Genomic DNA, 72,089 nt, shown 5'->3' with positions numbered 1-72,089 from the left:
TAATCGATATTGAAAAATAAAGATGGGCAAATAATATTAAATATTGATGAAAGAGTGTTATAGAATTTTTGTTAGTTTGGTTTCAGACTACACTTTTAAAGAAGGTTAAAACAAAATTCAAACACGTCCGGTTCACCGCCCTATATTGACCCTTTTACCCTTCTCATTATTTCAAACATAAGTTTTGAAAATTCCAAATCCTCTCAACTTATTTTCCATTCTAAAAAAACCGACCAAAAACGAGATGGCACGAAGAGGAGGCATCGGCAAAGGATACATGGGTATTACGGTAAGTATTTCCATAAAAAAAAATATCAAAATCGTGAGTAATCGGACCGAAATTCGGGATTAAAATCCCAGAATTTGGCCTAGGCGGGCGACACGCTCCATCTCCACCTACGGTGGAACGCATGAACTATGCGTTCCACCGTAGGTGGAGATGGAGCGTGTCGAGCGATCCACCCTATGGTGGATCGCACGGCGCACGCGCTCCATCGTAAGGTGGAACGCGCGGCGCATACGCTCCACCATGGGGTGGGTCGCTCGTCGTACGCGTTCCACTTAAGGTGGAACGCGTACAACGCATGCGCTCCACCTTATGGTGGAGCGCATGCGCCACCCGTTTGGCCTAAGGGCCAAACGTTTGCGGCGCACTGGTCGACCCTAAGGCCGACTGGTGCGCCGCACCCGTTTGGACCATAGGGCAGGTGGTGTAAAGCACCTGCCCAGGCTAAAAAGGGACAAATTTTGAATTTTTTTTAAAAAAAATTGCACGGACCGGGCGTAGGCAGACCCGAACGTATAGAAAAAAAATTATGTTAAATTGAATATACCTTATAAATAAATAATATTACAGGATCAGGAGGGAGCTGACCCTAGACGCACGTCTTCACGTCCTGTTACTGCATCTGCTCGGTGGGACCGGGAGGAGCAGCAGCGTTTCATGGCGGACGCCCGGAGGGCACATGCTGCACAGGCGGAGCGTGCTGAGGGACGGGATGAGGCGGCTGATATAGACATGGACGGGGATGCTTCTATGCATCGTCCTAGTGCTGATACTATCCCCATAGATCGTGGCGTTGTGACGAGGGGTCGAGACGGACGATTTGCTGTAATTTCAGGTAGCAGCAAGCGATCGAGGAGTGTAGAGGATGACTGGGTTGTGAAGGACCCCGTCCCCGGGGGTCCATTTGATGGTGCTGTGATCCCGAGCTTTTTGGGACATATTGCATGTGCTATATGGGCCGGTCAGGATAGGGGCGTCCTTAGGTGTCATACCAGATCAGGGTATTGCACGAAGCTGAGATTATGGTACAGTGGTTCTTCCCGGACGATTCAGTCGCATATCGAGTCATCTGGCTTGTTCCATTTACCTGGTATTATGCACAGTCACATAGATGCTGCTCTGATCACGGCATTTATAGAGCGGTGGCAGCCAGACACGTCATCATTTCACATGCCATTTGGCGAGATGACCATTTTGATGCATGATGTGTGGGAGATATTGCGTATCCCCGTAGATGGTGCCATGGTGACTGCTGATGCGACTGTTGATGAGCTTAAGGAGTGTGTGATGGATTTGTTTGGGGTGACTCGGGTTCAGTTAGATGCCCGTCATTATGCTTCTGGTGGTATACGAGCCGCTTCCGTCATGGAGCACTGTAGAGGTGGTCGGATTCCTGAGACCCAGGCTATAGCTTGGACGTGGCTGATGCTCGGTTCCACCTTGTTCGTAGACAAGAGTGGTGACCGCATCCGACCTTCTTGTCTGTTAGAGGTGCAGGACTCGGCGGCTGGAGCCGTTGGACTTTCTTGGGGATCAGCTGCACTAGCATATCTATACCGTCATCTTGGTATTGCTACCAGAGGAGATTGCGGGCAGATGACGGGTTGTATGACATTGCTCCAGTCCTGGATTTACGAGTATTTTCCTTGCTTCAGGCCACATCGAGAGGCAGTTACAGTTGACCCGGATCTTCCTAGGGCTTGGTTGTGGCCATCTATATCGATGGAGAAGAGCGATGAGCGGCTGAGAGCATTTCGTGCCCGGCTTGATGTGTTGACAGCAGATGAGGTATACTTGCTTTATAATTATAAATATTGTTCAATTAAAACAAATTTGTGTATTACTTGTATGTGTTAATGTAATTTTATACACCTGTAGGTCATGTGGATGCCGTATGGCCCTGATGCCATTACTGAGACCCCGAGGACTCTATATTCTGGATGGATACGGTATCGGGATGTGATCGAGCCGTACATACCGGGGCGATGCCTTCGACAGCTTGGACATGTGCAGACCATTCCTAGACCGATATTGCAGCCTTCTAAGGCTGTTCGCCCGTGGACCAGTTTGAAGTATCGTGTAGAGGTGCCAGCTGTGATGGTGCAGGGTATTTGGGACTCTTTTCCCCAGTCGTCCGTCCTTATACTGTCTGTATTCACTCCAGCACATACTCCATCAGATTGTGAGGATCAGTACATGCATTGGTACACCCATCACTCACACCCTCGTCTACTTCCGGAGATTGTTGCACCCGGACCGGCTGTTTATACTCGCTCAAACAGTGAGATTGTAAGTTATTTTTGGTTTTTCTTTACTGGTCTAGTAATGTGAAATGATATTTACTGAAATGTGAAATGATATTAACCTTGTTTTTTGTTCTTTACTTTTTTACAGTGGGTTAGTCGATTATCTGGCTGGGGTGAAACTGTGTTGGATCACATGAGTCATCTGGACGAGGATGCTGCGATTGTATATAGGCAGTCGTTAGAGGAGATTATGGATGCTTGGCATTTGGCCAAGTGAGTTATGACTGTATTTTGAAGTATTTTAGTACTATTTTGACTGAATTTGGTGGATTGATATTTTAGTACTTTTTTGTGGTATGTTTTGTTATTATTGCAAATTTAAGAATACATTAGAACGACATAAACGGCATAAACTGTAAAAATACATTACAACGACATAAACTGAAAAAAGACATTACAACGACATAAACCGGAAAAAAAAGACATTAGTCACTATCTTCTTCGTACACCTGAATGTTTGGTGAAGATGTCGCTGGTACACCTGACTGTATTGCAAGGTATATCTCTTTCTCCTCTGCAATATTCGTCTCATATTCCACAGGAAAAATGTTCCATGGAGCATTTCCTCTATTTCTTGGCTAAGCTCGTCCTGGCAGGTAATCGTTCTTTGAAGCGCTGATACTCTGTAGTACTCGAACCTCTAATTTATAGCGATCCTAATTTTTCACGATCGAGTAAGGATAAGTTCGATGAACCTCATGAGAAATTTCAGACTCTGTCCATCTTAAAAAGATGATGGAGTTGAAATTTGTTTTAGGGATGATTCCCCTCTGATTATCACGCAATAGTCTGGCGAACATAGCTTTCCAGTCATCAATAGGCATAAACCACTTCAGAAATGTTTGAATATGACTAGGAATATTTCCTTCATTCAAATTGTTCAACCATTCCTCTAGAGCAAATTCAAAAGGCATGTAATACATATAACATAAGAACCACAGCATGTGTAGTGAGTATATTGGAAACTCACCAGCAGACGGAAGCTTGAAGCAAAACATAAATGGAAATTCAGGATGGAACATTGTTGGACTCACAAATGTCTCTCCATATACACGGATTGCGTAGTATTGGTAATCAAGCATCTTCGTCGTGCAATCAGACTTATTCAAAGTTGAAACTATGCTTTTCTCGGGAGGAAAATTAGGGAACTCGTTGGTAAAATCAGATGAAGCCATTTATGTTTGAGAGTTTTCGTTGATCGTAATGTAAAGAGTAAATGTGGATAACTGAAGTAGCAACATTGTTTAATTTTATAGATGGAGAATATAGCCGTTGGAATATAGACGTTGGAATATAGACGTTGGAATATAGCCGTTGGAATACCACATGTTCGAATATATTAATCAGAATTGATCAGAATTCACCTGTAACATTACAGAACCACACATAATTGATCAGAATTCACCTGTAACATTACAGAACCACACATAATTCATCAGAATTCACCTGTAACATTACAGAATCACACATAATTCATCAGAATTCACCTATAACATTACAGAACCACACATAATTCATCAGAATTCACCTGTAACATTACAGAACCACACATAATTCATCACAATTCACCTGTAACATTACAGAACCACACATAATTCATCACAATTCACCTGTAACATTACAGAACCACACATAATTCATCAGAATTCACCTGTAACATTACAGAACCACACATAATTCATCAGAATTCACCTGTAACATTACAGAACCACACATAATTCATCATAATTCACCTGTAACATTACAGAATATCAACCACTAATATCCCCTAAGTTGGGCCAATCTGGTCCACTGTGTCACCCTATCCTGATAGAAGCGCTCCCATCCTACAGCGCTTTGGCCTCGGTGCACAAACCACCAGTGTACTATAGGGGGCACCGGAAAGTTAGGCGATAAATTTAAACGTATGTAGTGCTGGCAGTGATTCCCTAAATGAGCTATACAAATCTCACGTGATGGTCTTGTAGCAGTCGATGCGGCATACAATGGTAAGATAGTACCACACAACGCTAATGTGTCCCCACATGAGAAGCCAAATAACATGATAGCAGAATTGTACTTGGTAGCAACCGGCCACAAGTCATCCCAAACGATCATCCAATAATCCGGCGTACAACCTGCACCGTCCCAACTTACTCTACGAAGAGGTGCATCAACAGTATCAACAAACACTCTTTGATACAAACAACGGTTAGCAATTACTTCATTTCGAATGTGATGCCTAACTGTCTGCCACGCTTCTTCGTCACCAAAAATGTAAGTTGCTACCGTACGAGTTTCATTATATTCCCAAGAACTCGGCATACATTTTGTGGATTTGCTCACCTTAGGTCGCCCCCGCACGTTAATTTTGACATCGGGTTCGGTGTACTGAGCTTGATCAGGGTGTAGTTGATCATGGATAAACATTGAAATATTACGCATTACGGATGGGTCGGCTTTAGAGACTTGGTCCACTAAGGACTTAAAATATCGCTGCTCCTCGTTCAGATCATTACGCCCGTCATTTTCATCAGTGTGACCATGATTGATTAAAAGTGTTCTCCAAAACACGTGAACACTCTCAGAACTGATCATTTGTTCCAGATCACAAGCTCGTTTCAGTTCACATGCACATGGTATCTTATGCGATGTTCTCAATACACAACCGCAACGCACGTACACTTCATGGCTCAACCCTCTCATATTGCAAATACCTTATATTGGTTGCTTGTGATTCAATCTGCTTGTGAACCTTCTGCCATACCGTGTCAAGGGACCCAGTTGCCGTATTGAGCCATTGCTTTAGACTAGCATGTTCGCTCTCCACTCGACAAGTAGTTGTGTTACCAAAATGTAGGAACTCCTTTGTCCAAGCAACAACAAACTTCTCCTTATGCACCAACCACGTCTCCTCAACATACGAGATAACTCCTTTGAACCTGCTCATCTTTTCCTTCATCATCATAAGATTGGTCTCGTACTCCTCAATGGTTAATGATTCTAATATTGTTCTCCATTTGCCATTCTTGAATTTAGAGGCAAGGCCTTTATCTCCAATGATTCTATACACACGATCTTCCACATCCTTATTTATATGCCAAGTGCATAGCAAGTGCGCTGCTTGTGGAAAAACTTCTTGTATCGGCTTTAATAACCCAAGCTCCCTGTCACTAACAACAACGGTCGGGTTAAGATCATCCCCAAGCAAAATCTTCAGCCTTTGCAAAATCCAATGATAGCTCCCTTCGGTCTCGTCTTTAACAATAGCATACGCTATCTTGAAGTTATTATTGCATGGCGTCATCCCAACAATCTCAACAAACGGCATTTTGTACTTGTTTGTTTTGTACGTTGAATCAATGCCGATGTACCAGTGGTAACTCCTGAACTTATCAACTGACTCTGGATGTGCCATGAACACATGTGTTATCACACCTGAATCAGCCTGTGTGTAATTGACATATTTGTTCTCCACAGCAATATGGTAGAATTGACTAGCCAGGTCTCTACCTTCAAACGCGTCCCTCCTCATTTTGTCCCTGTAATTATATATGTGTTTAATTACTGAGTTGTCCTCTGGGTGTTTTTCTTTAACTGCTGCTAAAATAGCACAAGGCTTTGCTTGAGCTGAAGACATATCACGCATAATTTGTTTAGATGCGATACTGAGTCCGCTCATTTGCCGACTTCCCTCTGGATACATACGCATTGTATGGTTATGCATTCCAGTTAACCCAGCCTTAGCCTTTATCCCCCATCCCGAAAGGTCTGCATGTTGATAGGCTTTAATCTGAAATTTACAGCGGCACGCTTTAGTTTTACTTTTCCTAATTGCAGGATCTTCATCATTTTTCACAACACCTCTATATCGTTCACCCCGTGAACAGCGCAACAACTTCTGTTTTCCCCCATTTTTGTGCGAAGATATTACAAGCTCAAACCCATTCTGAATAGCTATCTTTTTTGCCCAATCAATAGCATCCTGACTGGAGGGGAAAACGGTATCCGTTATAAAACGCGAACTATAATCAATGTTATCGGGGTTCCAATCTTCTATCGGTACCTGAATATACGAAAAATTTACATTAAAATTACAAAAAAAATACTTCGGGGCTATTTCTCCCGTTCGAAATTAATTCGGGGCAATTTCTGCCCATTTTTGCCTGAACGGGCAGGCTACCCGTTCCACCATAGGTGGAAACGGGTAGCGCGTACTGCCCGTTCCATAGGTGAAACGGGTGGCGCGTACCACCCGTTCCATGGGTGGAGCGGGTGGCGCGTACCACCCGTTCCATAGGTGGAGCGGGTGGCGATTACCACCCGTTCCTTAGGCCGAACGGGTAGTTCATCCGTTCGGCCTAAGGAACGGGTGGTAATCGCCACCCGTCCAGGCAAAAATCGAATAAAAAAAAATAAAAAAATGCTAAATAACGTTTTTAATTCTCGTAATATTACCTCGTGTTCGAACTCATTGTCTTCGGGAATGTTTTGATCCATTTTTTTCAAATCCGGGATTTGTGCTCGGGAGAGAAAACTAGAGAGAGTTTTGAAGGTTTTAGGGGAAAAAAAGTGGCAAGGGTATAATGGTCAAAACAGTGCGGTGAACCGGAAATTAGGGACGGTATTTAGCAATACCCTAATAAAATGGGATAATTCTAAAGTAGCTCAATAGGTCAAATAAATCAAAGTAATTCAAGTACATGAGAAATTCTATTCTAGCCAATCCACCTGGCCTGATTAGAACCTACCACGTCTTTGATCATTCAAGATTCATGTGAGCATTACTGATCTGCATTATATGTGAGATATATAATTCTCTTTTGAGGTACCTTTCCAACAGTGTTGAAATTAAGTTCGAAAGTTTGAAGGCTCTACTTTATATGATAACGAAAAACAAAAATAGATATCGACTCAAGGTTTTGATTATTTTTAGCGGTTGTTTGTTTCAACTTTTTGGATTAATATTTAGTGTTTCATCACAAATTGTAACATATATGGTGTTTGATTAAGTTTATATAACAATAATATTTGATTTTTTTTTTATAAAAACAATAGCATTTTAAAGTTTTTCACGAAAAGTTTATTTTTAGAGTTTTTTTTTATGAAGAGTTGTTTATATTTATTTGATGTTGGTAAAATTATTTTTCTTATTTACACAAAACACATTTCTTCTTTAACGTTATTTTTATCTCTATAATATTATTATCGAAAGAACAAAATCTTACTCCTTTCAATAAATTAGTATTTAGTTATTTAGATTATTTTTATTAATTTGTATACATATTAATAGTAATAGTTAATCATAATTTTATCAAATATTAATAATTAATCAGGTAATAATAAATAGCTAACTGCAACAACAAACAACTAATAGTAATAGTAACAACTAAACCAAATACTATTTTTAGCGATTTTGAAATCTTGAAAATTGAATATAATATTCTGTATAAGAAACTAGGTACTTAAAGCGAAATAAAATGGTTTTTTATATGAAATTGAATATTTTTAGATTGATTGTTAAATATAATAAAATATTTCATTCTTAAGTAATTTTTCTTTTACATAATTCAGTTTTCCATAATATTTTTTACTTGTACTTATTTATTGGGACTTCCATTTTCTACTTCGCCTTTAGACCTTCAAAAACTCAGGATTGACCTTGCCTAATAACATATTCAAAGTGGTTCTGAGGATGTGCAGGAAGTGCGGCCGCACACGAGCTCCAAATAGTAGTAATACTATAGAGATTTCTTATGACATTAATTAATAGTCAAGATTCGTTTCAAGAGTTAAAAACTTTACGAACTATTTTACTAAAAGAGATAAAAAAAGAATACTATTAAGATATTGAGCTATTTAAAACGATTTAGTTTTATTTTTATTTTTTTAGAGATTAATATAAAAAGATATTATTGGACCTTAGCTATCGGCTTAACTTTTAGTTCAATTGGTTTTTTAACATAGTATCAGAGTCTTTTAGACGAAATGGTCAAAAGTTCGAATCCAAACAATCTCATTAATTGGTGAAATTAAAAACACATTGTAAGATGAATTTATGGTAGGATATTATTAATTATATCAGTTACTATTGTTTCTACAAAATGGAGTTTGTCAAAATTAAAATTATTTAAATTATATTTACAACCAACTATATCGCGACTTCGCAAGTAATGTTAAATGCATTAACTTTATTTTCTATTGAAATTTTAACGCGATTTATTTGAAAATATTAATTATAAAAGTCTAATTACTAATTTTACTTAAAAAAAGTATAAGAATAACTTAAAGTCGAAAATATTATATTTATTTTTATTTTATTATTAGGACATTCACTTAAGTTTTACAATGGTACTCAGAAATTTCAGGATGGGTCTGAAACTATTTAAGTACAAAATTGCAATTGGGCTCTTTACATAAAAATCACAGATGTTAATAATATTATTATTTTATTAATGTTGGTGATTTAATTATTAATATATCAAAACTATGAGTCTTTTATTTTGAGAATGTCAAGTAATTAGTTTAATTGATAAACTAACGGCAAAAAAAAAGGGGGAAATGTGTTGTAACTGCCACAGTATTTTTAGATTGATATAATACAAAGGATATTAGGAATTGGGAAAAAAGTGAAGCAATCGCAAAAAATACAAAGGATAATGAAACATACCTGGCTGAATTAGAAATGCTTCTGAAATTCATACAAACAAAGCAATAATCTAAAAAACTCAGAAGGTATTGGAAGAAGAAGACAGTTGTTTTTTAAATTCATGAACAACAAAAAGAAGGATAAAGAACACAAAAAGAAACAGATCAAAAAAATCAAAACTGTAATAGGATAGTGGAAACGTGAATATAGGTTTGAGTAATGGGATTTGGAGTAAACGTGAATATAGGTTTGAATAATGGATATTGAAGTAAATAATTAATGATTTAATATCAATAACTGCTAGGTTTGAATAATGGATATTGGAGTAAATAATTAATGATTTAATATCAGATAACTGCTAATTTGACAAAATTAAAAATATTTGAATTGAATATGATTTTATTCAATTAAAATAAATTCTTCTATATTTGAAGTCATATTGTAGCTCCAACCTTTTTAAGTCATTGATTCTGCATTCATTGATTCTGCTATATTTGAAGTCATTGATTCTGCACTTTCTTAAAATGCATTCTTATATTTTTATTGCTTTGTTCACTGCATTCATTGATTCTGCAAATTGATAGCATCTCGCCCATTTTTTGAATCCAATATTTGATAAATAAGCTCTTATTTCTTTGTCAACACGGTCCAATTGAATCATATTCAATTCAAACTCCACATTTGTGTAGGACTTTGCAGCTCGCTCGAAAAACATACCTACTTTTTTGGGGTCTTTTCAGAATCGAGACTTCAAGTTACACCGCAAATGATACGTGCAAGCATAATGGTCTACCTCTGGGTAGATTTTACCCTATCCCTTTGCAATACTTTCATGACGATCTGATACAAAGGAAATTCCATTCCTTGTCCCATATGATTCTCTAAATTTTTTGAAGAACCATTCTCAAGAAGAATCATTTTCTGAATCAACCACACAAAATGCTAATGGAAAAATTGCTCCTACATATAAATGATTACATTTTTATGAGTGGGATTTGATGCAATCTTATTTATGAAACTAACACTCATTACAAATTACAATAAAGCTTCTTTTACTATTAAAAAAATATTAAAGATTGACATAACATTTTTTTAGCATGTAAATAAGTAAATGGTAATTACCAAAAACAAACAACTTAATTATAATTTGTAATATCTAAAGTAAGTGAAACAGACATGTCAAAGGACTCTTAAAAATTTCATTATTCAGATTATTATTGACTTTAAAAAATCACATCAAATAAGTATGTTTATATAAATATATAAAGAGAGAGATATGTAATTATTACCTGAGGCATCTTGAGTGCAAACTGTTATTAATGTACCACCATGAGCTGCTTTTAAGAAAGTGCCATCAACAACTACGGTTGGCCAACAGTACCTCCAACCTTTAATTGTTGCACTAAAAGCAATAAAAACATATAAGAATGCATTTGATGCATCTCTTATGAATTCAATAATAGTCCCTGGGTTTGTTTGTTCTAGCATATGTAGGTAGCTTGGTAGTAATTGGTATGAATCCTTCGATTTGCCACGAATTAATTCAAGTGCCTTTTCTTTCGAATTCCAAGCCTTTTGATAGTTTATATTTACCCCATAACCAAGTCTCATATCTTCAATTATATCTCCAGGTTTATACTGAGACTTCGCTTCCACATATTTCATTTTTATCACTTCACCAATAAATTTCCTAGTAGCTTGCCTCTTCCCCGAAAATCTAATATCTAAAGAACAAGAGTGGTTGTTCACAAATCTCTTAATCTGAAATGCACTTGAGTTTCCACACCTACTTGCTCGAAATATCCAACAACAACTTGGATCAATACATTTTACAAAATAATGTTGTTGACTTGATCTCTCAGTTCTAAATTGAAAGCATTCTTCAATTGCATAAAAGCTTAATGCACTTTGTAATGTTGCTTTGTCAATAAAAATATTTCCCTCCTGAAAGTTTTTGAACCTATTGTCTGAAATTAGTGATGAATCTCCTTCTATCTCTTTCCCGTCTTCAATTCTAATTGGATTATCTAGCTCCTCCAAAATTGATTGAGTTAATTGATGGACATAATCAATCATATCTAGAGGAGCTTTTTGAGCTTGAACAATCTGTAAATTAGAATCTTCTACATTTTCAATGCTTAGAGGTTGATATGTGCTCAGTTCCAAGTTTATCTTTTCCTCCATACTAATACATAAAGGATAGTTCATCACATTTTCCACTCCGGTTCTCATTTGCATATAGAATGAAAAATTCATGTCATTTGAAATATTCATTGGGGCAAGACCTTCTTTTAACTGTATAAATGGTTAAATAATATAAATTTAATAAACTAGTCTTATATATATATATATATATATATATATGATTATGCTTGACGAAATTAATATATAAAAATTTAAAAACAAAATGCATATGATTTACCTGGAATTGAATCTTCATTGTAGTTGTGTCTTTGTTAACCTTCAATTGATTCGATAAAACATCGTACATCATTCCGAAAGAACTATTTTCTGGCAACACAACTCCATCTGTTTCGAAATTTTAAAATTTGAAATCTGGCGACCAAAATCCATTGAAATGGAGGAGTAATGGACATGCTACCATTATTTAACCTTCCAGAACAAATTCAACAAAATATTTAGTGCTAAAATTTTAAAAACATTGTAATGTTCAGTACCAAAAACTAAATAATGTTCTGATATTAAATCTCATAATATTTTCAAAATGCTACTCAGTAAGTATGTATGTATAGAATAAAATATTGATAGTGCAACTTACCAGGTTTGACTTGTTTGTTGTATGTTTTAAGATTGAAAAAAAGATTTTACAAATTCCCCAAACACTGCAATAAAAAAAAGACTTGTAACAAAGAATATTATAATAAAAATGTAGAAACAACCAATTAGAACATGATAAGAAATAGTTTATACTAAGTAAATCTAAATATGCATTACAAAAAAACTAAAAAGTTATCAGGTGTGTTAATTAACACAGAAAATCAACTTTTTAATTTAATTACATTAAACTATCTTTTTCTTTGTCTATTATCATAAGGCATGCATTTTTCAAGTTAAAAGAATTCAAATGGTTAGTTTGAATAATACTTTCATTATATATTAATTGTTAGAAAGTACTCCAATTGCTTTTCCGGTATAATATTTATTTCATAATTTTTTTACCAGCTTCCAGATATTGGAACTCTTCACATGTTTGATATACTGGAATCATGTTTTTGAAAATTTGAAGGTCGAAGATGAAGTCTCAAGACTGAAAGAGCTCAAATCATCCAAAGTGAAAGAGCTTGTTCTAAAGAAGAGTTTGGAACTAGAAGAAATATACAAAAGTGCACACATTGTACCAGCATCTACTGTTGTGAACTATTTCAGTTGAATTTCAATCTTTAGTGAGTCTTTATTTAATATTAAATGAATAAGTATTATGACAATTCAAATCCTAGAACATAAAAGACACTGCTGAAATAAAGTTCTTACTCAGATTGGCATTTCACTGTGGAAATGGAAAAACATCAGAAAAGGTATTATGTTTTTTTAAAAAAGATACTCATTAAAATAAAAAAACTACAGTATGAAAATATCTGTTTAATTCATATTTCAAAAATCATGTCGAAAAAAAAATTGATACTGCAATTAAAGGAATTTTAAGAAATAAAGCTACAGGTTCAAGAAATATTACTGCATTGGATTTTTCACTATCAAATCGCATCCGAAAAAACAGAAAAATTAAGGAGTTCTTAATAAACAAAATTAACGACCAAAGTAATCGAAAAATCCAACCAAAATCAATATGAAAAAGATGTTTTCCAAGAAAGAAGGTTGTTTTAAAACAAAAAAGAATTAGAAAGTACCTCAATGAAAACACATATGGTCAGCCATGGAGAAATTGGAAGAATAAAAGCATCTTCTTTTTCATAACAGGATTCTCATAATGAATTAGGAAACTGAAGATGAATATCAGCTTGCTTGTTCACTCATTTAATGATATGAATACTCCCATTGATGTTGTTGTAATTGAAGATGAAAATCAGTTTTGTTTTCAACTTTTTTTTTTTTCCCACGCAGAGCACTGAAGCATCGTGCAGTTTTTTGGGATAAAATATGATTATTTTTATTATTTTAATTTTGAAATTATTATTTAATATTAATTTAAAAAACTACCCCTACTTTAATGGGTTGTATCTTTTGATGCTAAAAGCAGTTTAGAGTTTTAAAGTTTGACACAATTGTAATTTTATAAATAAGTATAAGACATCTGTAATAAATCAATTAATTCTTGACATCCATGTAACTTACCCTTTGGTTGTTTGCATATATAGAGAACTATAAAAAAACAACTATTCGAAGTGAAAGGCCAAAGCCCAGCCCATGTTATATAAGAGTTTACTACTTCATTATCAACCCAATTTCAAGCATACTTATAGCCCATGTTTTTTGTATGTATATCCATAATTAATTGGTTATTTCGTTTTTATGTTTATTTTATATTTCCTTCTAAGGGATGTAAATAGGACAGGACAAGACAGGACAGGAAATATATTTTCCATCCATGATTTTTTTTTTTTTTGTCCCTGTCCTTCTGAGTTAATCGAGAACATATTTATTTCCGTCCTCATCTTCCATTCCTCATTCTCCACAGAAAATCACCGTTTATGTTTAGAAAAATGAGCTAATCCTAAAACTTTTAAGAAGCAGTAGCTATAATATTAAGGATCAACAATCATTTTTAAGAGAAATTTTAAGAAAAAACTAATCACCTAATATGCACTTAAATCATCTAAAAAAACAATTATCAAGAGAAATAATTGGGATTAACGGTACGAAGACGGTATACCTTTTCCATCCTCGCTACAATGAAACGTTTCTCTTTTTTTTCTGCAAATTATATCTTTTTTATTAAGATAATTTTATTTTGAGTTTTAAATTACAATTCTAGTTTCTCACCTTTTTGTAGACATATTTAATGAAAATTGATTCGAGACCAACTAAAATACCTTTATCTTTTTATAGTCGTTGAGAGTACCGAGTCCTTCTAATAAAATTCCAAAAATACCCAAGTTGTTGAATGAAGCTAGCTGTCTTTAGGTTGTTAGCAATTGGACTTTCGTAGGTAGTATAATAATAAGTGTGGATATTTGGTATGTGAATCCTGTAATTTATATATTTGGTATGTGAAAAAACTTTAAATATAATGAAAAATTAATAGAAATTATAATTTGGTATGTGAATCCTGCAAACTTCAAATATTGGTATGTGAATCCTGTAAATTCTAATTTTTTTTAAAAAAAACTTCAATTTATAATGAAAAATTAATAGAAATTTTATTTTATTTGAATAAAGTCACATTTTGACAAATTTTGAATAATCACTAGACTGACTAGAATAACTGATTTTATTCACATAAATAATTGTTTTAAGATCATACTATTAATATTTTAACACATCAAACTTAGGATCACAGTACGTCGAATGTGTAACGCCGATTGAGGCGTTTAGGCTGATGTGTCGTGCAACCCCCAACTGGTGTGTGACATGTGGGTGCACGCAGCTTTTGTGACATAATCTAGTAGTTTATAAATTATAAGTGTAATTTATCCCATAATACACTATTTGTTATTTTTAAATATACACTTTTTGAATCTTTGAAATTTGAGAAATTTTACTATAGATCGGAACCAATAACCATTCATTTAGATAATGTCACATTATAGCAATAAGAGTGATGCGATATCATTTGAGCGGACGAGATCAATAATGGTATCCATCTATTTTGAAAGTATAGTTTATTTAAAGTATTAGTAGTGTAGCCTTTTGTCAAATAGAACTATAATCTTTGACCCAAATAATTAACCCTAGACAACTTTGTAACTGAAAAAATATAAGTTTCTTTTTTCAAAATAAAATTTAAGTATTCTTAATTACATCAATAATCTTGAAAATGATCTTTTCATAAAAACATATAATATGCAACTAGTATATATATATATATATATATATAATATGCAACTAGAATTTACTTTAACTATTTCTAAAAAGAATTACTTTAACTATTTAATCCAGAGAAGAGAAAAATTGAGTCCGTTTTATCTCATATACTTCCTTATATTATTTATGTCGACATCAATTTTTAATAATTTATACAAAAATTAAAAATAATAAAAAAACCGTGTATTCCTCGAAATAAAAATTGTCATATGAATCCTGTAATTTTTATATTTGATATGTGAGTTAGTGTGGATATTATAATATTCTTATAATATAATTTAGTATTTATTATAATTTACACATATTTAGTATAGTTTACAAATTAAAAATAATAATAATAACAAAATTAAAAATAATAATAACAAAAACTTGTACACATTATAAATTCTGTTATTTTTATATTGGGTATGTAAGTTTTATACTATAACTTAGCATCTATATATAATATAAAACAGTAACGATAGAGCTGGGGTGTCACTTCATTATTTTTGTTACTGATAAAAAATATAATATAATATATAATATATTAATTTTAATTATATTATTATATTTATGTATAAAAAGATTATTTAAATTAAATGTGAAAATAAAATAATAATATTTAATTTATATAGCACCTTTATATCATTAATTGTAATCATTAAATTATATTTTTGTTAATATTTATATATTAAGATGAATCCGTGCATGACAAGGGTCAAAAACTAGTTTAATATAATTTGCATATTTAGTATAATATATTTAGCATAATTTACAAATTACCATGCTGATGGAGATAACCTTTCCATCCTTGCCACAGACGATAAAATTATTCCCATTTATGTATTGCATATGACACTTTTCTTTTTCTTTTTCTGCAAATTATATATTTTTATTGAGATAATTTAACTCGTAACACATTTTTAATTAGGCAAAAAAACATCATTAGATCCATGATCTTTCATTTTTTTAGTGCATTAAACCCTTGATCTTTTATTTGGATAGTTAAGTCCATGATCATTTATTTTTTGTCTCATTAAGCTCTTCATGACCAAATTAGTAAGTTGTGAACATCTAATTCAATTAAAAATACGTTATTAACTTCATCTGTATTTGAAATTATTAAAAAAAAATTTTATAGTTTCAATTAAAAATTTTATAGTTTACCTATAGCTATATTATACATCCAAAATTGTTCTCAAACAGTGAAAAAATACAAATTTCGAATGCAGGTGTAATGAATAACAGTTTATTAACCGAATTAGATGTTCACAACTTACTAATTTAGTCATGAAATGGTTAATGAGACCAAAAATAAAAGATCAAACGCTTAATGAACTAAAAAATAAAAGATATGGACCTAACAATGCTTTTTGCCTTTCTAATTATTTCATGCATTGATTGTTTTTTTAGCCGAATAAGTTTATTTTGGCCACTTCAATTTAAATCTATTTTGTGTTTTAATCTCTTAATTTTATTTTGTAACATGAAAGTGGTTCAATTTATTAAAAAAATATATAATATATAACACAAAGCTATTTTAATAGAACTCAAATGGAGAGCCACCAGAAATTTGATATAAATATATTTAACCTCAAACTTAAATGGGTTACACTTTCATTGAAATTTATTCACATGCTAATTCATCATAGTCAACAAAACATAATTCATGATCTATAAGTGAATAAATACAAATCTAAATAAACTTAAAAACTTAGAATAAATAAACTTAAAAGTTAATTTTAAAAAAACATAAATCTAAATATATGTCTTATTATATAAGCGGGTTCGAGTGGGGAATATTCTAGATGTATACTCTCTACTGATGCGGACATCTCCCTTAAAAGAGTGAGTCAAGGCGAAGGCAGACCTCACACGGCGTGTGCCCTCAGCCACACGTCATGTGATATATGAAGTGAAGGAGGAAGTGGCTAAAAATTGTGTCACACATCCACACGCCGTGTGGAGGAATGATGTTGCCCCTGAGTTAATTCACTCAGTGTGTGGACAGTGGCACACGTCGAGTGAACATGAAGAGTGGAAGGCCACACGCCGTATGCCATGGATTTTTCAACCAAAATTGGCTAGGGGACAAGAGGAACAAGAGCTGTCAGAATTCTGATATTTACTATTTATGCAACTCTTTATTTTACTATCTTGCCGTGTAGGTTTATTTCCCTCAATGCCATTTTGGCATCCATTTCCCATTTTATCCCTATCCTTCTTTATTGTATTGAAACCCTAGCTAGGTTAGTTCAGTCTTTTGCTTTATTATTTTGGAGAGCTATATAAGCCTCCTTATTTATAAAGATACATTAGCTTTTATAAAGTTATTATCAAAGTCTCCATTAGAGAGCAAGGTTGAAACCTTTTCTATGAGATTAACTCTTTCCAGCTAGGTTTGAGAAGAAACTCTTTGTTGGTTTAAGATCAAAATCATCCGGTTCAACTTTAATCTGTATCATCTACCTATACCTATTACGGACATATTTTTAAGATCTCTTTCATATAGAGTCTAATAGTCGTAATATAGCGTTGGTTTGATTCTTTTTTTTTTTTTAGAATCAACTAGAATTAAAAGAAAATTACATATTGCTATTTTGAAAGAAAAATCAACTAATCTTCACTAATTACCAATAACAACAAACAACTAACATCAATAATAAACAATAAAGCATAATCGTAAAACCAAACAAACTCAATATCAGATTGAATACAAAAAATACAGAATTTTATTGAAAGGATCGGATCCTTCCAAGAGCCCTCTATTAAAATGTTGACACGTGGACACTTAGCAAAATATCCTAATAGTCCTTGAGAGTACCGGATCCTTTCAATAAAATCCCCAAAAATAGCCAAGTTGTTGGACGAAGCTAGCCGTGTTTGGATTGCTAGCAGATGGGCTTTTTTTTTAATGTAGTCTCATAACTCATAAGCTTCGGGTGCGATCATACCAGCACTAATGCACCGGATCTCATCAGAACTCCGAAGTTAAAACGTGTTTGGACGAGAGTAGTACTAAAATGGGTGACCTCTTGAAAAGTCATCGTGTTGCACCCCAAAACTTTTCTTATAAAAAAACTCATAAGCTTCAATTTACGCAATCCTTCTTACTTTTTTGAATTTTCAATGTGAATTTCTAAGCTTCCAAGAGGCATATTGGTTTGTTGACATTAAATTAAAGAAATATATTATAGACCTCAAAAATCTCTAATTATTCACTACTTAGCTGGATCTATAATGAATATACTACTACATATTTGCTTTTCCATTCAAATGTTTGAATTAATTCATTAATAAACTACCACTGGATTAATGAAAAATTACCAATTTTTTTATTCTATTTCAATAAACTCACATTTTACAAAATTTCAATTATTTCAATGTTAGAATACTGACTAGATAGTTATTTAGAGAACATACTATTAACGTTTTAACATATCAAACATTGTATCATAGTACACCCAATGTCGCATGCTGATTGAGGCGCGTAGGTTGAAGTGTCGTGTAACCCCCAATTGGCGCACGAAGTGTGGATGCATGTCGCTTCGTGACATAATCTGGTGGAGAAAAAAATTCAGCCTAGGGTTAGTGAGGTCTCCAATCACGGTGGTCTAGTCTGTTTGTCCATACGATGCACAAAAGTTCAGGTTTGCGCAAAATATATCCTATGTTGAGAGTGAGACTCATAGTAAATAAATAACAAATGCATTCGTGCAATTTTAGTGTCGTTTTCCAAAGAATACAGTCCCAAACAGACTCGAAAATTTCTTTTGCACACAGAAAATTAAAACATATATTTTTAATTAGAGCTGCAGAATATCGCAGACAGAAGATGCAATCTGCAGCTCTAATACTAATGTCGAGATTATAACAAATATAAATGGGTTACCAAGTCATCTCTTATAGCGCAGAAACTGTTTGATTAAATTGCAACGGAAGAACAAGCCCATGATCGCGTATTAACAGTCATGAATCAACTACACTGAAGATAATCAAGAGAAGGTACAATGTTCATGAATGAATGTTTGAGAGGAGCGAGAAGCGGGGTGGCGGCGTCAACTAGAGAGGAGGGGGGGGGGGGGGGGGGGGGGGGGGGGGGGGGTAGAGAGAGAGGGAGGGATCAACTTTTTTGCTCTTGTATCTTATCTTATGTGTTAGCCTTATTAAGGTTAGGTTTAAGCTTATATTAAGGTTAACCTAATAACCCATTTTGATTATATTTGACTCATTTTCGTTACGAATTGATTATTTGGCCTATACCAAATTTTCTACGTACATATATCTTTAGAAATGTAAAAACAAAGACATTTCAATAACGATATCATTAAAAGAATTCAAACAAGTAAAAACTAATGTCCGTAAATAATATAACTCATTAAAGTTTATGAAACAATGTCTTTAAAATCTTAACAATATCATGAAAAAAATATAGAACAAAATTAAATAAAAATATCTAAAAATAATAAATACAATTTACCAATAATCATGGAACAATATTAAAAAATGAATTATAACAATGCAATAAATAAAAATAAACAATAATACATTTTTCTTTCGATTACCATCAAGGTACTATCCGGGCGGTCTAAACGGTGAAAAAATAAACGTCCAGAGGGCATAAACATCAACATAAACTAAATTTGCAAATGCTTTTAAGTATCAAAGCAATACTACAAGGGAGGAGCTGATGGACCCTAAGCACTGGGCTGGATCCACCACTATGTATATATTCATTGTGTAATCCATCTAGTTTTTAGGTTGAAGAGGGCATATTAGATATCCCACATTTAAGAAGCTATAAGTTTGAGTATATGTGAGACAATCGCCTCCTGTGAAATACCGTTTGGAATGAATTGGATATTTTTATACAAATTTGACCGACATTGATTTATTTGCTAGAATTATTATTTTGGTACATTCATATCATATATAATTGGTAAAAACATGATCTTTTTTTTAGTTAATTAAGCTTCTATTTATTTATTTTTATCACATTAAGTCATTGCTTGTCAAATCGCGCCTATTGAAGAACCAGTTATAAAAATCTCAGGATGTTGTATTGGAGAGTGTAGTAGGCCGACATTTTTCGAACCAAACTACTATAATTAATCCATTTAGAGATATTGTAACATCCTGGTCTAATACCATGTAGATATTGTCTGTTTTGGCCCAATTTCAACACATTAGGCCTCGCGGCCTTAAAACGTGTCTGCATGTATTAGATTCCCATCTTAATAATAAGCCTCGGTCACTCTCTCTTCCTTTCCGATGTGGAATTCAGTTCATTTCTGTCCCCATCGACATTCCTTAGAGCCGTTTCTTGCTTAGGCCTTCTTACCTCGGCGCCACCTGTCACACTCGACCCTAAACGACCTCAATCGGCATCGGGCGTGAAATAGAAAGATCATAATCAACACTTAGGAGTCTCCAACCTCGGCTAATTGGTCAGTAACCTTCTCTATATCCTGTACTTTATCACCTAAAAACATTAAAACATTTAAAGAGGTGAGACAAAAATCACAGTAAGAAACTATCAGCTATAAAAACCAACTTACTGATCATAGCTACATATATACCTTTAAAAAGGGATTTAATTAAAACCTTATAAAATATATTCAAAACCAAAGTTCATAATATAGTCAAAGTAGTAAACCAAAAACCAAAAATATAAAATCTTGTATCGATTCTTGAGTTCAAAACCTTATAAAATATTATAATCAAATAAGCGTTTTATTAAACCAAATCGTAATCAATTAAACGCAAAACCTTATATCAAAATCAATCATAACGTAAAACATAATCCAAATGAACTTAAAACATTGTATCCATCCTCGAGTTTCTCCCCTTAAGTATCAATCCATAACCACATATATAATCGAGACGTCTCTTAACATTGCCTATCCCATATGGTCTTACCCAACACTTCTTTGCCATACCCAATAGGTCTTCAAACTGTGTACACAGGCCATGTCCCTCACTGAACATGGTCTTCAAATATGGAACCACCGATCCGGATAGCTCTCGATGGATATAAAATCATAAAATCATAACGTGTTCAAATATCCAACAATCAAATGCCAAACTAGTTCTTAACCAAAATCATTTGGCTTCAATTAGTCATTTTGTATCATAAAAATCATATGTGGACTTCAATCCAAAATAATAATAATAATAACCGCAACAGATTTCTTAATCCAAAAACAATTCGTAAGAAATCATCAACTTCATTTTGTTCAAATATAGATATATATTGAAACCAAAAACATATACGTATATATGTAAATCAATCAAATCAAGCCTTAAATCAATATAATCATATAAAATATGAAATCCATATAGAAGCATAATCAATAGTTTCATTTGAACCGTAACTTCACAATAAAAAGCAAAATCAGGAAAACCCCAATTTTACAAAATTCCTGCATAACTCTAAAATATCAATTTCTGAAACTTCCTTGATTATATATATATATGTATACATAAAATTCAAAATATAGTTGATAGTTACTTACCTTGGTCACTAATTAAAGACCACAAATCCGTTCAATTCGCCTCTAAACTCTGTCTAAGACATTTTCCTCCAAACACTGCCGAAACTCAAAAACTCTTCGGCTAGGACTTATATCTATATATAAGGATGCTATGGTTCTAATTTCGAGTGATTCGGACGGTCGAATCTCCGTAAATCAAAGAAACGGTGGAGAAACGGTTTAGAGAAAATTGATGATGAAAATGAAAATGAAAAAGAAAAAGAAAAGGAAATGAATGTTGATGACCACGATGGAGTATATTTTATTATACTCTGGAACTTTTTGAGAAAACTTGGCAAATATCACGTTTGATCCTCCATCTTTATATAAGCTTTTAAAAATTATTCTAAACTTTTCATTTCCACATAAAATCCTCAAATTAACTCCAAACTTTTTCTATAACACCAAATAAAAATCATATACCTAATAATTATCATATATACTAATATCAAAATATAAATTCTAGAAATTTAGTCACGGACGTGACAATTCTCCCCACCTTAAGAAATTTCGTCCTCGAAATTCATATTCTCTAATCTATCTTAATTTCCTTCCGAAACCATTTTCAAATTATCAAGATTCCTCATAATCATCATAAGACCACAAATTCTAACGTTTCCTTCCATTAACTCCATGATTTATCAATATCGATATCTTTGTAACACTCATTTAAATATAACTCTTAGTAACTCTAAACTTCAACCTAGTCAATTCCATCACTGATAAATCCACAAGAAAACTTCAAAGATCATATATTCAATTGTATATGATATGATACACTTTATATTTGCATTTTCCTAACATAAACGAAATCTCACTTTTAATATAGTTAGATCTCAATTGATTCCATCAATTGCATATATATCAAATATATTTCACCTATCTCCAAATTCTATACACTTCAAAAATATTACTTTTGAACCGTTAATATGTGTGATATTGAAAACTTCAAATAATTCGAATAATGATTTGCCTCCGTATATAATCTTACTTCATCATAATAATTGTATCTATAATTTTTCACTCCAATAACTATGTATATTATAATCTGCAATCATTAGCATCAACATCATCATCACTCTTATAAGAGTCATTTCATAAATTTCAATATCAACATCACCAATATAAACCTCATTATGATGATACAATTTCCTATCAATAAGTCTAATTTCCATAAAATTTTAATATCAATATCACTATTATAATTCTCCAGTTAACTCCTTAAAATCAATTAAGGTAACCTGCTATTTTTTTATAATCACCACTATATATACCATCAATCCAACCAAATAAACTTTAATCGTTTCTCCAAACAATATAATCAAGAAATATAGAGTACCTAAATTACGACAATCAATTATGTCTTCTCCAAACTCCAAATAATATCTTTACACCCATAAAAGTCAATAACTTTATAATATCATTCAATTTTCTTATTTGACCTATAAACACTCAATTTGATCCGTATATTCCTTATATAAACTTAAACCATAATCACACAAACTTCAACTAACAATAACTTCTATTTTCAATTATCAACATATATATCCTCTTATATCATATTTATCTCTTAATTTCCTACCTCAAACTGTGTTTAAGATCAGCAAAATTTATCCTCAAAATTCATATCTTAATTATTTCCTCAAACACTATTTAAGCTTACCAAATTTTCATATTTAATCATTAAATCGTGAACTCTAATATATTCTCAAACTTTACTTCTCATTGTTCACTAACATCGGTATCTCTCGAAACATCATTTATATAACTCTCAATAATTCTAAACTTCAACCTGATAAAGTTCAACAATAGATCTGCAATTTGAATTCGGATATCATTTATTCCAATTAAGATTTCATAACTTATTAAACTCCTTTCATAATCTCCAATTTATAATCAACCTCCAAAACAATTATTGAAATCTCCACATTCTCGCTTTCTTAATCACATCTATATTAACTTCAAAACTCATCATACCATTTCAAAGTCTCCTAACCTTACTTCACATCTAAGATACGTATATTTTTTAGCTAACTATTAAACTCTCAAATATCAATTCCAAGTCATACTAAGGAGAAAAATCAAAACAAAAACCAAATTCTGGTTTCAAGCTAACATGGCCAACATATGTCGTTTCCAGCATAACTTTTTCATACGGAGTCCGATTAAGGTGATTCAAAAACCCTTGGAAACGTAAGATAATAATAAAAAAAAACTTTCATTTAGGACTTCATGACAGATTCGGCCTATATCTAGTCGAAAAATGCATCATAAGATTAAGATGCGGATCTGATTCTCCCGCAACACCTATATAAACAATTCTCTATTATCTCTAGATGTTCATACACCCAATATTTTACTAACCATCAAATCTCATTTCGACCCCTCATTAGCTAGTTACTCAATCCTCGACAAATTTCAAATTATTTCTTAGCTATCACCAAAATCAATATTCCTCAATTACTATCGATTATTTCTTAGTTATCACCAAATATTCATATGCTCCAATTACTATCAACCTTAGGTCCGAAGAATTTAATCTAGAGCTCTGATACCAAACTGTCACACCCGACCCTAAACGACCTCAATCGGCATCGGGCGTGAAATAGAAAGATCATAATCAACACTTAGGAGTCTCCAACCTCGGCTAATTGGTCAGTAACCTTCTCTATATCCTGTACTTTATCACCTAAAAACATTAAAACATTTAAAGAGGTGAGACAAAAATCTCAGTAAGAAACTATCAGCTATAAAAACCAACTTACTGATCATAGCTACATATATACCTTTAAAAAGGGATTTAATTAAAACCTTATAAAATATATTCAAAACCAAAGTTCATAATATAGTCAAAGTAGTAAACCAAAAACCAAAAATATAAAATCTTGTATCGATTCTTGAGTTCAAAACCTTATAAAATATTATAATCAAATAAGCGTTTTATTAAACCAAATCGTAATCAATTAAACGCAAAACCTTATATCAAAATCAATCATAACGTAAAACATAATCCAAATGAACTTAAAACATTGTATCCATCCTCGAGTTTCTCCCCTTAAGTATCAATCCATAACCACATATATAATCGAGACGTCTCTTAACATTGCCTATCCCATATGGTCTTACCCAACACTTCTTTGCCATACCCAATAGGTCTTCAAACTGTGTACACAGGCCATGTCCCTCACTGAACATGGTCTTCAAATATGGAACCACCGATCCGGATAGCTCTCGATGGATATAAAATCATAAAATCATAACGTGTTCAAATATCCAACAATCAAATGCCAAACTAGTTCTTAACCAAAATCATTTGGCTTCAATTAGTCATTTTGTATCATAAAAATCATATGTGGACTTCAATCCAAAATAATAATAATAATAACCGCAACAGATTTCTTAATCCAAAAACAATTCGTAAGAAATCATCAACTTCATTTTGTTCAAATATAGATATATATTGAAACCAAAAACATATACGTATATATGTAAATCAATCAAATCAAGCCTTAAATCAATATAATCATATAAAATATGAAATCCATATAGAAGCATAATCAATAGTTTCATTTGAACCGTAACTTCACAATAAAAAGCAAAATCAGGAAAACCCCAATTTTACAAAATTCCTGCATAACTCTAAAATATCAATTTCTGAAACTTCCTTGATTATATATATATATGTATACATAAAATTCAAAATATAGTTGATAGTTACTTACCTTGGTCACTAATTAAAGACCACAAATCCGTTCAATTCGCCTCTAAACTCTGTCTAAGACATTTTCCTCCAAACACTGCCGAAACTCAAAAACTCTTCGGCTAGGACTTATATCTATATATAAGGATGCTATGGTTCTAATTTCGAGTGATTCGGACGGTCGAATCTCCGTAAATCAAAGAAACGGTGGAGAAACGGTTTAGAGAAAATTGATGATGAAAATGAAAATGAAAAAGAAAAAGAAAAGGAAATGAATGTTGATGACGACGATGGAGTATATCTTTATTATACTCTGGAACTTTTGAGAAAAACTTGGCAAATATCACGTTTGATCCTCCATCTTTATATAAGCTTTTAAAAATTATTCTAAACTTTTCATTTCCACATAAAATCCTCAAATTAACTCCAAACTTTTTCTATAACACCAAATAAAAATCATATACCTAATAATTATCATATATACTAATATCAAAATATAAATTCTAGAAATTTAGTCACGGACGTGACACCACCTACTCCGGACCGGGTCGTTACTGTTGGGCTTGGCCCATTTATAATTTATGAAATTGGTCAATGCATGTGTCTTTAAGTTTTTTCAAGTGAAAAACATCCCACATTGCTTTCAAAGCACTTGGTGGAGATGTTTATAAGGAAGGTCCTCACATGCTTAGGGTGTGCCCCAAGGGGTACCCACTTTTGTGAAAGGGTGAGGACTTATCTCTTTGGTTGACCACCACACACACGCGCGCGCGCCGTCCGACCGAACCGGGTTGGTGTGCTGTGGTGTGCTGTGGTGTAAAATGATTAATTTTTTATTAAAAAATTATTATTAATAATAATATTATTTATTATTATTTTTTAATTTCGGAAATAATTTTTTATTTAATTATTTACATTTTGATTCAGTCTTTGTGAACATTATTCACAACGTCTACTTTGCTCTGAACGTGTCTTCACCAACCCAATCTTCCTGATTTTTCTCCTTCACCTTCTCCATGAAATCAGAGCTCTCAACAGCTCTTTTTTCTTGTATAAATAGGTGATGAGAGACTGCCTTCAAATACAATTTACTTTTCATTCATTCTTTATCTTTTCGAAAACTGGGCAAGTTAAACAGAGAGTGTATACAGAACGATTTTCGTACGGTGCAATACGAAAATCGTATTTAAGAGGGTTGTTTTATCTTGGAGGCAACCGGAGTTCATACTGTTTGCTAAATTCTGGCAGTTCCGCGAACGTCTTAAAGAAAGCGACATTGTCCGCGACTCTGCCCATTTAATTTTGTTTGGTCTGTTCCTATTTTCTGAGTTCGAGCTTCAACAGATAAGATATGAAGGGGGTGTTTGGTTGCTTATTTTTGTGCTCCTGTTTGCCTTTTCACTTCAAAATGGATTTGGTTAGTGACCTCATATTTGCATTTTACATCTGAAAAGTAGCTTACAGCATGGAATCCATGCTTCTTGGAAAAACAGTTTTTTTTTCAATGGCATGGAATTCCTGCTTTTTGGTGAAACAGCTTTTTCTAACGGCATGGAATTCCTGTTTTTTTGGTAAAACAGCTTTTTCCAACAGCATGGAATTCCTGCTTTTTAGTAGAACATCTTTTTCCAAACAGCAAACAATAGATAAAACAAACGTGTCCGAAATCATGTGTTTTTGTTGGTCATCACAAAGTTTCCTTCTAGTTAGTTGTTTGAGCTAAAAAAAACACTATTCATTTTATTTGTGTTTGAAATTATAAATTTTACTTTTACATATACCAAAAGTTGATTTCAAATTGTAAAAAGTACAACTTTCAAATACGAGTTTTATATTCAAATTTATTTTTTTAGTCATCAAAAATTCAATACGATAAAAATAAAGGACTGTCTCTCAGTAAAACTGATGAGGACACTTTGTCCCTGGACGTGGGGCGTGAGAGAGGACACGCGGGGCGTGAATCCAGAGCCAAGAGAAGGGAGGAAACCACGTGGGAAAAGGGGTCTCTTAGGCATTCCACGCGGGGCGTGTTGTCCAGCACGTGGGGCGTGGATCGAACCTTCAAAGAGAACCAGTTCCAGGAGCTCATGTACGCGGGGCGTGCCTCCTAATACGCGGGGCGTGCCTCCTCATACGCGGGGCGTGTCTCCCCAGGCGCGGGGCGTGCAAGACCACTTTCGGAGCATTCAAACTCAGAGACGCTTTCACGCGGGGCGTAGTACGTGACACGCGGGGCGTGTTTCAGCTGAAGAATACTTCCTCCCCAAGTTCTCCATACTTGGGACCACTCCCTATTTACAACTCTACCACTCCTTATTTACAAGCATGCCACCCCTTTACCATTAACCCTACTTTACCCTTTTATATTTGTATTGTAATTAGTAGATAGTTTACCCTTTTTGTAATTTGGCAATTAGGTTTTTGAGATGCTATAAATTCATCTCTTTCTTTTTGTAATAGGTTAACTTTTATGAAATCAAATATATCATCTTCTTCCTTGTGAAGTTTGTTAAGGTTTTCACCTTCAACAATAGGGATTTCACTATTCCTATGGATTTAGTCCATGAATTAGGATCCACTCCTTCTAGTTTAGCTAGATAAGTTGTTAGCCTTTGTGAGTTTACGGTTTAAAACTCTTAGTGGATTCCGCGCTACATCATTTGGTATCAGAGCCTATCGTTTTCCTTGAACGGAGACTTCTTTCGACTATGGTTCAACCAAAGTTATCCAAAAAATATGTAACCACCGTCAACCAGGGGTTGGAAAATCTCATAGCCATGGTGAGAAGGCATCAAGTAAGTGACAAGGAGGATTTTCGGGTGATGAAGGGGCTAATGAGAGAGATGACGACATCTGTCGAGAGTCTCAAGCAAGAACACCGAAAACCTTCTCAACCTACCATGGAGGTCCCTCTTAAAGATCCATCACCAATCTTTTCTCCATCACATATTGTAAAGGTAAATCCTAAACTTCCAATCTCTAAAGTTGAAGTTATGGATAGTCCTATTGCTAGGGAGGAGTTGGATGTTTGTGATGTTGAAGTGGGTTTAGATTCTTCTTGTGAAATTATTGATAATAAAATTGTGGATGAGGATTTAGATTCATTTGTGGATGAGGAGGAGAGGTTGTTTGTAGGTGAGGGTGTTGGGAAGACCCATGTTGTAAGGGATGCTCCCCATGTGTTTGATGAAATGCCCCTTAAGCATAATTTTACTTGTGTGTGTGATGAAAGTGGGGGTATTATTCTTGAGGAAGGGGAGAGTGACCTTGGGCTTGTTGATCTCTTTGAGGCAAATGAGGAAGTCACACTATGTGTAGAGATTGATGACTATGGTGATGGGAGAGATGTTGGTGGTTCTACTATATTGGGTGGTAGTATGTCCTTTGAGTCAAGCGGCTTAGCACGTGGGATAGTCGGCTTGAGCTATCGAGGGAAGCAAATGGAAACGATAGGTCGTGGGAGAGAGCGGATTGTGGATGAAGAGGGAAGTGAAATTCCATATGGTCAAGAAGAAGATGGGCTACGAAAGGAGATTGATGGAGAAGGAAACTTCGAAATTGAACTACTTAATGATGATGAACTTGACTATTATGAGCGAGAGTTCCGGAAGGGGATGGAGGAAAGTGGTGATGTGGGGCCAACGTCCGAAGACGGGAAGTACGTGTCCTTCAACGGACAACCCCGGGGCATTCTACCTTTGGGGAAGATACCACGTGACATTGTATGGGATCCGGGAGGTCGTATGTTGTGACGCCTCTAGGAAGAAAGGAGATTCTTAGCACGTGCACATTAGGAATGAACCGAGCCTCCCACTTGGTAAATTCGGAACTTGTTATTTTGTTCTTGATTAAGATGCATGTGTTGGGATATATGTTGTGTTTGTTGAGGGAACATCAACCCTATGAGGAGTCAATGAGGATTGATATGATGATGAAGAGAGTGAGCTTCAAAGAGTATTTGGTGAACGGGAATGGCCATCCGGGTGATGTGGAGAGGATGGAAGAAACTCAAGAATGGCGGGAAAGTAGCCAAGTTAGTGATGAGGCGACTCGAGAAGCCGCGAGATTGTTGACCCAACACAAAGAAGGCGCCGATACAAGTGTTCTTGGGATCACCACGAAGTGGGTTGACAAGTGTCGTCGGGACATCCCATGTGATGTCGGCTATGAGTGGAATGAAGTTTTGGCCAACATCCATGTTCGTAAAGTGGAGATTGAGGAGGACCGGGGTTGGTCGGTTCGACATGTCGTGGAAGTGTGGAGGAGCTTCCAAGACATTGTGGAGGATTGGGTTGATCAACTCCGTCGAGATATTCCGTTCGATGTCGGTCGGAGATTGTGGTGAGTATTATGGGGGATGAGCACCGGGGACAATACACGAGTTGAGGTGTGGAAAGAGTTCATAAAGAGAAGGAGAAGCCGACAATATATGGAGTGGCTAATACCTACCGAGCACAATTCTTATTCTATAGTTGAGTTGGGGGCCAACTCTTTTGAAGAAGAGGAGAATGATGAGGACACTTTGTACCTGGACGCGGGGCGTGAGAGAGGACACGCGGGACGTGAATCCGGAGCCAAGAGAAGGGAGGAAACCACGTGGGAAAAGGGGTCTCTTAGGCATTCCACGCGGGGCGTGGATCGAACCTTCAAAGAGAACCAGTTCCAGGAGCTCATGTACGCGGGGCGTGCCTCCTAATACGCGGGGCGTGCCTCCTCATACGCGGGGCGTGTCTCCCCAGGCGCGGGGCGTGCAAGACCACTTTCGGAGCATTCAAACTCAGAGACGCTTTCACGAGGGGCGTAGTACGTGACACTCGGGGCGTGTTTCAGCTGAAGAATACTTCCTCCCCAAGTTCTCCATACTTGGGACCACTCCCTATTTACAACTCTACCACTCCTTATTTACAAGCATGCCACCCCTTTACCATTAACCCTACTTTACCCTTTTATATTTGTATTGTAATTAGTAGATAGTTTACCCTTTTTGTAATTTGGCAATTAGGTTTTTGAGATGCTATAAATTCATCTCTTTCTTTTTGTAATAGGTTAACTTTTATGAAATCAAATATATCATCTTCTTCCTTGTGAAGTTTGTTAAGGTTTTCACCTTCAACAATGAGGATTTCACTATTCCTATGGATTTAGTCCATGAATTAGGATCCACTCCTTCTAGTTTAGCTAGATAAGTTGTTAGCCTTTGTGAGTTTACGGTTTAAAACTCTCAGTGGATTCCGCGCTGCATCAAAAACATTAATAACTTAGTACTAAGTATGGTTTTAGGGTTTATATAAACCCGAATTGCATGTATAATAGTACAATATATATATGCATGTAGACAAAGTTATATACATATATATAAAATAGATAGGCATAAGCCATGGGATTCCCTACCAAGTTATAATGCAAAACCCAGGGAGGCCACGTTTTATATGTAGTGTTCGTGAAGGAAACGGCACACCGTTATTATTATGCAACTTATAATTACTAGTATTATGTTAATTACAAATTACATGTCATTAATTAGCTTCGGGGTAAATTACACCCATGGCTACTGAACTTTATCTATTTTCATACTATGTATTTCTTCCTGGTGTGGTCATTGAATTTTACACTTTTTAACATCGGTAGCCACTCAATTTTAACTAAGTTCTCAAATTGACCATTAACGACCTCAAAATGAAAATATTAAAGAATTAAAGTTGTTCAGAACGACATTTGCCATGAAATGACATTTTTTATTTTCTAAAATCATATTATATTAAGCTTTCTCTCTCTAAAAATTGTTTTCTCTCCTAACCAAACAATACCCAAATGACCTCGAAACGGAAATTTTTAAGAATTAAAGTTCCTTAGAATATCATTAAAAATTTGGATTTTTTATTTTTAGCTGTCAACGGTCGTTTTGAGGCGTTAAGTTGCTACCGGTGTTAAAAAGTGTAAAGTTCAATGGTCATACTGGGAAGAAATGAAGTGCATTGGCCATAATGTGAAAATGGGCAAAGTTCAGTGGCTATAGGTGTAATTTACCCATTAGTTTCATTATATTCACCGTGTTTGACCAGGAATCCCTCTTCTCTGCTAAATGGAATTATGGTAGAAAATAAAAAAGATTTATAATGGATAATTAAGAAATAGATAGCGTAAGAATCCATTTGATTTGAGAAAGAAACTCAAAAGGAAGCAATCCCAACCCAATCATGAAGGCGTTTTCTGCGTACGTAAATATGCTAACTAATAATTAATTAATTAATTAATTAATAAGAATAAGGGATAAGTTCATAATAAAAAATTTGTGGTTTGGAGTTTTTTTTTTTTACTCTTTGAGAACGGTGATATTTTTTTATAATAAAATGGTACTTATAGTTTTAGATTTTATATAAAAAAAAAAAAGATTATTTAGTAATACTGTTAAATTTGGAGGAAACTTTTGATATATCTAGTGTAGTTTATTAAGATCTGTTTGATGGGGGACGCGGAATCTTTGAGTGGGGAATAGTGTAAGACAGTGGCGAATACAGGATTACTCGGTTGGGGCCGATTTTACACGTGCGTTCGGAAAAAAAAAATTGCTAAATCGAACTTTTTTTTTGTATGTATGCGTGTTATAATTTGAATGGTCAAGAACCAATTTTAAGTATTAATGTACAATTTCTCAAAATTAAGCTAGATTTCGTTTAATAGTCCTAACATGTAAAAAAAATGAATTTAGGGAGGAGGGCTCAACATGTAAAAAAATTAAAAAAAATTGATTTCAGATGTCATACCAGGCCAAAAAAATAATAATTTGGATTTAAGGAGACCTAAGAGACAAAAAGAATTAGAAATTTGGATTTATGGATGCCTAATAGGACAACAAAAAATAGAAATTTGGATTTAGGGAGTACCTAATAGGTCCAAAATATTGAAATTTTGAATTTTGGACAAGCTTAATGGGATATATTTAACAAAAATAAAAAATTAATTTTTCTTAATGGGAAAGACATAATAAAAATGAGTTCAAAAGTGTTATGAAAATAAATAAATTAATTAATTAATAATAGTAACATAGTTTTATAATTATTGAAAAATAAAATTTAAATAAATAAACACGGGGGATTTTTAATTTTTTTTTTTGGTAATGAAAACGCGGGGAAATTGAACCTAGGACCTTTTAAAAAGAGTAAAGTGTTTTTAACCATCTCATCTACCTTTAAACAATGAAATATTACCACATAGAGTATATATAAACTAATATTAGGAGGGGTCAAAACTACTCGTAACATATGGGTATTACAGTGTTACACAAAATATCACAATCCTAAAATTGTCAAATTTGGAAATCATAAGGTTTTTTCTTCAACTTAACCCTAATAATAACAAGTAGGAATAAATGATGAATTTATTTCTAAATTTGAATAATTTAGTTGAAAATCAAGTTTGAGTATCAATTTGATTTTCAACTTGACATCTCAAAATTGATGTGTCGGGATAAAAAAAAAGACATATGTCAAATAACAACCAATCTTATATATATTTTGGGGTGGAGCTAGTCCATAATTCGGGAGGCAGAGTCTCTCCGACCACCGGCTCCACCCTTAAGTACCGGTAGTTTTGCTCCTTGTAACCCCTCTAATATTAGTTCATATAGATTCTTTATAGTATTATTTCAATTTTTAAAAGTAGATGAGATTGTTTAAAATGCATGCTCCTATTTAAAAGGTTCCAAGTTCAATATTATTATTAATTCATTTAAATTGACTTTTTATTTTCATAACATGAACTCGTCTTTATTATGTCTTTTCTATTAAAAAAATTAATTTCCTATTTTTTAGACCCACATAACTTAATTTCTAAATTAAAATTTAATTTATAAAAAATACAAAAAAATTAAACTAAAAATAAAAAAAAATGTAATAGTTTTTTAGAAAGTAGCATTGTTCTTTTCACGTTTGACACTTTTAATATTTTAGTAAACACACCATGATATTTTAACGCGTTGGAGGCTAAATTCTTTTACCAAACCCTTATGGACTGAACTTTGAAAAATTACTCCTAACCATAATGTTAAAATTAGACGCAAAGCTTAAATTTCTGGCTCTGTCACATTTACTGTGTGTCATTTAAGACTAAAATGCAAGTTAAAAAAAGCCAAGTTACTACCCGAACTTGATTTTTCGGACCAAATTGATCCAACTTGAACAACTAAATTCATCCTTGGGATTGAATGATGTTTGTTGGATGAGCACGTGTTAATGCCACGGAGTTTCAGGGTTTTGCTTTTGGTTCTCACGTGCTATAACCTCACTCTTTTTCTTTTTCTCAATATTTACCATTTTGCAAGTTGTTTACATTGAAATACCCCTTAAGAAAAATGGATTCAGACGGTAAATGTAAATATTGACCAAAGTGAAAGAGTTAATATAAAGTAGGTAGCATAGCTTATAAATTGTATAATATATGCTTTGAAATAATAAAACAATTATTAATGGTTGCACTGAATTTGATGTAATCCACTGGATGGATGGATCATCCTTTTATTTGACCCAACTTTTCTTTGCAAAATTTTCAACACTATTACCTTAATTAATTATTTTAATTTTCATTTTTTACTATTAATTTGCTTTTTGGGGGAGACAACTTTGGAGGATTTGTTCTCTAGCCAGGCTAATACCTAGAGTAATTTAGATACTATTAATTTACTTTTCAAATATTTGGGGAATATAATTATTATTTCCTTTTCTAATTATCAAGTTGTTTCATATTTCTGATATTCATCACAAAAAAAAATCACTAATAAGCAATTGTTGAACTAGCCCAACTCGCCCACTCCTAACACTTTCCCACACTCAGAGATTCGACGTCTCCGTCGAATGAGTTTTGACGAAGTCTTTAATCTGCTGCTTGAAGGGTTGGAGATCTGATTCTTTCTCCCAGCTGATTTCTTCTTTGCCTTGTGCCTTTTATTTCACGAGGTATTCTTTGTACGAACGTCGGTTTGTGGAGGCGATCCTCTTTAATAAGATCTCTTCGACTTCTCTGCTTGCTAGTGCTTTCTTCGTGATTGGGGGTCTAGTATTCTTGTTTCTGTCCTCGTCCGTCTTATCTAAATGGTATGGCTTCAAATTGCTTACATGGAAGACCGGGTGCCCTGACATCCAACTGGATAGGTCTAGCTTATATGATACTGGCCCTACTTTCTTTATGATTGGGACCAGACCTTCATACTTCCTCACCAATCTTCGATCCCGATTGCGTAAGAAGCAGAATTGTTCTGGAAGCAATTTGACCATCACTTGGTCTCCCACCTAATTCTAATAATTTATCTTAAACATATGTACTCAGACTTTTATTTTCATCAATAAATATCAAATTTTGACTAAATTCTGTGTCAATGTTATACTTTTATCTTCCTTTATTTACCCGTCTTTTACTAATCCGTCTTTTACTTATCCGTAATAGCTTAAATAAAATTAATTATCCAACAAATTTTATATAACAAAGTTACAAACTCAATAGAGGTTGTTCAATTCTTATGTATCTCGTCAATCGCTTCATTTAGATTTCAAGTTTTTGGTGTGCAAATCCATAAACTTAATCGTATACCTTAATTAAGAATTAATTTTTCTGCCACGACCACACTCAAACCACACATGACAAGATTGAAATTAGTATATTCACAAAATATCGCTAACACACTTAAATATATATGAAATTCTAGAAATATAGATTCTCAAATTAATATTTAATTGTTGTCTTATATACAAAATTGTGGTTTGAATGATTTAGGCAACAATATTCTTAAGCTCAAAAACCCTTAGGTAGATTTTTATATAAATTAGGATGGCCCTAACATTTTTTGTGAACCCCAAGATCAATTTTAGTGGTACGTTAATGAAAATTTAAAAAAACTGATTTGATTGTTATTAAACTGTCACATTGAATCTTCCAAACTTCAATTATGTATAAGGTATTTAATCATCAATCTACCGAACATATAGAACTTAAACAAGGATAAGAAAAAAAATATCGACCTCAGCAATTTTGTAGAAATCCGAATGGAGAAGAGGAGCGCGAAGGAAATGGAGGAAGAGGGAGAGGGAACTAAATGGAGTGAGGAACGACAGACGAATATCAGCGTCGTCTTAAACATTTTTGGGGCCCGGAGCTAAATGAAAAAAAAAAATTCGGCCTTATTTATTTAAAAAAATTAATACTTTCATATAATAATAATGTTTCTACAAAATGAAATACCAAACTACTTTTAACTTAATTTTTAACATACTAAATATAATAAAAATAATTAAATTATATATTATATAATAATAATAATAATAATAATAATAATAATAATAACTAGGCCCCTTAAGACTCTTAGAGCATTAATTTTCTGGATACGTTAACATTCACTTAATTTTGCACATAATAATTAATAATAATAATTTATTTAGATATGTATAATAAAAAAACTGGGCCCTCTTAAATTTGGGGCCCTGTGCGGGAGAACTCCTTGTACACCCTTCTCCTACTCCCTTGACGAATATAAACTGATAGGTGTCAAAGGATGGATGGAGAAGATGAGGACATTGGAGACGGGATGGTTCGGAGTGGGTGGTATCAGCATAGAAGGTTTGAACAAGGAGCGACTCTAAGGGATGGTGATTAGGGCAGGAATGAACTTAATACCATATTGGAAAATGGAAAGTGAGCGATTCAGGCTTATTAGTAAGATGCGAATTCAATCAATGCAGACGCGTTATAAAACTGCGAGGTCCAAAGTATTGGAACCAAAACGGATAATATCTACATGGTATTAGTCAGGTTGTTACATGGTATTGGGTCAGGTTGTTATACGGTATTAAGACAGGGTTTTAGCGTTGTGTGAACAGGGTTTCATTAATTTATTCAAATAAACATTAATAAAGGAAATTATAACTCTTCATTCTTTTATCATTTCCTGAAACCCCAAACCAAAGGCTCCCTTAGTTTCCTTTCTTGGTTTGAGTTTTGTTTGTTTCCAACCTAATTGGGACGAAAGATGGACAATTTTTCAATTTGTAACTTGTTTCTACTCAAAAAATAGAAATTTTACAGTACTCCTCGAGTAATACTTCCGACCAATAAAAATCGTTTTTAATACCATGACATGAATATGATTGGTGGAAAGGAAAAAATATACATACATATGTTATGAATTCATTAGTCGGGAATATTATTCCTGGAACAGTAATGTTCACATGGACCCTAATGACCACTTTGGTCATTCGCTGTTAGATGTAGGCTCATTAAAATCCTAAGGTAGAGATTCAAAGCATCCTAAAGCTTAGATTTAATCAGCCTACATCTAACGGTGAATGACCAAATTCACGTAGTAATCAGGGTCCATGTGAACACTACTGATTCCTGAAATACCCTAAAATTTTCTCTAAAAAAAAGATGATAGAGAAATAAACATGTGTACATGCAATAAAACAAATTTTCTATACGTAATTTGATTCTTATGTCCCATCTTTATGTACAAAAATTAATCACTTATAATAGGATAAGAAATGGCAGCTCATTTTCTTGGTTTTTGACCATTTTTTCATGATGAACAGCCAAAATTTCTAGCTAATTAGAATTCTAGTTAATTATTATTATATTGTATACATAGGGTTCATAAAAAAAATGAGACCATAAGTGAACAATTTTAGGGGACTTTTTTGTTTTTACATATTTATTTAAAAAAAAATTATGCAATAAAATAATAAAATAAAATTCCTTTTTATTCCTTGTGGTGATATATATCTTTGACCGTGTGTGCGTGCATAATTGTTGACAAAATAGAGATATGGTAATGGAAAATGCCAAAAAGAATAATAAATTATTGAATTAAAATTGATTAGTAATTGACAGTTAAGCAGAATTTCTTCATTTTAATGTGGCAAATATTGAGGAATAAGGTTTCCCATTCAACTGACATTTACCACACCTTTTTCTCATGTACAGACATAAACAGCACAGTATTGAATTTTTTTTTATTTTTTTTTTATCTTTGATTTTTTTTTTAAATAGAAATTAGAACGAGACAGAACTTGATTCCATTTATCCTATAAAAATATTTCACTTTTACTTTTTAATTTTTCCTCAACTATAATTAATAGTTTATGTAATTTCTTTTAAAATGTATATTTTTATTCTTAGTACTGTAAATTATAAACTAATATATTATTAATATCATTATATCTCATTGGCAAGTTAGAAATTTCCATAAAACGGAACGATAATTACCATTTACGCCATATTTTTGGAAATGGGACAAGTTTTTTCCTCATTTTAACTATTTAGAGTCCATTTATTTTATCTGTTTCTGTTGCTGTTATGATAGATAGTAGATATTAGTTGATTTTTCTGTAAAAAGCCGTTGTTTCGAATTTTTACCAAACGTTTTTTTTTCTACTGTTTAGACTTAAAAAGCAAAAGACAGTTCCGAAAATTGAAAACACACTTAGTATTAGATTCTAGAGATTTTCGACTCCCTTTATACTGGAAATTAAACTTTTAAAAATCCACAAGATATAGTCAATTTATCTAAAATAAATTTGAGATATTAATTTAACCAACAAATAACTTTTTGTTAGTTACCTTTAGATCTGGCTTATTAGAATCATACGTTGAAGATTAAAATCGTCGTAAAATTTAGATTTAATAAGTCTATATCTAACTGTGACTAAACAAATTCATTTATCAGTCACTAACCAGGTGAAACCGACAATACAAATGTCATTTTAAACTGATTTAGTGTTTGGTTGATGACCTTTCTGTTTGCCTTTTAAATCTGAAAAGCAGCATTTAGATGTTTGGTTAATGACCTCCAGTTTGCTTTTTACACCAGAAAAGCAGCCATTTACAAAAAAAAAAAAATAAAAAGTAAAGTAGAACTAGTTTTCTCTGAATTCGGTGAAAATGGGTGTATGTTTCTGGGACAGATAAAATAATAATATTAATATTATATATTTCAGTAGCAATCCATCCTTGATTGTCTCTCCATCTCTTTTTAATAAAAATTTGCACTGATCCACATCTCTATCTCTCTATTAAAAAGCTATACATCTCATCGTGCCTTTTAAGCAAATTCAGGAACTTGAGCTTCACCTTTTCCCTCTTTCCATTGTCTTCTTTCTCTTGTCTCACATTTCTGTCCGACATCTAAGGTCTGCACTTTTTCTTTCTCTCTAAGTTTCCATCTTTCCTTTTACCTATTTATAACTAACAAGTTCACCATGCCCAGTCGCGGAGCCACGTGTCCGTTGCACCTCCGGCTACTGAAATCCACCCTAAGAAGGGTGGTTCCAGACCTGAGAAGGGTGGTTCTAGACGACTCTCGCCTGAAAAGAGGGTCCGAAGATGATGTAATTGCATCCTCGGACCCTTTTCTCTGGCTCCGCCACTGATTATGGATGGACTTTTGTATAAAATGTTTATTTTCTTCTCTAACCCTATAATCTAATAAACTAAAAGTTCACGTACAAATCATAGTACTCTTTCTTTAGTTTCATGTTATAAAATAGTAAAAGATAATAGTAATATGTCAGAATCTTATAACTGATTATATATATTTTGGGGTTCTTAAAAGAATAGAAAAGGCATGCATGGCTTTTGATCCACTTTTGTATAGATCTCTCATGTAAATAAAACTGATAAGACCATGTTTGGATCTCTTTCCAGCTGCTTTTCTCAATTTTTCATCTGGGTTTGGTGCATATTTATCCTTATAGTATCGGGTTTAGCTCAGTTGGTAACGCATGCTGAGTTTACACGAAACGTTTCAATTTCATTAATTCTGAGATGGAATAGGTTTTTTTTTTTTTTTTTTTATGAGTAGATAGAGAAGATGATGGCTGGAAATGGGCAATTATCAGTTCCTCCAGGTTTCAGATTCCATCCAACAGATGAAGAACTTCTGTACTACTATCTGAAAAAGAAAGTATCTTATGAAGCCATTGATCTTGATGTTATAAGAGAAGTGGATCTCAACAAACTTGAGCCTTGGGATCTTAAAGGTTTCAACTTTTTCTATCTTTATGTCAAACTTCAACCCTAATTTTAAGATCAGAAGTTTGACTTCTGATCACATATAACGCGATTATGATATGATAATCTGTTTTGATTTGATGCAGATAAATGTAGAATAGGGTCGGGGCCTCAAAATGAGTGGTATTTTTTTAGCCACAAAGATAAGAAATACCCAACAGGGACAAGAACAAATAGAGCAACGACAGCAGGGTTTTGGAAAGCAACAGGAAGAGATAAGGGAATTCAAATGAGCAACAATAGTAAGAGGATTGGGATGAGAAAAACACTAGTTTTCTACACTGGACGTGCTCCTCATGGCCAGAAAACTGATTGGATCATGCATGAATATCGCCTTGACGATGACAACTCCGACGTCCAGGTAATCATATCTTATATATACGAGCCTTTTAGGGTTTTAAATAATAGAGTGCGATCATACCAGCACTAATGCACCGGATCCTATCAGAACTCCGAAATCAAACGTGCTTCGGCAAAAGTAGTACTAAAATGCTCGCTTTTTACCCAAACTTTTACTAACCAAAAAAAATAATATAATGGGTGACCTTTTGTCTAAGGGTTTCTAAGTTTAGGGTAAAGTTTGCACATTGTAATAAATTATTATAAGTGTCAGGCAATACCCTCCCCTCAAGATGTTTTGAGAGATGAATTAGATTGTCATGGAACCGATTGAACTAAAAGCTCGAGCTGATAGTTAAAGGTCCACTTCATATTAATAGCTGACACACCCCCACACGCGAAAGCACACTTGGGCTTGAAGCGTGACAACACAGGCTCATATTACCATGTCCTGCAAATAACTCAACAAATGGGGCTGCCAGGAATCGAACCCAGGACCACTTGGTCACACTGGCTCTGATACCATGTCATGGAAGCGATTGGACTAAAAGCTCGAGCTGATAGTTAAAGGTCTACTTCATATTAATAGCTGACAAATTAGACCTAAGTTTAAGACTTAGATTAAGAGGCCGGGACTCCAAATCCCGACAACAACATGTACTGTTGAATTTCAACACATGGTAGAATGAGTTTGTATTGGATATGATATAAATTTACAGGTATTTACATATCAAGTAGTGTAAATACATTTCGAGTCTTATCTATCAGCTTAAATTTATAGGTCAATCGGTTCTTTAACACAGATTTTGATTTTTTTTTTTTTTTTTTGCAGGAAGATGGATGGGTGGTATGTAGGGTTTTCAAGAAGAAAACACAAACAAGAGGTTTCTTACCAGAAAACCTCCAAGAAGAAGCACAACAAAAACACTACTTTTCTCAAACTACTACTACTTCTTCTTCATTATCATTAATGGAACCTTTACCCGTACCCGTCCCCTTACCCTTACCCTTACCTTTACACTTACCCAATAAACACACCCATATCCAATCTCAATACGACTATAATTCCTTCGAAACTTCAATGCATCTTCCCCAGCTATTCAGTCCAGAATCTTCCACATTTCTTCCTCCTAATTTCTCACTCAACAACATGGACGTTGAATGCTCTCAGAATCTTCTCAGATTAACTTCCGACGCGCTCCTACAACAACAACAACAACCTCAGACGACGACTGATCATAGGTTTCACGGAGGCGACTGGTCGTTTCTTGATAAGCTTCTTGCATCTCATCATCATCATAGCTTGGATCAGAATAAAGGGAATCATCATAATCATCAAGTTGTTGATCATTTGGTTCATCCAACGCCTCATAAATTATTTCCATTCCCGTACCTTGGCTGCGAAAATGATCATACTGTGAGATTTTCTAAGTAGATTTTTTACTTCTTTGATTACTAGATGTTATTTAAGTTTATCATACTGCTTATTAATTATTTAATTATGTTCTTAAGCTGTAGACCGGATGTATTATTTGTTTTTATATATATATATATATATCGTTTATTAATCTTTCACTCGGCTAAATTTCAAATGCTAATTTATTCCTAAAATACAAAATACTATGGATTATTTTTTAAAAATAATGTAAGGCCTTCCGTGCTAAGCCTGAGGGAGGGCTCGAAAATAATTTAAATAATAATAATAACAAATATTAAGTTACAAATATAATCATAAGTCTAAATAAAATCGTAGTACACATAAACATATGGGAGAGAGGGGACAAAAATAGAAAAAAAAAATTATATAAAAAACTACCGAAATTAAAATATTAAAAGATGCACAGATAATAATTATATCCACTGGGTCTAAACAATCACAACACACAACTTCATCACTATATTTTCTTATAATAGTTTTCGCATGTTGATGCAATTGATGTTTTTTCAAAAATGAAAGTATTGCAAGTGACGTTTCCAAACTTGTTGATGTCAGGATTCGAAATTCCTTAGTTTGTCAAAGCAGCAGATTATTATCCAAAAATTTCAATTGCTTTTCGGATCCTCCTAATTTGAAGTTAAGATTATTGAAAAACTATTTGAGATCATCAACGCCACAAGAAAAGTTGAATGATTTAGCAATTTTATGTACCGGAATGTTAGAACATATTGATGTAAACATTGTTTTTAGTGATTCTGTATCTAGAAATACTCGTAGATAATGTTTTGGATGAGCAATTCGGTACTTTCGGAGAAATAAAATTTTTTTTTTATATGAAATTGAATATTTTTATTAGATATCTTATTAAGTGTAATAAAATAAAAGTCATTTTTAAGTAATTTTTATTTTACACTGTTGATTTTTGTATTTTATTTCACTTATACTTATTTATTAGAACTCTCATTTACTATTTTTTCACAAACCTCCAAAATCTCAGAATCGGTCCTGATTGATAGCCTTCTCATAGGCTTCAAATTTTGAGAATTTTAGCTATATAAAAGTCGTTGGAGAGGTGTGTCATTTTTCTCCCATAATCCGTTGATTTTTTTATGCAAGAAGCGAAGCCTACTAATTGCAATTTTGTCATTTTTCTCTCGTAATCCGTTGAGACCGAACTCTTTTATCACTTTCTTCCTCACCAGGTTTCAAAATATTAGTTGAAGGTGCTTAGTTGGATTCTCTTTATTCTCTTACCAAATTTATTTATGCTTTTATATTCCTAAATTTTTTTAAAAAAAATTTAACTGTTAGTTAACAATGACAATAACATCTTTTCAAAAAAAAAAAAAAAAAAACAATAACACATTATAACATAATGTTATACAAATAAAAAGAAAAGTTATTTTCTATACATCTTATCATGTTTTCCTTCATAGAAATACATAAAAAGAGTTGTGTCTATCGTCGCATAGATATGGTCCATTGAAAAGTCATAAAATTATTTCTAGAGAAAAACATTAAAAAAAAGGTATCGAAAGTGTCAGGATAGACACATAGATGGGAGAATGAAGAAGGAAGATAAAATTCAATCTTCCTCATCCAAAGTAGACCTAGTTAGTTTTGCTCAAATGAGACTGCATATATGTTGTCACTGTCAAAAATGAAAGGAAGGAGAAGATTGATGGATAATGGTGTGTCACTGAGTTTAGGGAGTGCAACGCCGGTTGAGGCTGAGTTTGAGAGGGCCGCTCACTAATTGAAGCTTATCAACGACTCTCTCACACGACTTTTTAATTTTCTAGGGGACCAAACATTTTAATGTCTCACTTACTGCACACCTAAAATAACGTATTTTTTTTATGAGGACATCAAGTTGACTGAATATGTGAAAATGGGTAGTTTAGAGAAATCGGATCAAAGGGACGACATACCGAGGGGAAGAGATGAAAAACCGTGTAGAAAACAGAGCCCATACTACGTGTCGAAAACTCAAACGTTGTGTGGATCCAAATTGAGAGATGTCTTGTGGACTTTCAAGTCATTATAGCTAAAACTTTATGTTTCTAAAAATTAGGTCCACACATCGTGTAAATGCACTTTCGAATAAGTCTTACCTTCTCCAGTTGCCTTCTAATTGCAACTTTGTCACTACTTATTTACAACTCTTAGCATCAATTTATTTACAAGTTTGCCACACTTTTATCCTTATTCTATTTTAGCCCCTTAATCTCTTATTTAGCTAGTTATATTATTAGCCTTTTATATAATTTAATTCTTTAGGTTAGAAAGGATATAAATTCATCTCTTTCATGTAATCAAACAATCTTTTTTTTAATCAAATACAAATTACTCTTTGAACGTTTTAGGGTTTATCACTTTTATCAAATGGGAATTTCTAATTCCTACCAGTTTTAGCTTGTGAACTTGTGGGTTTCCAAGTTTAACCTAAAAATATTTTTTGTTAGTTTATCGTTAAAATATCGTCACAATCTCCATCTATATCAATTTTAGGCATGCAAAAGCAAGGTACCCAGCCCATTAGGCTGACATGCTTTTTACATAAGCCCACTCTCAAAATTGGGCTTAAGTTAAATACAAAAAAGTGCCTAAATATCCATTAGGGATTGGCAACTTCCATCTCTGTTAAGAGGCAGAGAAAGATTGGGGGATGGGGTGAGGAGCTCTAGCACCACTCTACTTTGTGGGGTCACGTCGCGTCGGGGCTGGAGGGTGTTGCCCTCCACCACCCCCACCCCTGAGCTTCTTTCGCCATTATATGTATTGTTTCGGAGATGAATCAGATGAAAATTAGTGTGTTTGTAATGATTCGGTCATGAGGAAATGATGTCGAGATATGGAAGGTTTGAATAGTTAGTGACTCTAAAAGAATGGTAATGAAACAAAGCTAAAGAAATGATCGAAATATATTAGTAAATTATGTTTCGCATATATATAGACGTATTTAAATGTTGCGAGACTTAAGAGATTAAATTTTGTTTAAAGCCGATGACATCACACCATAAAAAGTCAACTTCAGTATTTCTAATTGGAGGCAAGTTAGAGTGTTTGCTTATCTTTAAAATAGATACTAGTGATATGATAAGTATCAATCAATCTTAAGAGAATAAAAGTAGGAATATTTCTTTATATTCTATCAACATTAAATCTTGATAATGTTTCTTACAAATAAAGTAAGTGTTGATAATGTTTCTTACAAAAAAAGTAAGTGTTGATAATGTTTAAATTAAACAAAATATTCTTCAAAAAAAAAAAATTAAACAAAAATATATATATAGAAAAGTGTTGAAAAAAAAATACTCATTCCAGACCTAAAAAAACTTGTGATAAATCTATTGGTATATCATTATTATTTAGCATAAGCTCCAAAACTAGGACCATAAAATTACATGGATGTATGTGGCTTAAATTAAAAATGAATAATATTAGAGAAAATTACATAGAAATTCATCTTTTAAAAACTATTTACAATTATATCAAGTCATAATTTTGGATTATGTCAAATAAGTAAAATCAGTACTTTTAATATATTTTAAGGATTATAATTTATAAATTAGAAGCCTGGAATATATTTTATACGGTTTATGATTTATGAATTAGAGTCTAGATTTTTTAAATTATGATGTAAAATCATAGTATATTGAGAATAATGACATTAGTTGTAATTTTGTACTTAATTATGATATTCATGTATTTGACCCTATTATATAACATGGTCAATGGTATAGTGTATATTGCAATAAGTAGTCACAACACAATAACAACTTTTTGTAGAATGTATAAATTTACAAACTGCACATATTCTTATTTATTAACTTTTAAATTTCACAGATTATCTTTATTCAGTAGTTTTCACTCCAACTACATAATTTATTTTTATAAGCTTCTTTTTACTTTATTGTATTTTTTTAGTGATTCAATAGTGTTGTGTGTTTGCCTTGTTAGTATTAGATAATGATAATGTAATGAGATTACAAAAATATTGTATAGTAGAAATAATTATATTCATTACAGAAATGTATAGTAAAACAACAAAATTATATTCTATTTAAAGTCTTAATGGTAAAGGCTATGCTTACTTTGTTTTTTACAAAGTAAAAAGTAAGCTTTACTTTGTGTGTTTTCACTATTGGATTAATTTTATTCCCCATCATCCAATGGTGAAAACACACCAAGTAATGGTACTTTGTCAAAAACAAAGTAACCATAGAAGGCACCAGTCTTAATTCTATAAAAGTTGCATTTTAATTTTAAATTATAATAAAATCAACAAACTATTTTATATATATATATATAATTTTATTTCATATTATAGCAAACTATTTTTTATATTTATATATATAATCTTATTTTTCTTAGTAATCAAAATCAAATCGATAAATTTCGATATTGTTTCACAGTTTTCTTCCTAAAACTGAACAAATATCATAAAATACTAAAAAATCGACCCGAAAATATAAAGTAACCGGACTAAAATTTTATTTCAATTAAAAGATGGTGATTTCAGTTTAAATTGATAATTTTAGAAAGATTATAATGCCAATTAACTTCAGAACATAGCTAGGTTAGGGGCCAATTTGAACTTTAATCCAAAAATAAATTTGGAACGAAACAAACCCGAAACTTCAATTACCGTCAACATATTTAACTCGCCATATAATACATACAATATGAAACTCCCAACTAAAAAATTTGTTGATCACAGATATTTTCACTGAATCAAAGTAACCAAAGTCCTTGAGAATCAAATAGTGCATATTATACATATTTATAAGCTTGAGAAATTCATAAAAAGAAAGGGAACAATGAACAAATAATTAATTGCTATGATATCATAATTCTGGGTTCACTCAAACACTTAGTTTCATGTTAAACCAAAAATCATTGCAACCAGCACTGATTACGAGCACTAGAAGAGTCTCAACTCTAGTAAATCTCTTCTAGCAACTGCCAAAATTCCAAAAAGAAAAAAGAAAAAGAGAGCGAGACACCGCGTCGCTACTACGAGAAGGTAATTAAGTACCTTAAATCCCATATTTGTCACTATTGAACTTGAAAATACAAGCTTTTAGTCATCAGTTCAGCATCATATCCTAAAACAAGTCAACTTGAGACATGAAAAAACACTAACCCGCCCATACTCTTCTTCTGTACAAACATAACCAAAAAAGTGTCGGAAGGACTAAAGAAACCGAACTGACCGACACGTGCATTGTGAATTTCCCATTGCATTCTCAATGATGCATGCCGTTGCTGTTCCCGTTGCTATATACTCCTCCGTTTACTGAACCATTGGAAAACTTGACACCGTTTCCGTTTTGGTGGCTTTTAACGGTTGATTTTCCATTGCTCATTCCATTTGATAAAGGCTTGTTTGCATGGCAATTGTTTTGCAAGAAACCTTCCAATTGTCCACATGCTGCTGCTATAAGTCCTATAACATGAAAAACCAAATTATTATCAATTTCTTAGATGACAACACGATTTGCAGAGACAAACCGTCTGACACGACCTATTTGACACAATTATCATTTTTGTTACATTTGTATCATATATAATAATGTGGAATATACATATCACGTAATACAGATTATTACACTTACACAACAACTGATTGACAACTCTAATAATCACATCCAAGTAAGGAGAGTTCGAAAGTAACTAATTTGAATAAAGTAGGTTCTTCGATTCCGGATCCCTCAGATTGAACTTGACCACTTTCATAGAGAAGCTTAGCAAATGATTTAGGTTAGGCTTGAATTATTATGAGATCCATGAATTTTGCTATTTTTACACATTGGAGCTCATGATCATTTGAAGATCTCCAGAAGTATACCTAATGAAAACCGACGGTACAATTTTATTCTGTTCTAAAGAACAAGTCAAAGGTTTCATTCAATTCTGGGACTGGATCTTATTCGGGAAGTTCAAAAATCTCACAGATTTGTGCTCAGCCATAAGCTATAAAGGAAAATCTCCAAAATTGTACCTAATAAAAGTCAACAGTACACTTCGTTTCGGTCTATTGAAAAATTCAAGGGTTCAATTCAATTTGGATCTTTTTATTCCGGTATTTAGTCCGGTTAAACAATCTCCATGATCCGTGCTTAGCCCTAAACCTACACATTGAGCAATCGATGATTTATACATCTACACATCGAGCCCTTCAATCAAGAGCTCAATTATACTTTCTAAGGATTCAAAGTGTTGCCCTATAAATTGATTGAGGGTTTAATTTATAAAAATAAAAGATTAGGGGCTCAATGTGTTAGGAGCCTCAGGATGCTTTGGTCAACAGATTTATTCACGGACTTGAAAATACGAGGACTCTGTAAACCAAGGCATGCCACTCAATACATTTGTATTCGTAACTTCATATAACAAATTTGATTGATTGAATTATCGTTTATTGAATAAAAACAAATTATCTTAATACAACATAGGATAGAGAAACAATACCTAAGAACAGAGCAGAAGGTTTCCCTGGCCTAGATTTAAATTCAGGATGGAACTGAACACCAACAAAGAATGGATGATCATTCAATTCAATAATCTGCAACCAAAAGAATCAAAATGCCAGTGAAAAACCAATTGTAAATGTTTAAAAAACATCAATTTATTCTTCCAATTGTTTATATAGTTAATGTAGATAGCCGAATCCTGCAACCAATTTCTCTAAATAACCTTACCTCCATGCGCTGACCAGTTTCATCTCTGCCAACAAACAATAGACCCTTCCTTTCGAATTGCGATATCATTTCCGGATTGACCTATAAAACACAAATTACTGTTATTAGGTGACAAGTAGGACATGGTATTTCTTACAATCATCATCTTCTGCAGATGCATTGTCAAATAGACATGTTACGGTACAAATTTATTCCCAGTATTTTTAGGAAAAATCAGAAGTTTGTATCTTAAGCCAACAGACAAAGTTTACCTCATATCTATGCCGATGTCTCTCATCAACAAAGCTGACATTGCCATACCTAAAAAAATTTAAAAGATACTTTGAGGATTCTGACAAAAGAAACATTGCTCGACTAATGAAAATAGTAAATAGTAAGAGAGATACATGAAAGTCAGTTATAAATCTTACAATTTTGCTGATTTACAATCAGGAACCTTGAAATAAGTCCGCCTTGATCCCAGGCGCATCGTCCCTCCCATGTGAGTTTTTGACCCCTGCTAAATGAAAAAAGTTATATATGACAGATGCAACATACAAGAAATATTAAGACTGCTTTATATAAGTATACCTCGGGCATAAATATGACACAAGGACTCGAGGTTTCCGGATCAAATTCTGTACTGCTTGCATCATGCAAACCGAGGACAGATCGGGCAAATTCTACGACAGCAATTTGCATCCCCAAACAAATGCCGAAGTATGGAACTTTGTTCTCCCGAGCATATTTTGCGGCAAGAATCTTCCCTTGCACCCCTCTATCACCAAACCCTCCTGGAACTAAAACACCATCAGCTCCCTGTAGCAAAACGTAAGATTAGGACTCAGAAGAAAAATTTAATTGCAAGATGCTCAAAAACCAAACATCAATGTGACAATTGAACATTAGAATGTCACCTTCAAAACATCCCATGCAGCTTTATAAACATCAGGAGCCTGCATAGAGTAAGAGTAATCAATATTAAATTCAACACAACTAAATAATAAAAGCACCAATACGCTGCCTTCTTTCTGTGCACATGCTCAGGATATACATTAAAGAAAAATAGAGCGCAGCATAATGTAGCGAAATTGATATTCAGTACTGACTTCTGCTGCAATAGCATCTTCTAGATCACCTGCAGCAACCCATTCTACAACAAGCTTCCGGCGGCAAGCAACTGAAGCGTGCAAAAGAGCCTGCACAAACTCCCAAGTATCAGCTTCTCACATCTAACAGCTTTGTCACTCAAATACCAATCCCGAATAAAGAACAGAAAACTATCAATTGAACTTATATGTCGCATTAGCAAACAATTTATTAGAAAAAATAGCCTTAGCTAATAACCCTGTTGCCAGTAGTAATCCAATTTTTGACTGCTAATGGTGGAAATAAGATTGTGAATAACATAAAATCTATGAAGTAAAATAATTTAACAAAAAAATGGAGGAATAATTAAAAAGTATTACCTTCAAAACAGAGAGGTAGGAATCTGAAAGTCCTGTGTACTTTCCAACCATGGCAATTCTTACCTGCATTAGCGCACACAGTTGAGCAAATTAAAGAAAATATAGAAACTTGTTTTTTAGAATCTGGAAACTCGTTTTCTAGGATGTAATGTGATTTCAGAAGTGGATCAATGTCAATCGCATGTTCAATAAATCCTAAATATTTTCTAGATCAACTTCTACAAGCTTCCAAAATGGGAAAAAAAAAAACTCTTTTCTCTCTATTATGTGTTTTGTATGTGTTTCTTCTTAATGTATATATAAGAAAAATAAAAATACATTAATTTTAAATTTTTATAGATATATCCATATATTTTGTTGTTTATGCGTTCCAGTGTACTATATTTGTTACAAATATCATTTCCCGATTTCAGTTTCAGTTTCAATTTCTGTATCTGTCTCGGTTTCCATGTAGCATAGACAATACTTATATCTTGAATCACAAGTAATGGTGTTTAGTACTAACAGGATCATGAAGCATGTCACAGATTTTGGCTCTAGCAGTCCACTCATGCAGCTCTGGGTCCCCAGCTATGCTGAAAACTAAAGAAATGTTAACAAAAATACTTAACAAGAACTGTCAGGAAATCCAAGAAATGAATAGCAAAATGTTAATATGGAAACAGTGAGAAATTTCAGAAGCCAAACCCTTGGAGATGCAGTGCCTTCAAGATTGATTCATGTGCTTTCTGATTCTAATCACGGTGAAGGAAGAAAAAGAAAAACCCCCACAAAAAAAGAAACTTACGTCAAAAATATGTACATATCTTTATTTAATTCAATTAGGAGTTTATTAAACAGCACATCAGAATACACCCACACACACAAGTGATCTAATATTCTAAGGTGAAAACTGCTTACTCTTAGTAGCAAAGGAATATGCCAAATGTTTGAAACATCATATAGAGTGACAATGTTCTCAGCCTGTAGATAATTATAATTCAATTAAATAAAATAAAAAAAATAAGGTTAAAAAGAAACCGAATAAAAGAACAGCATGGCTTCATACCGGCACATGGCAAAACTGGGCAAGTTTCAACTTGACATTCTCCTCAAGTTCCTATTAAAGACAAAGTAAAGACATGAGCCAAAGATCACGCATTTCATAAATATAATATGAAGTGCTACCTTTGAACTACGACAAGCTAAGATATCCGGTGTCAAACCAAGTCCTCTTAACCCTCGAACACTATGCTGGGTTGGCTTTGTTTTCTGTATCCAAAGCATTCGCACTTGTTAAGTGCATCAGTCAACAAATGCTATATAACTCGTAATTTCACATGCAATGCCATATTATGGAATGAACTTATATAAACATACCTGCTCACCAACCACATTGATAACAGGCACAAGGCTGACATGGATCAAGCAGAAATTGCCAGTTCCTGAAAACAAACAGCAAATAATGAGTGTTATAGTGGAAAGAGAAAACATTAAAAAAAATCTAAATCAAGCGGTTGAATATAAGTCCAGAAAACATCAGCTTACCTACACGGTACGAAAACTGTCCAAGTGCTTCAATAAAAGGCATTGATTCAATATCCCCTGCACCATATGAGGTCAAGTTTAAGCCAACGGAAGATGCCTTGTCGAAAATCACATTAAAGGCAGTGAAGTACCTATAGTTCCTCCTAATTCAATTACACAAACATCAGCTGGACCTTCTTTTCCGTCCACTGGTATAATTGCTACACGCTCTATCCATTCTTGGATGGCATCAGTAATGTGTGGAACTACCTACGGTAACACAAGGTAAAACTGTGAGCTTTATTCATGATATCTCATGGCAAGCACAGAATAAAAACAGCAAAATGTTGAAAAGAAAACAGACCTGCACGGTCTTTCCAAGATAATCTCCTCTTCTCTCCTTGTCAAGCACAAACTGGTAATATTCAAGTAAATAATCAGATGCAGCAAGATATTAGAGAAAGTAAAATTTTGAGAATGTCTAGTTCACAGATTGCCTTGAAACAGGGAAGATACCAAACTACCTGATATATTTTTCCAGTTGTAATATTGTTGTCACGGGTTAGCTTTAAGTCTAGAAACCGCTCATAGTTGCCAAGATCCAAATCCACCTTTTGAAGGACCGAAACGGATAGAGATTACCATTATAATAATCCTCACATCAATTATAAATCTAATATGAAAATATAGCTCATTGATAAGTATTTACCTCTCCACCATCATCTAAAACAAACACCTCCCCATGCTCGAAAGGAGACATGGTCCCGGCATCAGTGTTTAAATAAGGGTCTGTAAATATGCAACAACAAAGTCGAAACATAATTAAAGAAAAACAATGGCTTTTCAGCAACAACAAATAAAACAAAATTGGCTAGGCACATTTACAAATTGAAGCTCATAAAACAACCAAGAAAGGATTGTGTATGATCAACTTGGACTAATAAATGTAGCCAATCTCCTCAGATAAAGGATAAGGTCCAAATTTGCAGATTTACCCCTAACATACAAAATGATAAATTTTATCGAAACACTTGGAGAGTTATTTAAGGGTGACTGCCACATCTTAGTGCATTTTGGTAGCTTGTTTGTAAATGTAGTAACCATTTTAACCACTTTGAAAGTTATTTCGTGATTAACTTCTATGTGGCACACTACATAGCTGATATTTGGAAGGTTTGATCTTGATTGGAAACATTAAGGGGTAAATTTTGACCATTTTGTAAATTAGGGGTAAACAGGATAGAGGGGAATTTGGACCTTATCCCTTCAAATATTGACATATTGCATACTTAAAAATCATATAATGAGAAGCATACCAATCTTAATAGAAGTAACACGGAGACCACAAGCTTTAAGAAGAACACCAATACTACTTGCAGTTACACCTTTGCCAAGTCCACTAACAACACCACCAGTGACCAAAACATACTTCATTTTTCTTCTCCTCTTCTTCTTTCTCTCCCTGTGTTTATTTCTGCTAATGTTATTAACAAATACATGAAATGAGAACAACAGGGGTAGTATCAATTAACAAAGAAACACACAAAATGTGGCCATTAAGCAGTAGAGATATGGATATGATTATAAAGTGAGAAAGTGAGAAAGAGCAACTTAGTTTCTGATAAAACCAAAGAATAAAACAAGGAGAGGTCAATCAAAAGAAAGTGGATAGAGTTGAAAGAAAAACATAGATATTATAGATAAAATTGATACCAAAAGCGGTGTGAATAATGAGAAAAATCACCTTGTTATCAATGACGGTGTTCTCGAAGCCCGGCCTCACTTTCTCCCCCCTCTCTGCTTTGTTTTTGAGAAAAAGAAACAATCTCTGTGTGTATAAACAGAAGAAACTCTTCTTTTCAGGGGAAAAAAGAGAACTAGACAGAGATAGAGATACAGAGAAAGGCAATATCCATTTTTATTTATCTTTGTTTTGATCAGTCTTAGTCTAGAATGAGAAAACAAAGATTTCTTTGTTCAGAATCAAAATGAGATACCGAATGATGAATCCAATAAAACAAAATTACAAACAGAGATCAAATCTTTTAACTCAAGAATCACAAAAAGAGAGTAAATGGCTTGAATTTCAATGCACACTCATCTCTTTTTGTTTCAGGGTGGGAGGGCGGCGGGTTTGAGAATACCTTCTTCTCTGTGTTTATATTTATGGGGTTTTTTCCTCTCTTTTTTTCTTTCTCAAAAATTAATAATATAATAATAACATATAATTCTTTTTGTTTAACAGTGTCATTTTCTTATAACATATAGTTATTTATTTACTTTTTTTTTTTTTTAGGATTTCTATTACTTGGAATTTTGAATTTTGTAGATTTTTAATTTGTGAGTATTATATATTTCTTAAAAATATAAAAGATAAAAGAGTGGTTGTTAGACATTTTTAGGAAATAATAAAAAAAATATTATTATTCTTTTATAGCTAGGGGAATATCTACTTTTGACTACCATAAAAATTACAGTATCTTTAATGGATTTACTTTTTCACAAAAAAAAAATTATTTGAAAAATTTAATGAAATAACTTATTGTGTGGTTTCAGAAAAAATCTCGAAATACCGATGAAAGACTGTACTCTTTCTGTTCTACGATATATGTCTTTTAAGGTTAAGATAGAAGAATTAAGAAAATCAATTAATTTTCACTAAAAGACTTTGTTACTCTTGTATTAATTGCATCCATTAATTGTTTTTTTATCTATTTCTAAAGTAAAAAGACAATTTAAATGTATTTGATAAAAATCAATTAATGTGCATAGATTGAATCAAAATGACATTTATTATAAAACAAAAAAAATTATTTAAAAAAACATGTATTGTGGAACGGAGAGAGTAGTTTCTTTGTTGTCAATACGAGAGCTGCAAACCGAAGACTTTTAAATTAATATTGTTAAATTTGACTGTTAACGGTCTCAAAATATAAATTTTCAAGAATTAAAGTTGTTTAGTATCATGTTTACTCTGGAACAACATTTTTTATTTTTACAATCATGATTTTTTAGAGTTTTTTCTCTCTAAATGTTAATTGTCAATCAGATAGGCATGTCCGTGTCTCGTCAACTCTAATATTTAGTATTTGTATAAATTTGAATCCACCTCTCTCATCACCAAACAACATTTAAATGACCTCAAAACTAGAAAATTAAAAATAAATTTCCTTAAAATATAATTAAATTCTTGAAATTTTTCATTTTAAGGTCATTAGTGGCCAAATTTGATAATATCAACTCAAAAGTTTTCGATTTGTAAATTTCAACAAACACAATCCTCATTTTGTCAACAAAAAAATCATCTGTAAATCAATGTAACCACGAAAGATTTTTATTTGGAATTAATCCTGACTTATAATAATATATACTTTCAAAAAATACATAATTTAATTATCCCATCCTAAAAATAAATTGATTTAAATTAATAATCATAAGATAAGTTCTAAGTTATGTATTTTATATCAATTAAGATGGCTTAGGTAGTTGAAGGCTTCAAGTCACTTAATTAGTAATTTCCAGATCTGATTAGCCTAGTAATTGGATAATTTATCATGGATGTTATTATATTCAAATACTAGTTTTTTCAGGAATTTATTATCACCAATATATATTTTGCAACTTAAATTTTTAAATAGTATGTGAAAATTTAAATAGTAAACAAAATAATTTAGAGTTGGTTTGAGTCGTTAAGAGTTTCAAGTAGCTTAAAGGGATGTTTGTTTACCTACTTTTCACTTCCTATTTGCCTTTTCACTCAAAAAAAATGAGAGTTTTAGATTGGTTAGGAACCTTATCTTTGTTTTTTATACTTGAAAAGTAGATTTTTATAAAAGCAAAGAATCTCAGCTTTTCAGAAAAACAGTTTTTTCTAACAGCAAACAGCAGGTAATTCAAATGGGCTTAGATTTCGAGTTCGAATCTTAACGTACGCATAAAGTTTTAATTGGAAGATGATCCACCTTAAAGGCTCTGACGAGTCTCGAAACCCAAAAATCGGATATACTATAAATTTTTTTATAGAATTTCATTCTATATTTAATTTTTCATTATATGATAAAATAAATAAATATGATTTATCTATAATTTTTAACTATTAATCTATATATGACAAATTAAATAATAGGGTGAAATTAGGAATATCTATTTATCTATTTTTTTCTAATATATATATATATATATATATATATATAAATAATTGTTTTTTTTTAATCATATAAATAATTGTTTTAATTTCAAAAAATATATATATATATAAATAATTGTTTTAGGGTTTTGTAATATGGGATTCCGTGTTCATTGTTTGTTTTTTAACTGACGGTGGGGAAGTTGTTTAAAAAAAAACTGACGGTGGGGACGATAATGCAAACAAAGAAATATTTAATATTTTATTGGCAAAGTTTTTATTATATTTTATTTTTTCGTTTGCTGTTATTAGCAAATTCCATATAAAAGTTTTTTTTACTTTAAATAATAAGAATAAATAAAATGGTAATTGACTCACACCATACGAACTAGGATATTTTCTTCCTTTATCTTTTTACTATTTTGATGTTGAATAGTTTTTTCTTGTCATTTTTCATGTTTTTCAAGTCAAAAAGTTTTTCTTTTGAAAATATTTGATTTCACATCGCTAGGAATGGTGATGGGTAGAAATTCTCCGCACCCTGCTGGGATTCAAACGATAAAATTGAAAAAATTCTGAAATAATCACTCATCTTGATGGAAAGGAGAGACATTTTGTTTAAAATTTCGAAATGAAAATGATGTTGGGATACTATTTTGCTCCACTGAGTTCCATCCTAGTTCAAACATAAATTTTCGTAGAGATTACTTAAAAAAAAATTGTATGAATCTTTGATATTTTATATATTTTTACTATATTACATATATACTCTTATTTATAACAGAGATTGCATGTTAGTAAGTTGTTTTCGTTTTTTTCACTCAAAACAGTAAAATAGAGATGTTCGGTTAGAATTGATATACTTGTCTTCTTTTGATTTCGAGTTGGGCTTTCTGGTTCCGGACTTGGACTGCTTTTGACTGGGGCTTTTTTATTCGCCAAGGGCCATTTTGCTTGGAAGTAACCTTAATATGCCTTGTAAAATTTTAATCTTTAAACAAAATTGTTAGTACATAAAGACATATATTAATTCTAAAATTTCATTACTTGAGAGATATAATTCCTTAATTTTAATTCTTTTCATAATCAAAACTTCATCGAAATTGGGTTTCAACACAGACTGAGCAGATCTGAACATGACGATTTATAAGTGTCATTCGCATTGGTAAAAAAAATTGTAAGAGTCCGCCAGAGGAAGTTCTTTACTTTAGGCGGAATAGAGAGATTCCACATACCCTTCCAAGCTTTATGATCAATAGTTGGATTGTTTGAACCCAGGTTTTCCATGGATGTAACGTAACATATCTTGACAGATACCATGCTCTTCTTGTCAAACGCCCAATAGCATCCATCTCTCACTGCTCGATGGGTAATAAGGATTTGCAAAATCAATTCATCTCTAGCACAAAACACAGAAGACAACAACCTCTCGTTTCAACCAGTTCCAGTATACGAGACATCACTCTGCGGTATACTTTCAATTCAAGGATTTAATCTATCTGGAAGTTAAGGGTCCTTATAGATGTTTATAGAGAGCCAGCCAAGCATCCATCCCCTGACCATAATGCTTCTCCACAAAAACTAGGGTTATGTTTAATCTCAGAATCTAGAAAATTAAAGTTCAGATAATACCTGCTTTGTAGACCTGAGCCACCAGAAAAGTAGGATTTTATAGGAGGCGCCAGCCCTACTTTGCTAAAAGAGCCAGATTAAACTTTCTTAATTTCCTGAACCTCATGTCTCCCTAGGTTTTTGGTAAGCACGGCCTATCCCAAAACTTCCACATGATCCCCTTCCAGTTCTCACTGCTAGAGCCCCATCAAAATGAATTCATTAGCCTTTCAAGTTCATCACAAAGCAAATTTGGGATTAAGAACAAACTCAATGCATATGAAGGAATCAATTGGAGAACATACTTAATTAAAACTTCATTTTTCCTACTTTCAATAAAGATTTGGCTTTCCATCCATTGAGCTTCGATTTCATCCTCCTCTCAAGATATTGGAACACTTGGACCTTGCTTCCACTTATGATGGAAGGATGTCCCAGATATTTGTCAATCACCTGATTCCTAGGGACATTCAAGAAGTTGCTTAGTTCATTACAGAGATCCAGAGAGCAGTTCTTGCTGAACGATATATTGGATTTGCTGAAGTTGATTTGTTGGCCAGATACTATAGAGTGTCGTTGGAGGCAATTTTTTATAACTTCACTTTCTCTATTTGTTGCTCTAAAGAACATGTAGTTGTCATTTAAGAGGTGGGAAATAGTTGGTGCTGACCTGGCAATACGATAACCATGGATATCACCTCTGCTTTCAAGCTTAAAAAGAGTGATAGAGAGGCTTTCAGCACATATCAAGAAAAAGTATGGTGAGATCGAATCGCCTTGACAGAGTCTCCTCTAAGAGAGAATCAGCCTGATAATATGCCCACTGCTAATAATGTGAGATTGTGCTCTAGTGACACACTGCATAACCAACTGAGTCCATCTATAAAAAAAAAAACCCAATTTACTCATCATTTGTTCCATGAATTCTCATTTCCTCCAATCATATGTCTTGGTAATGTCCATCTTATAGAAGCAAACCCTATTTTTCTTTGCATCTTTCTCTTAGACCATAAGCTAATGATATTATCTTTCACTAGTAAGAAATAGATAATGTTGGGATAAAAAGTCTGAGCAATGAGCGACTTTAATAGATAACGGTAAAGGACGAGAATGAACGCACTGTCACATTAGAAACATAGAGGGAGTGAGTGATGCTTATTAACAAGATGGATTTATAATATAAGTAGACACGTTTTAAAATCGTAAGATCTAAAGTGTTAAATTTAGATAAAAAAAATAGACAATATCTACTTGGAGGGTGTTTGTTTCAGCTTTTCGGATGAGCGTTTAGCGTTTCACTCCACATCGTAGGAAATATAGCGTTTGGTTAGGTTTATATAACCGCATCGTTTAGCATTTTCTCTGGAAACTACAACGTTTTGGAGCGTTTCACGAAAAGCTCATATTTGGAGCTTTTCATAAACAGATGTTTGTAGTTATTTTTTTATTAGAACTAGGTGTGGAGGTAACAGGACAGAGAATCCCAACTAGGTTGGCACCCCTGCAGCACTGAGTTGTTTGTAGTTATTTGTTATTGACAAAATTATCCTTCTTATTTCCACAAAATATGTTTATTTTTTAACATTATTTATATTTTTACAACATAATTACCGGAAGAACAAAGTTTTATTGCGTTCAATAAAAATTTTATTTTTTATACATATTATTTTTATTAATCTGTGTAACACATTTTTTATTTTATAATATGATAAGGTGCAAAAATACCCCTAACATTTATAGTTATGAGCAATTTACCATTAACGTCTATAATGGTGCAATTATACCCCTAATGTTGGCAGCCAAAAATAATTTTATCCCTAACATTGACAAATTGGGTCAATTTGAGAAATAATTTATTAAATTGTCTTATTGGTCATGGATATTGTCATCTATATTTCACATGTGCACCATTTTACCATTTTATCATCGTTAGTAATAGATCACAAACATATAATTAGACGTGAATTTTTTTTAAGAAAAAAATATATTGTCTTTTGTACGAGTTGGCAAAAAAAATTCAACTATTTCGTCGAATTTATAAATATCAATTTTCAATTTTATTATTAAATCACAAAAAAATATGAAATCTCTTTTTTAGAACTACTAGTATGTGCAATTGGTGTAGAATATGAAATAAAATATCTATATTTTCTAATAATATCTGAAATCGACCCAACTTGCTAATGTTAGGGGTAAAATTGCTCTTAGCTGTCAGCGTTATGAAATTGTACAATTTTAGACGTTAAAGAGTAAAATTATTCCTAGTTGTAAACGTTATGGCTATTTTTTCACATTTTTCCTTTTATAATTTCATCGTTGATTAATTTAAAACATGTCCATTTTAGATATTTTAAATTCGAACAACAACAGCTCAATATACTTTTACCAAACACTAGTAATTAAACAGTTAATAACAAACAGCCAACCTCAACTGCAAACAGCTAACCTCAACTGCAAACAGCTAACAGCAACCGCAACAGTTATTAGCTAACAGCTGAAACAAACAGACCTTTAATATTAGACCATAATGTTACATACGATTTTAAGGGATAAGGTCAACAAATAAAATAAAATAAATATTTGATTTTACATCTTGATATTTTGAGAATTGTATTCTTTTTTCCCTTAAAATAGTATACACGCTTGCAAATAAATAAATATTTTTAGTAATGTATTTTTTACTAATCACTTTTTTCGTGTATGTACTTCATTTTGTTATTTTTATTAATAACCCAAATCACTTCAAATGGTCATTTTCACTAAAAAAAAAATATATCGATTGAGAATGTGTACAATGAATTTTATATGGATTGTTATTTTAAAATTTCTGTTATTATGTGCTATTTTTAAAAAATGAATCAAATGAGAAAACATGAACAAAAATATATTCTACGTACTAAGTGTCCGTTTGTTTTACCTACTGTTTGTTGTTGTTGTTTGTTGTTTGCTGCTACGGTTTGCTGTTTGCTGTTGCTGTTGCTGTTTGCTGGTTGCTGTTGGAAAAAGCTGCTTTTCCAAAAAGCATAGATTCTCTGCTTTTGTAAAATGTTGTTTTTCAGGTCTAAAAGGCAAACAGGAGGTCACTAACCAAACACTTAATGCTGCTTATCAACTGTAAAAGGCAAACAGGAGAAGTCTAACCAAACACTTAAAACTCTACCTTTTAAAATGAAAAGGCAAACAGGAGGTGAACCGTAGATAAACAAACATCCCCTAATACTATATTATCTTTAGCAATATTATCAAAAATTCCTTTAATTTTAACAATGTTGCTATTTTTTTTAGTAAAATTTCATACTTCATACTACTCAAAATGTGAAATGGCTAACAATTAGGGCATAGAGGGAGATATGGCACTCAAAACTAGTAAATTAGGCCAACTGCAACCCAATCTCTTTGGTATTGTTATTTTTATCCAGTTTCATTATTCATTATAATTATTTTATTCTTTAAGTTTAATATATATATTTCTTGCTTTTCTATATGGGTATGAGTGTGCAAGAAAGTTTTACGAAAGTTTTCAAAATATGTGATGTGAACTTAGATAAATCCTCAAGGTATCTTTAATAAGATAGAAAAGTGATCAAAGACACGTCGAGACCTAGCGACTCTGCTCTGATGCTTAAATCAGCAATGAGAGATGCTATTTAATAGTGTGTAAACTTGAGGAAGCAAATAAAATAAATTGAATACATTTTGGGTATTGTGTACCTTATATTTATAGGAGGTCTATGTTATGTGTTCTAAATATGAGTAGAGGACCATATGACAATCAATCAATGATTAGGTCATTAACTGTCGTAATGAACTTTGTTACACAACTTCCACAATCTATATGCTAACTCTCGTTGTGGGCCTGTTTGATTTATTTATGTTTGTTGTTGCTGTTGGAAAAACATATTCCCTACTTACTTTTCAAGTATAAAAGGCAAATAGTATCTTAACCAAACACCTACAAATCAGATAAATTATACCCATGGACACTCAACTTTACCAATTTTCACGGTATGACTACTAAACTTCAAAATGTAACATAACAACCACTAAACTTTACATTTTATTACACTTGTAGCCACTAAAGTTTAACTAACTCCTCAAAATGACCCTTAACGACCTCAAAATAAAAATATTTAAGATTAAAGTTGTTCAAAACGATACATGAAACCACAATTTTTATTTTTCAAAATCACGATCTTTTGAGCATTCTCTCTCTAAAGTCCACTTTTTCTCTCCTAAGTAAACAACACTACATGACATCAAAACAAAATTTTTTAAAAATTAAAGTTGCTTAGAATATCATTAGTTTTTGGAATTTTTTATTTTGAGACCGTAAACGGTCATTTTGAGACGTTGATTTATGTTTAATGGCCATAAGTGTAACAAAATCTAAAGTTCTAAAATGTTAAACATGAGGGGGAAAGGGAAAAATTACAAAATTGAGTCAAATGGGAGGTCCATTTACATATTCAGACCAATTATCCAAGCCATTACATATCTAGACTATCTATTTGTGACTTTTTCAAAATATCCCAAACTTTTCATCCTCCCTCTTCCTTTCTATTGTTTCAGCTTCTCCCTTATTTTCTATCGTTTCATCTTCCCCCTTCCTTTATATTGTGCATACCGAATCCATTTTTTCATTCATCTCTTTGTCTCTCTGTTCTTGTGTGAATTGAATGGTTCTTCATCTTCATACTTCTTCTTCGTCTCTTTATTTCTTTCTTCTTGTGCGAATCGAAGGCACCATTATTCGACTTTCTTCTGCGTTTATCATATGTTTATTGTCGATTTCAATGGAAAAAGGCGAAAAGAAGATAAGTATCTAATATATTTCTCCTGTTTCATCTTCCTCTTTTTTCCAGAAAATGGCTTTGCAGAACAAGTTTGCTTCACATTTTGCGAAGCATGCTAAGCAAAATCATCCTCTGAAGTGGTATTTTCTCCAGAAAATAACTTCGCAAAATGATTTTGCTTCACATTTTGTGAAGCCTGCGAAGTAATATCATCACTTTGCAGCTTGTATTTCTCTTCGCAGTTTCGCTTTCTGCGAAGCAAAATCATCCATTCTCCGCTTGTATTTTTCTTCGCAAACTTCACATTTTTGCTTTTTGCGAAGCGTTTCTTTCGTTATTTCCCTAAAATGACTTAATTTTTGTGAAGGTTTAATACAAAGGCATCAAATTCAAGTATTCGTTTAGTTTGAATACAAAGGCATCAATCAAAGTGAGGGGTGATTGGGATGTGATGAAAAAAAGTGAATACCAAATGTTCTAGTTCCTTTTATTTCTGAACTTCTTAGCAAATGTTTTGGAAGCACACTTCCTCCCAAATGTTCTGGAAGCACACTTAGGAGGAAGTGTGCTTCCAGAATATTTTGCTAATCATTCCTCCCAAATGTTCTAAAAGCACACTTCCTCCATTGTTGGGGGTTTAGGGTTTAGGGTTTGAATTATTGTTGCAATCTTGTTGTAAATTTAGATAATCTTATGTTTTTTTTATGTCATTTTGCTAATCATGTTGTTTACTATTTCCATCAAATAACAAAATATGCCACTTCATATTTTCCCAAACTGCGAACCTTGAACAAAAATTGCGAAGGTAAATACTACTTCAGTACATGAATTATTTCGCAGCTTGTGAAAACTGCGGAAAAAAAACTCATTCTGCAAAGTAGTATTTACCTTCGAAGGCTTTACAGTTTACGAAACTGGGAAGTAAAATCATATGCGTGAAGTATTATCTCGGAAAAACGTACAAAATAATAAAAAACGGAGTGCCTAGTTTGCAAGAAGAAAGATTTTACGTATATATGAGTCGATAATTAAAAATGGAGTGTCAAATTCGCAAAATAAGAAAGAAACGAAGAGAGAATGAAGGAAGAGTATAAAATTCTAAGTTGTTATATATATATATAATGGACATTTTGGAGAAATCACAAATAAATAGTCTAGATATGTAATGACTTAGATAATTGGTCTAAATATATAAATGAGTCTCTCATTTGACCAATTTTATAATTTTTCCGAAAAAAAAAAGTAAACAAATATGTCATCTCCCATTTAATTAACAGATTAATTAATTAATTAAATTAATAAAAAAACAGTAATTATTTAATTATAGACTGAGTAATTAAATAAAATCAAATTTAGGGCTAAAATGTCTTATAATTAAAAAAGAAAGTCATAAAAGGTAGCGATGGTCAACAAGGTAATAGTGTTTATCTTGGTCGTTTTCTGTTTAGCATTGTTTTCTTGTCTATTATTTTATATTATCCAACTAACATCTTTTTCTTTCTTTTTTTCCATATTTAAATATTTTGAAAAATCCACCTCGCTCTCTCCCTCCATAAATTTACTCGCTTGTTGTATTTAGCTCTTGAATTGTTATATTCATCAAAAATATTCTTTTAGATAAAGGTAGAAATTTAAGAACAAACAAATAAGAATTAAGAAATTAATATTAATGGTTTCAAAAGAAAAAATTAATATTAAGATTTTTAAATGTTTGAAAGCTTAATATGTTTTAGTAAAAAGGTGGGTTTACAATTTAACTAATCCCAAATAGATTAGCACTAGAAGAACGGTCCTTTGACAAACCGAATATTCGATAGGGAAAAATTATAAAATTTAAAAGATATAAATAGTGTTGGATTGTGAATCCCTTGATTTTCTATTAATCATGAAAGGGGTATTTATACAATAGTATGATTCCTATAATTATGCTAGAGGTAATTATAATAGGAAATACAATACAATTATGGTATAATTCCTATAATTATGCTAGAGGTAATTATAATAGAAAATACAATAAAGAGAGAATATTAACATATATAACAATACCTAACACACACCCGTAGTCGAAACGGGAGGAGGACGCACGTTGAGACTAGCCCGAAAATCATCAAACAATACAGAAGGAAGGCCTTTGGTGAAGATGTCCGCAAGTTGATGTCGAGAAGGAACATGAAGAGCTCGAACCTCGCCTTTGGCGACTTTTTCCCGTACAAAATGTATATCCATCTCGACATGTTTGGTCCGCTGGTGCTGAACAGGATTCTCGAACAAATAAACGGCACTAACATTATCACAATAAACCAAAGTGGACTTCCGAATGGGACAGTGAAGTTCGAGTAGGAGATTTCGAATCCAACAAGTTTCGGAGACAACATTTGCGACGCCCCTATACTCGGCTTCGGCACTCGAGCGAGAGAGGGTTGGTTGCCTCTTGGCGGACCAGGAGATGAGATTGTCCCCAAGAAAAACACAATAACCAGAGGTGGAACGTCGGGTATCCGGACAACCTCCACAATCGGCGTCAGTGTAAGAGACCAATGAACCAAGAGATGATGGAGTGAGAGTAAGACCGAGATCCAATGTACCTTTGATATACCGAAGAATGCGCTTTATGGCTGCCATATGCTGTGTTTTTGGATCATGCATGAATAAACACACTTGCTGAACCGCATAGGATATATCGGGACGAGTAAGAGTCAAGTACTGTAAGGCGCCTGCTAGGCTTCGGTATTCCGAAGGGTCATGGTATGAGGATCCGGAGGAGATGCTAAGCTTCTGTTTGGTGTCAACCGGAGTGGCACAAGAATTCGAAGAGCTGAGACCAGCTTTCTCTATAATTTCTGAAGCATATTTCTTTTGAGAAAGGAAGAGAGAGCCAGGTGAGCGAGTGACAGAGATCCCTAGGAAGTAGTTCAACGGCCCTAAATATTTCATGGCAAATTCATTACTCAATTTAGTGATGATGGAGGAACGCAATTTATCAGATGAGGCCGTTAGAACAATATCATCAACATAAAGAAGCAAATAAGCAATCTCCGTGCCTTGGCGAAACACAAAAGTGAGTGATCAGATATACTATGAGCAAAACCCAAAGTAGAGAGAAAGGTTACAAACCGTTGATACCAAGCCCGAGGGGCCTGTTTGAGACCATATAGAGATTTTTGGAGCAAACATACATAATCAGGTCTATCAGGATCTCAAAACCCCAAAGGCTGATGCATGTATACAGTCTCATGAAGGTCACCATGTAGAAAGGCATTTTTGACGTCGAGTTGGTGAAGACTCCAATTTTTGGAAAGAGCAATGCTTAGAACTGCTCGAATAGTGGCTGGCTTCACAACTGGACTGAAAGTTTCCCCACAATCAACCCCCACCAATTGATTTGCTCCATTGCCAACCAAGCGGGCCTTATATCGCTCAAAAGAGCCATCAGCATTGATCTTATGCCTGAAAATCCACCAACTTCGCAAAATATTAGCATTAGGAGGACGGGGTACAAGGACCCACGTCTTATTTTTAATAAGAGCATCAAATTCCTCGGTCATGGCATTCCGCCAATTGGGATCACGCAATGCAATAGAAGGGTTAGAAGGAAGAAGAGAGATGGTGGTGGAAACATGAAGGTTTAATTTTCGAATAGGCTTAAAAATGCCGTCTTGGGCACGTGTCCGCATGGTGTGGGTAGGGGGAGCTGCTGGCGGGCTCGGGGTAATGTTTGGTGGTGTGAGAGGGGGAGTTAGCGGGTTCATGTTTAATGGGGGGAAGAGGTGCTGATGGGCCAGGAGAGATGCACCCGAGAGGAGAGGGAGGTAAATGGGGGGCAGAAGATTGGTGTGGCGGGCTTGGGCTCGGAGATGGAGCTGGGCCGAGAGATGGAGCTGGGCCGAGAGGCGGGTAGGGCGGTGGAGGTGATATGGGTTGGGTTGGTAGTGGGGCGTTGGGCTGGGTAGGTGGTGTCGGGTGGGCTGGCGGGTTAAGAAAAGAGGAGGGTGAAAGGGAGGGATGAGAGGTAGGTGTAGTCAAAGAGTGGAAGGGATTAGGTTGGGTAAAAGGAAAGGTATTTTCATCAAAAATAACGTGTCTGCAGAGAATGATCTTCTTTGTGGAGATGTCATAACACTTGTATCCGCGATGATTTGATGGAAAACCTAAGAAGACGCAAGGAGAGGAACGCGCTTGTAATTTAGTACGAGAGGTGGAGGGAATGAGCGGAAAACAGAGACAACCAAAGATACGAAGATGAGAATGGGTGGGTTGACGTTGATAGAGGACTTGAGTGGGGAATAGATAACCAAGAATTTTATGAGGGATGATGTTTAGAAGATATGTAGTATGAGAAAGAGCATGATGCCAAAAGTTAAGAGGGATAGATGAGTGCGTGAGAAGAGTGCGCATGACATCATTAATTGTTCGAATTGTGCGTTCGGCTTTGCCATTTTGTGGAGAGGTGTGAGGATAAGAAAAACGAAATTGCATACCATGTAGAGTGCAAAACTCATGAAATTGAGAATTATTATATTCACCACCATTATCACATTGGAATGTTTTGATGTCTTTTTCAAATTGAGTACGCACAAAATTACGAAAAGACAGAAAGACAGAATAGACTTGAGATTTTTGTGCAAGAGCAAAAGTCCATAAGAAATTGGTGCAGTCATCCAGAAATAGCACATAATATTTATGACCACTAGAACTTAAAGTGGGAGATGTCCAAACATCACTGTGCACAATATCAAAAGGCATACTTGAGACATTAGTAGAGGAATAAAATGGAAGTTTGACTTGTTTTCCAGAAATACAAGAATGACAAATAGAATCAATTGATGAACCATTACAAGAAATTAAATTATTATTCCGAAGAGAATTTAAAACTGTGGGCCCTGGATGACCCAAACGATTGTGCCAAATATTACTAGAGAAGGCAGAAAAAGCATAAGATAAAGTTGGTGATGTAGTCGACGAGACAGGATAAAGATCGCCAACACTATTACATCTCATGATATGCCCCCCCGTGTGCAAGTCCTTCACAGAGAAACCAAAAGGATCAAACTCAATAGACACATTATTATCAACAGTAAATTTGCGGACAGAGATAAGGTTTTTAATTAGTTTGGGTGCATGTAAAACGTTGGTTAGATGTAGAGGTTTGGAGCTAGGATTTAAGCATGCATTACCTGAGCCAACAACCGGAATGGAATGACCACTACCAATAATAATATTAGAATTAGTGCTCTTATTAAAGTAAGATGTGAGTGTACCTGCATCCACCGTCATGTGCGACGTAGCGCCAGTGTCCATGTGCCACACCTCCGAAGGTGGTTGAATAGTCAAAGTATGCATGGCCTGCTCAATGTTGGTCGGGTAATATTCATAGCCCATATAGGCTTGTTGAGGACGCGAGCCCAGCAGCCCGGCTTGAGGAGATACGGCCATGGGAGAGGGCGGGGCTGGAGAATGCACTTGGGGACGGGCCTGCTACCAAACAGGGTAGGGGCACGGAGGAGCGGCCCATGTAGGTGAAGAGGCCCATGGAGGATAAGCCCAAGAGGAGGGCGCCGGCTGCCAAGAGGACGGATGCTGCTGCCATGGCCGAGAGGTGTGTCTGCCCCCACCACCGCGCTGGAATCTACCGCGGGTGTGCCGGCCACCGTGACGTCCGCCGCGGTAACCGCGGGAGTGTCGTTGAGATGCCGGGTGGTAAGAAGTCGGCGGGGAGGAGTTGCCCGCAAGGGGGGGGGGGGCTGTTTACAACGTTAAGGGCAGCGACGTTGGGTTGAATGGCCGTTTTCTTGTTCCGAGCGGATTCCTCAAGAGTAGGCATCGAACGTGCTTTGTTGAATTGGGGTAGAGGCTCAAGGTGTCGAATCTGAGTACCGACATTATCATAAGCATCGGTGAGCCCCGAAAGTAATTGTAGCACCAACCGATCATTGGAAACTGGGGATCCAACGTTGCTCAATTGATCAGAAAGAGACTTTAAGTGTTGGCAATACGAGCTCACATCGGAGAACGTATCCATTTTCACATTGGAAAACTCTTGTTCGAGATATAACACTCTAGAATTTTTGTTGTCATGAAAAAATTCCTCCAAACGAGTCCAAGCTTGAGCGGCGGTGGCGTCGGGAACAAGAATACTGTTAAGCAAGCTTCGCGATATGGATCCATAAATCCATTGTTTAACAATTGCGTCGATGCGAGCCCATAAGCCGGAATCCTTTGTTTTCATAACCGAAGAAGAATTTTCAGATTTGTCATCGGTGGATGGGATAATATGGTCGAGAACTTGAAAGGCGGTAGCATGAATTTTGAAGAGTTCGGACCAGGTAATGTATTGGCTAGTAGTAGATTCAAGTGGTTCTTTAATGAAGGTGGAGATATTTGATATGGTGAGGACGGGGTGAGGGGGGGGGGGGAGGGGTGGCCTTATCAGTCATGGTGGAACAGATGTGAGGGGAGAGAAAACAGCGCCGGTAGAGGGAGGGAGGATCGCCGGCAGCGAGGGGAGAGACCCGGCTGGAAAAGAGAAGAAAAAGGGGGGAGGCAGGATCGACAATTTAGGGTTTAGAAAGAGAGAATGGCTCTTGATACCATGTTAGATTGTGAATCCCTTGATTTTCTATTAATCATGAAAGAGGTATTTATACAATAGTATGATTCCTATAATTATGCTAGAGGTAATTATAATAGGAAATACAATACAATTATGGTATAATTCCTATAATTATGCTAGAGGTAATTATAATAGGAAATACAATAAAGAGAGAATATTAACATATATAACAATATCTAACACACCCCCGTAGTCGAAACGGGAGGAGGACGCACGTTGAGACTAGCCCGAAAATCATCAAACAATACAGAAGGAAGGCCTTTGGTGAAGATGTCCGCAAATTGATGTCGAGAAGGAGCATGAAGAACTCGAACCTCACTTAAGAGAGAATATTAACATATATAACAATATCTAACAAATAGTTGATTTTAATTTTTGTTTGTTTTAAATAAGTAATTAAAATAAATTTGAATGGAAGCTCTTTAGTCAAGTTAGTTATATTTAGAGTTCGAATTATAGAAAAAAAAAATATATAATTGAAAAAGAAATCACCTAAAGACCTTAAATTGAATAATCAAATTAATTTATAGAAGAGTAAAATTAAATTAAATTTGTACTATGAAAATAAAATAAAATAAAAGTAAAGTAATTGATAGAATAAAAACAAAAATAAAATATTGAAATAATTTTATCCTTATCCCAAAAGTTAATGAATAAAAAAAGGGGTGATCTTTGTGGGAAGAAGAGAAGTTAGTTGAAATGACCCCAGAAATGCAGCCGTGATTGCTGATTTGGTGCCTTGTCGACATTGCTTATTTCATCTTTCTATTATCATTACACTAACTCATTATTCAATCTTATTCCTTAAACTATAGATTATAAACTACTACTACTTTATTCATATTTCAGTATTCAAAAATTATTTTTTTTGGTACGTGGATTGAGTGAATATTAAGAGTGGTTGACCTATTTTCAATAAAAGTTAGTTAGCATTTAGATTAATGTTGGAGAGTTATTGTATAAAATAAAAGCTTTCATAATCTATACAAATAAGGAAAAAAAAAAAGAGCGGTATTTTATTTCAACTACATTCTTTAGAACTTCAATATATTCTAAACTAGAAAATATTACATCCAATCTCATTTTAAAAATAAAGAGTTTAAATTCATTGTTAAGCTGAGTTTGATTACAATAAGATATTCTGAATATAACTTATTCAAATGAAGTAATTATTAATGATCAAAATTCTCAAATGAATTTGTATGATTAAAATATGTGTGTACACAAGTAACTCTGTATTTGACTCATAAAAATAATTATTCAATTCTATGGAAAGACGATCAACGACTTAGCATTTTAAAACAAAAAAGTTGAGCACTATTGGATATCAGTTATATCACTTATATGAAAAGAAAAAAACAAAGTACCTCCACAGAAATGTCTATGGAAAAATGATGGAGATGAGTCATTGGTTGACCTTAAAAGAACCTTCTAACCCGATATGTATTCTCTAATAATATCTTCCATATTAAACACTTTAATTTCATTTGTTGAACAAAATCCATTAACTTCTTTGCATAACTGATCCATTTATTCTCCCTGTGTATTTTCAAATTGTGTTTCGTCAATCTAATCATTCTTATGACATTATAAATACTTTATAACTTAAGTGAGTTTAACATTGAAGCCAAAGACTTTGTCAAACTATGCCGGATCAACATTTTTAATAGTTAACCAGTTGTAACAGGTTATAGGTACTATCTTGTCCGATCATGTTAAATAATGATGAATCTAAGATTCACTGATAGAAAATGCTTATGGTAATCTCTCGTAATTTACGAGCGTTAATTTGATAATTTTTAGGTATTTTTACATAAAAAAAAAGTTAAAGCCTCATATGATTTTTATAGGATTTTGGGCGTTTTTCGGATAAAAACATGAAGTCTAGATATCAAAATACGAAAGAAAATAATGTTCAACTAGCATGGTCATACGAATTTTAAACAAACTTAACACCAACAATAACCTAAATATATTAACTTAGTAAAAAATAGAAAGTGAGAAACTAACAGAAGAAAAAAAAAGAACACTATTTAATTTTGGCTTAATACCTCCGTCGCCCCCTAAACTGGTCCCATTTTTTCACTTACCTCTTTCTATTTAGTGGCCAAACTATCAGCTCTTTCAACTTAAAAAGTATCATATATTTGGTCCTCTTTGTGCCTATATATATATGACATTAAATACACCTCTCAAGACACCTTATGCATCCATTCCAATACACATTCTGCACCTGATGTGAATCCTTCCTTCATTGCTTTGAAATAGAAGTAAAAAACCTAAGGGGACACAAAGTGTTACATTTGATGAGTTCATGAGGTTAATAGAATGCACAAGATGTGTTGAGGGGGCTAATCAATGGCATATAGACACGTAAAAAGGGTACGAAGTTTTACATTTCTTGAGTTGAAGGGACTGATAGGTTGCTACTAAATAAAAGAGGCTAAATGATAAAATGTGATAAGTTCAGGAGCTGATGGAGATATTAAGCCTTTAATTTTAAAGTAATATTTACAAAAGTAATATGACTATTTGACATGTAAAAAGAAAATGACAGAAAGATTTCGTTGCGAAAGATAGTCAAAATACATAAATTAGTCTTAAATGTCAATTTCCATTGTAAAATTCCTAAAACTGTCATTTGTTTCACATGTTTACTGTTTGTTTGTAGTTATTGAAATATAATAAATATTAGTTGATTTTTCTGATAAAAACAGATGTTTCCAATTTTTATCAAACACACAGTGTCCGTTTGTTTCCATTTTTCGGAATTGCTTTTTGTCTTTCAATACTAAACAGGAGATAGAAAGTGTTTGGTAAAATTCCTGATGCGGGACATCTCCTTCTGGGATCGGGTCCGTACGAAGGAAGTCGGAAGAATAACCAAGCACGAGCAACAAGCGAGTAAAGAGGCCAAAACAATGCCACACAACACACCAGCAGCTCAGGCACGCTCCACGTGGATTAAAGCACGCTCCGTGTGAAGGAAGGTTTGATCCGGAGAAGAGTTCAGCAGCCAATCCACGCTCCGCATGGATTTGGGCACGCTCTGCTTGGACTGGACACGCTCCGCGTGAATGAGGACTGATCCGGAGAGAAGTCTAGGAAGTCACATACGCGGGGCTTGGATTGGGCACGCTCCGCGTGGAATTAGGCACGCTCCACGTGCCTTCATTTTAAGGAACTTGTTGCTTACTCCAGCTTCCTCCTTAATTACAATCCTGTCACCCCTTATTTACACCTTTGCCACTCCCTAATTATAACTCTACCACTCCTATATTTACACCTATGTCACCCCTTTATATTTAACCCAATTTACCCTTATCTTGTTATTTTAATTAGTTATGTTATTTACCCTTTATTGTAATTTGGCAATTAGGTTTTAGATGATGTAAATTCATCTCTTTCTTTGTAATACCTTAACTTTTTATCAATCAAATTTAATCATCTTCTTCATTGAAGCTTTTGTTAAGGTTTTCACCTTCAACAATGAAGATTTCACTATTTCTATGGATTTAGTCCATAAAACCCGGGATTCACTCCTTCTAGTTTAGCTAGAGAAGAACATCTTTGTTAGTTTACGATTAAAACTAACATGTCCCGAAACCGATCTGTATCAATTTCAGAACAACTGCTTTTTGTAGAAAAAACAACTAATATATTCTGCTAGCAGCAACGGCAAATATCTAACCACAACAACAGCTGAAACAAACGGGCCACATGGGATTCTGAAAATTGGAAACAAACAGACACTTAGGGAATGTTTGGTTACTTCATTTTCTACTCATGTTTGCGTTTTCAGTTTAAAAGTGAATTTTTTTAAGTATTTAGTTAAAAACCTTCTGTTTACATTTTATACCCGAAAAATATATATATTTTTTTTTAACAAAAGCACGGAATCCATGTTTTTTTAGAAAATCAATTTTTTCCAATAATAAACATCAAACAATAAACAAACCAAACCCACCTTTAATTACACTCCATATTATTAAGATCAATTTTTTTTATATATATAAAAGATCATAACATA

General features: G+C 33.6%; 2 protein-coding genes and 1 non-coding gene across 5 annotated transcripts; 2 read left to right on the top strand and 1 right to left on the bottom strand.

Annotated features, from left to right (window-relative positions):
* The first annotated feature begins 18,139 nt into the window (after positions 1–18,139).
* Positions 18,140–18,259, top strand: LOC136207726 (5S ribosomal RNA). Its single transcript, XR_010676855.1, has one exon. It is a non-coding gene; the product is annotated as a 5S ribosomal RNA (ribosomal RNA).
* A 20,267-nt stretch (positions 18,260–38,526) lies between these two features.
* On the top strand, positions 38,527–41,336 carry LOC136206813 (NAC domain-containing protein 76). Its single transcript, XM_065997989.1, has 4 exons — positions 38,527–38,601; positions 39,273–39,450; positions 39,568–39,842; positions 40,653–41,336. The coding sequence occupies exons 2-4, from the start codon at positions 39,282–39,284 to the stop codon at positions 41,253–41,255; spliced, it is 1,047 nt and encodes a 348-aa protein (XP_065854061.1). The 5' UTR covers positions 38,527–38,601; positions 39,273–39,281; the 3' UTR covers positions 41,256–41,336.
* A 4,746-nt stretch (positions 41,337–46,082) lies between these two features.
* Positions 46,083–53,074, bottom strand: LOC136205701 (uncharacterized). Of its 3 annotated transcripts, none has more exons than XM_065996420.1 (22): positions 52,664–53,074; positions 52,236–52,396; positions 51,629–51,708; positions 51,444–51,530; positions 51,284–51,334; positions 51,072–51,189; positions 50,941–50,997; positions 50,773–50,837; positions 50,581–50,664; positions 50,462–50,512; positions 50,314–50,376; positions 50,101–50,147; positions 49,919–49,988; positions 49,414–49,476; positions 49,054–49,143; positions 48,862–48,900; positions 48,536–48,763; positions 48,376–48,461; positions 48,217–48,265; positions 47,966–48,046; positions 47,736–47,829; positions 46,083–46,710 (listed from the first exon to the last, which is right to left on the bottom strand). In XM_065996420.1, exons 2-22 carry the CDS (start codon positions 52,351–52,353, stop codon positions 46,511–46,513), a joined length of 1,821 nt encoding a protein of 606 aa, XP_065852492.1. In that variant the 5' UTR covers positions 52,354–52,396; positions 52,664–53,074; the 3' UTR covers positions 46,083–46,510. The 3 variants fall into 3 exon arrangements, with proteins under 3 accessions (XP_065852492.1, XP_065852491.1, XP_065852493.1); XM_065996419.1 differs by having other exon boundaries at positions 52,236–52,393; XM_065996421.1 differs by having other exon boundaries at positions 52,236–52,381.
* Positions 53,075–72,089: the final 19,015 nt, after the last annotated feature.

This window comes from Euphorbia lathyris, chromosome 9 (genome assembly GCF_963576675.1).
Source record: "Euphorbia lathyris chromosome 9, ddEupLath1.1, whole genome shotgun sequence".
Taxonomy (NCBI): Eukaryota; Viridiplantae; Streptophyta; class Magnoliopsida; order Malpighiales; family Euphorbiaceae; genus Euphorbia; species Euphorbia lathyris.
Note: the sequence above shows the minus strand (reverse complement) of the source record. Positions and strands in the feature narration are given on the sequence as shown.

Coding starts and splice junctions, on each gene's coding strand:
- LOC136206813 (XM_065997989.1), top strand. CDS start 39,282: ATGATGGCTGGAAATGGGCAATTATCAGTTCCTCCAGGTTTCAGATTC. Junction 39,451..39,567: donor TGAGCCTTGGGATCTTAAAG/GTTTCAACTTTT, acceptor GATTTGATGCAG/ATAAATGTAGAATAGGGTCG. Junction 39,843..40,652: donor ATGACAACTCCGACGTCCAG/GTAATCATATCT, acceptor TTTTTTTTGCAG/GAAGATGGATGGGTGGTATG.
- LOC136205701 (XM_065996420.1), bottom strand. CDS start 52,353: ATGAAGTATGTTTTGGTCACTGGTGGTGTTGTTAGTGGACTTGGCAAA. Junction 50,148..50,313: donor ATATTCCTTTGCTACTAAGA/GTAAGCAGTTTT, acceptor CACCGTGATTAG/AATCAGAAAGCACATGAATC. Junction 47,830..47,965: donor AAACTGGTCAGCGCATGGAG/GTAAGGTTATTT, acceptor TTTTGGTTGCAG/ATTATTGAATTGAATGATCA.